The 58,817-nt window shown below is 45.8% G+C and overlaps 3 protein-coding genes across 3 annotated transcripts; all 3 read right to left on the bottom strand.

Annotated features, from left to right (window-relative positions):
• Nucleotides 1-1,178: 1,178 nt before the first annotated feature.
• Nucleotides 1,179-16,865, bottom strand: LOC122368879 (protein bicaudal C homolog 1-like; the record flags this gene model as incomplete). The annotated part of the gene is made up of 6 exons (XM_043343189.1): nt 16,572-16,865; nt 12,145-12,262; nt 4,662-4,696; nt 2,322-2,379; nt 1,769-1,848; nt 1,179-1,281 (listed from the first exon to the last, which is right to left on the bottom strand). Coding segments are annotated over exons 1-6 (499 nt in total), but the record flags the coding sequence as incomplete, so codon positions are not given.
• Nucleotides 16,866-19,800: 2,935 nt separating this feature from the next.
• Nucleotides 19,801-27,988, bottom strand: LOC122368877. The gene is made up of 3 exons (XM_043343187.1): nt 27,883-27,988; nt 24,313-24,505; nt 19,801-24,002 (listed from the first exon to the last, which is right to left on the bottom strand). Exons 2-3 carry the CDS (start codon nt 24,493-24,495, stop codon nt 21,846-21,848), a joined length of 2,340 nt encoding a protein of 779 aa, XP_043199122.1. The 5' UTR covers nt 24,496-24,505; nt 27,883-27,988; the 3' UTR covers nt 19,801-21,845.
• A 14,724-nt stretch (nt 27,989-42,712) lies between these two features.
• On the bottom strand, nt 42,713-57,470 carry LOC122368883. The gene is made up of 3 exons (XM_043343193.1): nt 57,265-57,470; nt 48,228-48,434; nt 42,713-45,525 (listed from the first exon to the last, which is right to left on the bottom strand). The coding sequence occupies exons 2-3, from the start codon at nt 48,420-48,422 to the stop codon at nt 43,726-43,728; spliced, it is 1,995 nt and encodes a 664-aa protein (XP_043199128.1). The 5' UTR covers nt 48,423-48,434; nt 57,265-57,470; the 3' UTR covers nt 42,713-43,725.
• Nucleotides 57,471-58,817: the final 1,347 nt, after the last annotated feature.

Genomic DNA, 58,817 nt, shown 5'->3' with positions numbered 1-58,817 from the left:
GGTTAGGGACTATGTAATCCTGGACACTATGAACTCTGGCCCATTCAAGGCACTGGCCATTTTGAACACTGGACACATCGTGCCCTGGACATTATGAACCCTGGCCATTTCGAACACTGGACACATCGTACCCTGGACATTATGAACCCTGGCCATTTCGAACACTGGACACATCGTGCCCTGGACATTATGAACCCTGGCCTTTTGAATTTACCCTATCTGCAGCCAGTTGGCCACATTTGGACCATGTAATCCCTGGTCAATGTGAACACGGGCCAATTCAAGGCACTGGCCATTTCGAGCATGGACACATTGTGCCCTGGACATTATGAACCCTGGCCTAAATAATACGCACCCTCTCTAAGGACCCCACAAGACTTCTTCTGCCGGCCTAAGGGCCCCGTGCCGGTCACTGAGAATCCCCTGTTGGTTTGTAGAGGGTTCGTGTCAGCAGCTCTAAAGACCCCACACCCGTCTGTAACGGCTCCACACCAGCGTCTATGAGATCCCAGAGCAACGCCTGTAAGGACCCTCACCGGCGCCTCTGAGAGAATCACACTAGCACCTCTGTGCGCCCGAACCGGCACCTGCATGGCGGCCCATACCAATGCCTCTAAAGGCCCCTTACCGGCGGCTCTGAGGGCCCTATACGCCGGTGATTCTGAGGGTGCTACCGATAACCAAATGCATCAGACAAGCCCTTAGTGTAGCTGAGCTTTAATCCCATAGATACCGGCCTTCCGAGGGCGCCACGTCAGTGCACTCATTGCCCCACACCCCTCCCTCACACCCGGAGCGGGTAAACTTGTGTTATACCTATATTATAGCAACGATTTTACCACCGTTGTACGTTATATATTTCTCAAAGTTTTGTCAAAATGGTCTAGTATAAAATCTGGCCTGCCAAACTCATGGCCAAGGCCAGGCCCAAACCAAAGCGGGATGACAATAGCAGATGTTGTGAAATCGATACTGTATCAGCAGAAACCATTCAGATGGCTAGGAAAATGCCGTGTGATGATGTTTAGATGGAAAACAAGAAGGAAAGAAGTCCGGAAAAGGGAAGAAAGATCCTTTCACGCTGCCTCAATGTTGAGGGGGCGCCGCCCCCTCGGCTCTCAAGTTGGGGGGGGCAAGCGCCCCCGCTGCCCCCCTGTTCCCGGGTCTATGCTACTGACTTGTTCGATTGGAGAGGTCCTTGCTGCATTTCCCGCCTACGCCGATCATGTGGCTATGGTCGGTATAGCTGACGTCCACCTTTAGAGACGCTCGGTTCATGTTCTGGAACAGAAATATCGACCTTATTGACTGGTGTGCTTAAAGTTGACCTAAGGAGGCATTTGCGACTCAGCAGAGCGGTCAGTTATTTATGTGAATTATGTAAGCTTGCAACACAAGTTTAGTTCATGTTTTATCGTGGCCACAACAGCCATCACACATTTCTGTTAATGATTCTAGGAAAAAGTCATCGATATATAAGCACAGGTATTTCACCGTAATAAAAGTATAGGAAGCCATAGCCCGACACCGGGCCGGGCCGATAAGTACAATACAATACAATACAATACAATTCACCTGTTGAAATTAGATGCTATTTTTCGAGCCTCACTTGTTGCAATTACTGATAAGTCACCTATTGAGCATATTACCAGGTGCCAAGAAGGTTTCCTATGTAGGTACAAAAGAAATAGCAGCAATGCCACCCGTAAAGTAACATCAGTGACGTCACTATGACAGCGATATGACGTCACACTGACGTTGACCTCACCCTTATTCCGAGCTCGCGGTGGATGATGGACCGGGCCGCGTCCACGTCACTAGAGAGACCGATGACACGAACCTGGGGGTCTGACCGCCGGCCACGTCAGTGACGTCACAGACCACCATCAGTGACGTCACATAACACCATCAGTGACGGCGTACCTATAATACATCAGTGACGGCGTAAAATACAAAAGTGACGTCAAATATCACAACAGTGACGACACCTGACCCATTGGTCATGTCATAAAACATGTCTGATGTCAAATAACACATCAATGCCGTCATATAACTCTTTAGGAAGTCATGCGATACTTATGGCATCAGTGACGTCATACGCTACAGCGTGACGTCATATGATACATCAGACGTCGTCATACCACACGAGTGACGTCACTCGTGTGTTATGTAGGAGGCAGGCATCTCCGAATGAAGCACATCAGTGAGTTCATTTGACACATGAATGACGTCACGTCAACACACTGTAACATAACACAGCACTACTCTCTTCAAACACTATCGTAGACATTCCGGTGTCGCCGTCCCCCTTAGTCTCTCACCTCGTTTCGAGGAGCAGTCTCTAGGCCACTGTATACGCGTGTTGGTGTCGGATTCAATCTGTAATAAACCACAACAGGGGCGCTTGATTGACAGGACCGATACGATAAATACCAGATGGCGTCACTAGAGAATGCTGATGTCATGGTGAGAACTTTTCGGGAGTAAACAACTGCATCTATTACATAGTTTTAGATTTTGGAAACATATTTTTCAATAAGCTGATCCTGAATCTTACAAAATATCCTAACACAATATAGTTACGAGTATTACAGAGAGTTCCTCAGAAAAAGGCCGCACCATTCACACGATGACTTCGCGAAAACGTACACGTTACAGGCATGCTAGTGACTACGGCCTGGACAGGACCAAACACGCAGAGTCGCAGCGACACAGCAGCAGACCCGCAGTACAATACCCGTCCGTCATCAGAGCAGAGACGCATCCAACAACACAAATAAAAACCACACAAGGCATACAACGCAGGAATACAAAGACAAACAACACAAGCCATACAGCACAGCAATGCAACATACATACCTACTTACATAGAACACCATAGAATAGAGCACAAATTGAACGGGCTAGCCCGCCGAAACAGAATTATCACAGAAAACCACTGTATAAATTGAAAGGATAAGATGAAATGATAGGCTGCTAGGAAAGGATGATAGGATGAGAAAAAATGATAGGATACACTCACATCAGCTTCAAAAGGACACACTTCTATCAAGTTTCTATCCTGAGCGCACCTAAAAAAAAAACACACTGAACACAGAAAAGCGACAAAGCCATTTTTATGAGCAGAAGTGCTTCCGGCTATTGCATTCACGAGACACTTGTGAGAGTTTTCCGGCAACGGCCATATAGTGCGGCGGGGCGAATGCAGATTGTAAACAGTGTTTCTAAAAAAGTAGTAAAGTGACCATTAAGATAGTAACAACTAAAATGCAGACCCGCAATCTTTAAATCATAGGATTTCGTTCAGCTTTTCATTAGAATGAAATAAGCGATCGTGTATGCATATTTGAAAAATAGCCTCAAACTCAAACTAAAATCAAAGATGAGCCCGTGTATCAAGATCACTATCAAAGAGAAAAGTCAATCGGTCGTCGCTGTCCCTTGATATTTAAAGCCACTGACGAGACTGATCTGATTAGAGGCAAATTGCCTCTAAATCATCAGAACAATTTTTCGGCGAGGCATCCTGAATTTTTAGTCTTTGTATTAGTAGCTTTACATCTGAGAAATTATGGTCGCATTGATTTAATAATGGTCATTTGTATCAGGCTCAAACGGAAATGCACACACATTAATTTGCCTGATAAAGGTCGTATAACCTAAGGTCATCTACCAAGGGGCCTAAATAGGGTTTCAGTAGGCAGGGCAGATAATCTTCAATGTGTCAACATTTATTTAGAGTAACAGGTAGGGGAGAGTGGGGCAAAGCGGCCACCCTAACGCTTCTCACGATGCCAACCCTTGATTTTTAAACTTGGAAAGATTCTTTCTATACCAATGTGATCCGTATTAAGTTGCCTTTTATTTCAACTGCGTTTTATTTCCAAAGGCGTTCACATATGAAAGATATTGACAAAACTTTAAACCTATGCATATTGGCCACTTTGCCCCATACCCTGGGGCAAAGCGGCCACCGGCGTCTTCTCAAGTCCCGACATGAGAAACAAAATAGTTGCCTCGTGTACGACTAGGGTATTTGATGGTGACAAGGTTAAGCGAGGATGGATGTTTACTTTATCATCTTCCATCTGTAGGTAAACAAAGAAAGGATTTTCATGAAAAAACATTTAATTGCATTATTTGGTAACTCATGCAACTGGAAAGTGGCCAAGATGAATGCATGACGACACATTTGAATATAAATAATGTTTTTATCCAGATGGAAGCAGCTTATGGCCAATTGGGGGGTGGCCACTTTGCCCCGGCTACTTTGCCCCGCGCATACCGTCCGAGACAAAAATATTCCAGCTTAGCTATTAGTGGGGTAAAAAACATTAAAATTGGTAGAATACATGTACGATAACCATGCAATGCATGGACAAGAACGCTTTTAAAAATTCCAAACGGTTATGGAATAACATAACATTTAAAAATTGTAAACATAGTTGGTAACCTGGCAAGAAATGCTTTTCCGTGTTTCACAGAACAATGATGATGGGCCTGAAACCCCGGTCTGGCTCATTCGAACGACCGTGAAGAGAAGTATAATTGGAAACCATAAATTGGCCTGACGCCAGCTATGAAGGGCTAAAACGATGGGTGGCCGCTTTGCCCCGGGTGGCCGCTTTGCCCCACTCTCCCCTACTACCATTTCGCCTTACCTTCATAAAGAACTCCTCCACGGCAACTGGAGATCCTGCGAAACGGGAGAAAGTGTCACAAACTAGGGATATAAAATCTCACAAGGGATATAAAATCTCACGATACGGGTGCTCTCGCCCCAAACTCACAGGCTAACACGCACAACAGTTTATCACAATGGGTTAACGCACACACGAGACAGTAGTCAAGAGAAAAGAGTGTCACATCAGGTGTTCAAAGTAACAAGGTTTGTGCCACTTTTACAAGTTGTGCTACAATCACTATCAGAGATAACTGAACGAGTAGGGTATATGCGGAAGTGGAATCCAAGGAAGTTTGGAATACGCACTGCTGTCGTTTTACAAAGGCTTGATAGGTCCGAAACCTACCAAAACTAGTGTTTTTTAACATTCACCCTATTTATTACAATGCGCAATAGGATGATTCCGAATTCCGATATCATCAAATTAGGACTGCGACAAGCATGAATGATAACCTCATTGTGCTCATGTCTAAAAGTGGCCGAAAAAAACGAAACCCATGAGAGGAGCAAAATCTAAATTCTTTGAGCGTGTTTTTTTATTTTGTTGTTCGGACCTTTTTGAGATGACCACGAGGCTATCGTTCATAGTTGTCGCAATCATCATAACAATGTTCAAAATAACGTTTCATGCCATCAAAACTAATCAGAATTACCATAATCATATGCGGCGGAACAGGGAGGACACCGGGGCATCGTGCCCCCCTTTGATTTTGGCATTTTAACATTAGCCCTATGGGCGTTGCATGGAAAGAATGGGACCAAAAGTCGGTAGTGCCCCCCTTTGATTGAAGGTGTTCCGCCGCTACTGACCATAATAGCTCTACCTACTAATTTCGGGAATTGACCCCTATAAAATATGTATTTAGAACCTTTCTGTAAAGTGTGTCCCCACAGTGTTCAACACCACCTTTACTAATCCGCCATTGGGGGGAGGGGGATGATGAGAATCCTGACAGCGATAGGTACGAGGCCGTATGGTTATTGTTGTTCGGCATTCGTGAAAAGGTCCAAATGTTGACGAAATCAGTCTGCCACTTTCGGTGATTCATCAGCCGAGTATATAATATAACCAGTAAAACGCCTTTTGGGTGAAGAACGAGCCAGCGAGATAGTGAGCCCTGCACGTGCGGAAGGGCGAGAGGGTACTTCCAACGGGCTTGTGCAAAGTACCCTTCTAATCGGTCGCTAGCGGTGTACCAAATTTGAACGCGATCGGCCCAGCCGTTCCTGAGATCTGGAAGCGGCATTCTGCACGTGAGCACGTGCAAACGGGGTCCAAAGTGACTTTTGCACGGCACCCTACTAACCGGTCCCCAACCGTGTACCAAATTTGAGCGCAATCGGCCCAGCCGTTCTCGAGATCTGGAAGCGCCCCCTGCACGTGCGCTCGTGCAGTAGCACCCTAGCCGCAACACATGGGAATGCATGGCCTGATGGGTGCCTACCTGTATGCCAAGTTTCAGCGAAATCGCCCCAGTAATTACACTTTACAGAGTTATTGAAATGGGAACAAATTTGGCACCTTTTCTTTTTGTAGGTATTTGGCACGTGCAGTGGGGGTCACTTACATAGATCAAGGGTATCCGACCTTTGGTAGAGGGGATGCAGCTACCCTACAAAAATGATCGCGAGACAATCGCCCAAGCGGCTGCTGAGATATGAGCCTATCAAAATCACTACTTTTGCAAAACAGCCTGAACAGTGAACACCCTTGATTTTTCACGTGGCACGTGCTACGACGGTCACTGAGATGCATTAAAAGTAGTCAATTACGGGGTAGAAGGGATGGGCCGGGCCCGGCCGCTTATACTGAGATTTTTTTAAGTTATAATGAAAAGACTTCGCTTCGCTCGCTGCGCTCGCTCGCTCGTAATCAATTAAGTTAAGTGTTAGCCCTCTAAACACTGGCGGCTGCATTACACAACCACATGCACGAGTGAGTAGTAAGGCCTGAACCGGGAATTCAAACGTTACCTCTGTCATTCAGGCGAAACGGACACCCATCTATTCGGTGATATGCTTTGGCAGTTGGGATGTTCGAGGCCCCGGCGTCCAGATAGCGACGCTAAAGTACACTGAATGCTAACTGATACGATATGCATGTACATTAATCACCTTATGTAAGCGGAATAAAGTATTGGCTGACATCAGTGCTTGCAAAGTGACGTAGTGAACAATACCACCGTCTGAATGCTCAAATCTGCTGATGGTAACTTTGTCTCAGTTTCATCGGATCCAAACCCACGAGCCGTTGGGCGGGGGGGGGGGGGGGAGAGGCATTAACTTGCTCCTTTTTTACGTTTTGTGTGATATTACCGAGCCCTGATAAGCTACGAACTTGAAACTGGGCATAGCTTCCATTAAGTACCTATGCTATACTGGGGTGAATTTTTGGTGATGGTGGACTCAAGATGACGTCACAGTGACGTTCGTTAGGTGGCACGGGCGGACATCGATAGCAGCGCCTCTATCGGTCACTAGGGAAAGCTGGGCTGTAGGCGACGGAATACCGGCTGAGTTGTCACACGTTGAATAGGTTTATAGACATCAGTCTTGTGAAAAAGTTGAATTTTTGCCTTCAATATTTCTACAGGCAATTTTAGAAGTGTCTTCACATTGATTACAAAACCGTTTAGATTATTGTATTAACTTCAAGCCTTCCCTATTGTTCTTGATGATGCGGGAACTATTTCTAATTAGTGTTTCTAGCTTAGTAAAAGAACATATTGTGCAAACGATGATAAAAGCATAAATGGAAGATTTTAAACGCAATTTTCTCTAATAATTACTGGTAAATTATCTACACATCAAGGAAAAGGTGCATGCTAACTGATAATTTAAAGTTCTTGGGGCCAGTTGTTTTCTTCTTTTCTTACGTCTCCCCAATGGCCGCGAATACACTTGTGATAACACCTATCGTATAAGGTTTTGCCGATTTCTGATGAAACACTGGGACACTGGGCATGAAACTCAACGGTAAATGAACTGCACAGCACCTGCTGGCATCCTGCCACAACTAAATACACTTTCAACCAGTTCCTGACCAGTGATTGATTGACCCTTTATATTCGGTCCCAACTCCCATATATCGGATATATCGTGAGGAAACTTCAAATGAGATTCACAACAAATTTGGACTGGGACACAACTGCGGCTAGCTGTTCCGGAATATGTGTGCAACGTTTCACTTCTCTATTTAGTATCTCTTCGCATTGCGACGATATCATAGAAATAAGGGGAGGACTGGTTGCTTCCCCCCCCCCCCCTCCAGCGGCCGGCGGATGGCGCGGAGGCCCAGCGGCCGCCGGGCTAAAGCAGGCAAGGTCCTTAGTTTTTGGGTTGCTCGATAACCATTACCCAGTTTTCGTAAAGCGGGGATCAAATAAAAATGCAAAATAATGTTCAACCAATCAAATGATGAAAGGAACTGACTTTATCAGCAAAAATGACTAGCAATATCCAAATCACATTATATCCAAGAAGCACAAAAGACAACGAGAACGCAAATCAGCAATTAAAACCAGGAATGATACGCTTTTTTTAGAAGTCTCACCGTCTCGTCCTTGCATTATGCTGGTCAGTGTTGCTAGCCACCAAATCTGCCCTCGACTACCGATTTCCATGACGACGCAAACTCACGGCAGCAGACCCGCAAGTCAAGTGTGTAGGCCAAGTGTGTGTGCACTGTGCAGGCCATAACTTCCATAGGCGCGGGAGCCGGGGGGCAGTGGGGGCAGCTTGCCCCCCCCCCAACTCTGGGGCCGTGGGGGCGGTGCCCCCACAGCTTTGAGACGGAATACCACACTTTTTTTGCAAATGTTTTCTTTTGTTGTTGAAAAAGCCGAGGGGTGAAAAATAAGTGGCCTAAAACCGGTGAGAAAACTAGATTTGGGGGTACCCTAGGTTAATCTCTATTATGGTGTGCCTCCCCAGTCGGAAAGTAGTTCCCGCGCCCCTGATAACTTCTGTCCACGTGACGTCACTAATCACATCAAGCGCCACAGAAGCGGCTCGGACTGATTCTCTAACCTCTTTCAGGTCATCTGGAATATCATTTAAAAAAATCGAATTATCTAAGTCCACGGATCAAGTAGGCCTTTAAAGCACTGGCGCTAATTTCTAGTGGTCATGGCGGCCGTAGCCCGCAGCAGGGGGGGGGGGGGGGCGGAACAGGTTTTCTCGGTCCTTACCTGATCTGATAGATTCCCTTATCCAGCGGTATCCCCCGTACACCTTCCACGCTCATTTCACCCAACAGACTGAGAGCAAAGCTGCGTGCATTGAACCAACCAACCGCCTCTCCACTGCCCCCCCCCCCCCGACTAACCTCCCCCTCCACCGCTGACGCCAGTCTGCAGGAGACATCATCTCCGATATCAGACACCTTCGTTCATTCGAGATCGACGGGAATCCCTCTCCGCCCCCCCCCCGCTGATCGCCCCCCTTCCTTGCGTTCGACTCGTGAGAAAGTTGCCACCCGAGGGCATCGATCCCGGGGTCAACGACCTTGAGCGGACGGCGCAGTCGGCTGACTGACGGAGCGGGAAAGAGAGAGCGAGGGGAGTGAGTGAGAGGGAGGGAAGTAGAGAGAGCGGAAGAGAGGGAGAGAGTGAGGGGAGGGAGTGAGAGAGAGGGAGGTAGAGAGAGTGGAAGAGAAAGAGAGAGTGAGGGGTGGAAGAGAGAGAGAGAGAGAGGAGAGAGAGTCAGAGAGAGAGAGAGAGAGAGAGAGAGAGAGAGAGAGAGAGAGAGAGAGAGAGAGAGAGATAGAGAGAGAGAGAGAGAGGAGGTAGAGAGAGAGCGGATGAGAAAGAGAGAGTGTGAAGAGGGAGTGAGAGGAGAGAGAGAGAGAGAGAGAGAGAGAGAGAGAGAGAGAGAGAGAGAGAGAGGGAGAGAGAGAGAGAGAGAGAGAGAGAGAGAGAGAGAGAGCGGAAGAAAAAGAGAGAGAGAGAGAAAAAAAATCGGGAGCGTAAGCTTGGAAACAGTCTTACTGTTCCAAGTTGGAACAGTAAAGAACTTACCGCTTACATAGCTTATTTGGCAACTTAGCGGCACCCGGCTAAGAGTCGTTGGGCGAGGGCTTATTCGTGTGTTGTGTGAAGCCAGAGCTTGGAACGCAGGTAAAATATATGGCTCACCGCTACTAAATTGTAATACAACCCTAGTCGCCAGGTGAACACTGTACAGACAGACTACAGAGCACCTGAAGTCATTCCGTTGAAGTCTGTTCAGCCCTCATATAAAATGCAGGAGCATTGCGTAAGCGTGATAAGAATGGCATGCATCATTAGTTTGAAAAACACATCATTCGAACATAGCATCAACTACATAAATGATTTAACCATATGCATGCAAGTTGCATGCAATGCATGGCATATAACATCAAGGACGCGTCGTAGCCTTTTTGAAAAAAGTGTATGGTGAAAATGTAACTGGGAACTGTTCATTTGAGATTTCACGTGATACTATGGAAATTTTAGGTTGATGGCAATTGAAGTAAACAAACTTGGGCTACGTCGGCATGAGCGTTGCATGAACGCTTGAAAGTAATAGGGACGAGAGCATTGATTATAATGAACCATATACCTAACTCAACGTCACGTTGTTAGAAGGCCGAAACAAAACCATGCCAACAAAACCCTTAAAAACAACTTTATCCATTTCCCCCATCCTCTATTCATAACTCTGCCCACTCCTCACTCTGCATCTTACGTCAGTTTGGTATTCTCCCTCCAGCTACCGGCTGTCACCAGCAATAATTGGAGTATTACCCTATCACAGGGGTAGCGCCACCTGCTCAGTATTATGGGGGAAAATGCAGAATTGCAGACCCTGATAAATTAGGCTGCGTTATAAAAAGAACCCAATGGGAGGTGTGGATCGGTGATGCCAAATACAGAAAATCTGGATACCGATGTCGTATCCAAATACCAACCAACACCATAGGAAAATACAGAAACCAAATCGTCTTGGGAATGCCAGGTAAATAACAACTTTTGACCAAATTCACAGCCTAACATACATAACTTATGACTCAAAATACCACTAAAATACTAAACACAAATTAGGATTGGAATACCAAATACCAAGTTGGTATTAGTTTGGTATGGGTATACCAAAACGTCTGCTTCCGATTGACTTCTCTAAGCACTGAATCTCTCCCTGCACTGTGGCAGAGCCCTTGTGCCCTATCCCCTAATCCTATCCCTCTCCCCGATCGTATCCCTCCCAGCTCCCTTATCCCTATCTCTCCTAGCCAAATCACTTTTCCTTGATCCTATCCCCTCCCCTACCCGTATTCCCTTCCTCCCCTACCCGAATTCCCTCCCTCCGCTACCCGTATCCTATCCCTCCCCTCCCTCCCCTCCCTCCCTTTCCCTCCCTACCTCCCTCCCCTCCCCCTCCACCAACCTGTCACCACCATTCCGTCAAACCATTTGACCTTGGCCACGTGCTATTCTCCCATCGATTTTCCACGGGGGGAGGAGGGGAGGGGTCTCATTAGCCGCCCCCCGTGGTTACCAGGGTAGAGGGAGGACAACATGGACCCCAGCACTGGCCGCACGACATAAAACGGCGCAGAAGGGTGGTGGGGCGGGGTGGGAGGGAGGGAGGGGGTAACGTAGTGGCACTTGGTGAAAGTATAATTTAAACTGCATTAACGAATAATTTGGTTGATGATCATTTAAATAAGATTAATAACCAACCATACAACAGATATTCGTGTGGTGCTTAGGTATGATAGCTCAGTCGTGGTTCTCTTATTAACACGAGATATTGTAGGGTAGCAAAGTCCAATCGTAACTCATTAGTTTTAAAGTATCTAAGCGGAGTTTGATACTAAACTAACGCCAAATTACATACAGTTACTTACTCAACGTAATACCCACACGATAGCAAAACTGTATGAAAGACGCTCGAACACGTCTTACACCTAACGGGTGTCACGATATGAGAAGGTCGACTACAGAATGATGTTCCACTTTTCAGACAATTATTTGCCTGGAGTGGTAGGCTGTGCCGCATCACACGGGCTGAGTTCACAAATTATAGCTTTGTCCCAATGCTCACAATCGACACGCTTAATTGCGTGATAAACGGCACAACTTAGCGCTTCGGTCAACGGATAGCTTCTGAGGAGTGGAATAGAGATGTCAATCGGATGCCAACTTTTTGGTATACCGATACCAAACCGATACCAACTCGGTATTTGGTATTTCAATCGTAATGTGTTTGGTATTTTGTTGGTATCATAAGCCCTCACTAATGTATAAGAGGCTAATAAATCGGTAAAAAGTTGGTATTTCCCTCAGTTTCCCTAGCTGGCTTGGTTTCGGTATTTTCCCGTGGTTTTGGTTGGTATTTGGTTTGGTATCGGTATTCCGATTTTCCGTAATTGACATCACTAGAGTGGAACATTATTCTGTAGTCGACATTCATCATTCTGTATACACCGGACGTACCGTACAAGAGGTCCTCCAGTTTCTTCCGGTCGACCTTGACCCGCTCGACCTTCTCCAGCTCGCCGAGGTCAAGGTCAGCCAGGTCACCAGACACTTGAGAGTCCACCGATCGGGCATCCTGAAAATGGAGTCATTTCTAGAGTCTGATTCAAGAATCAGCCCAGTGGCGGATCCAGGTGGGGGGGGGGGGGCAAAATGGGCATTTGCACCCCCCCCCCAAACGGCATAATTTTAACATTACGCCTATGGAGGAGGCATGGAAAGAATAGATAAATTGTTATGGTTTGCCCCCCCCCCCCCAAAAAAAAACTGCGCTGGATCCGCCTCTGAATCAGCCAGATGGTATTATAGAGCTCAGAGGCCAGTTTTACCAACAGAAAATAGCCGCCTGCCGAAACTTTTTGCCTAAAGACAGATTTTTTTGCCATCGCGTTTACGGAGCGTAAACGCGATGAGCATGTAAGCGGATAAGGCTTTACCTCTTACGCTTTGTATGTGAAACGTCCATTAGGCAAAAAATTCCGGCAGGCGGCTATTTTTCTGTTGATAAAACAAGCCTCGGCACAATGAATTATGTAAACAATGTAAGAACAATGTAAGAGTACGGTAGCTCCAGATTGCTATTGACTGAGGGGGGGGGGGGCGTGTGACGCCCCCTGCCGACTTTTGGCGATAACAGCGCAATCGCCCTGAAATTCGCTAAAGATTCTCCACAGCATCAAATTCACGGTCTGTCACAGTTGTTTGAATTTGTTGAAAACCTTTACGATCGATTTTATAACTTTTCTTCCTCCAGTTTCCCCCGAGAAGTGGCGTCACTAAATCCTTACCGACCAGTATAACGCCTTTTGGGGCGACTAAAGCCCTTGTTACACTGCCGAATTTTGGTACACGAATGCGCACGAATATGCAAGTCATCCTATGTCGCGGACCGATTTGGGATCTTTCTTCCACGGTCTTGGCATTTCGCAGACCAGTCGGTGCCCACCGCGCGACTTTTACGGTTCGTCACGACCGACACGAAAATTTCATGAAAATGAAAATTTCGTGGCCGTTCGCCGAACATATAATAAACGAACATGATCGCCAAACAGTCACCGAGTCGCCGCCGACATGTCGCTACGTGCGCCGACTTGTTGCCAAGGTATCGCCGACTATTCGCAACAGATTCGCCATTCATTCGCGATGTTCGCCGAATCATGGATCAGCTTCGACCAGCGCACGATTAGGGGGGGCCCACCCGTTGTCTGCAAATCGGTTCTCCCGGCGAACTGTTCGCCTCTGTCGGTGAACTGTTCGCCGATTTCCTACACGACGTGATTCGGCGACAGGGTCGTGGCCAAAATTCGGCAGTGTAACACGTCCTTAACTGAGCGAGCGAGAGGGTGAGCCTTGCAGTTGCACGTGCGAAATTTCGAAGGGGTACCTCGAGCTGACTTGTGCACGGCACCCTACTAACCGGTCTCTAGCGATGTGCCAAATTTGGGCACAATCGGCCCAGCCGTTCTCGAGATCTGGAAGCGGCACCCTGCACGTGCGCACGTGCAAAATGGGTCCCAACTGACTTTTGCACGGCACCCTACTAACCGGTCCCTAGCCATGTGCCAAATTTGAGCGCCATCGGTCCAGCCGTTCTCGAGATCTGGAATCGACCCCTGCACGTGCGCACGTGCAGCAGCACCCCAACTCTGGCACATGGATATGCATTGCCTAGTGGGTGCCTACTAGTGATGTCAATAACGGAAAATCGGAATACCGATACCAAACCAAATACCAACCAAAAGCACGGGAGAATACCGAAACCAAACCAACTTGGGAAACTGAGGGAAATACCAACTTTTACCGATTTCTTAGCCTCTTATACATTAGTGAGGGCTTATGATACCAACAAAATACCAAATACATTACGATTGAAATACCAAATACCAAGTTGGTATCGCTTTGGTATCGGTATACCAAAAAGTTGGCATTCGATTGACATCTCTAGTGCCTACCTACATGCCAACTTTCAGCGCAATCGGCCAAGTAGTTACAGAGATATTGCAACAATTACAAAAGTGACACCTCTTCGTTCTGCACGTGGCACGTGCATAAGGCGTCACCCATATGCATCGGGAATAGTCCAATACTTGGTAGAAGGAATGAAGCTACCCTACAAAAATTACCGCGTGTAAATCGGTCAAGTGGTTGCTGAGATATAAGCGTCGCAGAATCGTGACCACGGTCGGCCGGTCGGCCGGCCGCTCATACTCAGAAATTTCCGTTAATCTAAGGAAAGACTATACGCTCGCTTCGCTCGCTTCGTAACCAAGGGAGGGGTCGCGGATGCCGCTAAAAGCCAAAATAAATGACCTTTTATTCAAAGGTCCTTTTATCAAATAGAGACCTTTTATCTCAACTCAAAACTACACCTTTTTTCATTCATTTTAACCTTCGCCCGTATAGGGATGGGAGGTCAAACGGACTCCCCCCCCCACGTTTTTTTTTTGCGAATAACTCGCGTAAAAAGCGGCCGATCGCGACGAAACTTTCAGTACCCTGGCGTTAATGAATTTTACACCTACTCTGGAAATTGCATGAACAGCGTGGTGCACCCCCACCCCCCCGTCGGTGCAAAGTTGGTGCAGACCCCCGTCGGTGCGCGGGTTAAAAGACCCTCTTCGGCGTTCCCAATAAAAGAGGCCAGTCTGCGTCATCGCACCCATCACGTGGATGTTAGGGCCCAATTCGAAGTCGCCGCCTTCACACTACATCCGGTCTTACAGACATTTGGTTCATGTTTCCATATACACTTCATAATACCACCACGCTGGTAAAATCAATACGGCTATATTGCAAATATCTTTTTAATTTGTATGTTATCTTTCTTAATTTGAATTTCATCTTTCTTAACTTGAATGCTAGCTTCCTTAATATGAATTTTATCTGTCTTAAAATGAATTTCACTTGCCTTAAATTGAATTTTATCTTTCTTAACCCGCGCCGTGCTGATGGCCTGAACTTTCCGCCAAGTGCTGGGGGGGGGGGGGCGTTTTTACGCTCCCCGTCTAACTCGGCTCCTGGGCCACGTAGCGACACGCGTTATTAAGCGGCAGGCAATCGAAAGAGCGTCAAAAATAAGAAAGAAAACACTTCGGTCAATTTTAAGGTCAGGTCAAAATTCAGGTCATCAGAGGTCATCGAAGGTCAAATTTAGTCCATTTCAATAATTTTGGAAATTGTCAACGGCTAATTCGGGAACCAATAGCGCTACACCGCCGCAGAAAAGCGCCCCTCCTCCCCTGCTACGCTATCATTACGCTCGATCAAACCCACCTCCCCCTCATGCATAACGTAATTTATGGACGGCCCCTTATGCCTTTATATGATCATAGCCCCGCCCACTCCAACAAATTATTGGTCAATCAATATTTGGATTTTCGCCTTGTAGTTTCCCAAACTGTCACAGCTCAGTTGGGGAAACTACGAGGAGCCAAACAAAAATTGGATTAGCCAATCAACGGCTGGAGTGGGCGGGGCGATGACCATATATGGTCATAAAATCAGACAACTTCATCTTTTCAATGCATCCTAGCATTCAAATGAAAAAAATAAGGCATAATAATGGTTTTTAACCACACAAGGCCCACACTCACTCGGTGCACAATTAACTGGCGGCTCTAAATCGCAGAGTTACAACACAAGGTCAATCAGTGATTGGCAAATATGGCGGATTGAAACAGACGCGCCAAAAATGTAAACATTACGGTGGTTTAAAAATGTCATTATTTTTATTATTTTGTTTATGTTTTTTTTCTAATTGTGGTTAAGTTATTATTTTAAAATTAAATATAATTGTTTATTGTAATTAAATTAAATCCTGAAACAATTTTCTTTCAAACACCATCCATTTATTGAATGGCCAGCTGATTGTGACGCTCAGAACGGACGCCGGTGAAAACAGGGCGCCGGAGGGCATATTAGTCACGTGACATTTGGAGCTTTTCCCCCTCCGTGGGCCTTCTACATGCCTAACGTCATGTGTGAATTTCACGAACCTTGATCAAATCGCCCCAGGCGCCCTGTTTTCACCGTCGTCCCTCAGAATCTGCAGAAAAGCCGTTTTCCTATCGCCATTTTCGAGTCATTTCGCCGAATTTAATCAAATCACGCTAATTCCTAGTGGAAAATGGAAGCCTTTACTCTCCGATAAGTGGACGCGATACCGCAAGTACCGGCTTGTTATACCGTTTTTCACCCTTAGTAGCGGGGCTGCATTTATGCCCATATATGGTCTCGTCCACTCATTCAATCGACTCACGACTCATTCAACCGACTCACGACTCATTCAAACGACTCACGACTCATTCAACTAACTTGCGACTCATTCAACTAACTCGCGACTCGTTCAATCGACTCACAGCCCACAAAACTGACTCTCAGCTCACCTGACTCATGGCTCTGTCCGTGCTGCCGTCGGAGAGGCGGTCCTCCTGGCCGATCTCGGCCTCGCCCTGTCCAGACGGAGGCCTCCTCATCTCCTCAAGTCGCATCTCCTCCCCTCTACCCTAAACACACCCCGCTCCGTCTCGAAACGCAGTCACAGATGCGTGCAATTCGATGGAATTCGTCACCAGAATTCAACACAACACAGTAGAACGAATATGGCACGCGACACAGTCTATAGCGCAACTCGAATTGGCGGTCAGTGAGCTTCCACAGCCTCCACACGGGCAGCGCGACGCCTTCTGACGCCGCAGGCATTCAGCGGCCAAGGTCAGCTCGGTGACGTCACGGGTTGCCGCGCGACCGGCGGCCAATCAGCGTGCGGCGTTCGATACAGGCTCGGCACGCCCCGGTACGGCCGGTAAAAGGACGATCGGAGTGCCGAGATTCCTGACAGTACAGAAAGCTCTGTGTTGAAAGGGTCAATAAAGGAATCGTTTGGGTGTCTGTAGCTGGGTCAAGTCGGCTGATATTTGGCGGTGTAGTATTTTTTCTGTTTAATGAGATGCTTATTTGATCGATACAGCAATTAATTAAATATGCGGTTTGCTAAAATAGTGTCTAATTAATAATTATAGTACATTTTTGCCACCGACGCATGTTAAAAAAGTTCAGTTAAATTTTTGTATAAAGGTGGCCTGCTGAAAGCCAGAAGCGCGAGAGACGGTTAATTTCAGTCGATGCCAAAACTCGGAAATGCCTATCAAAGCCCATGCATAAAAACACGGCGGTTAATTTCATTATACGGCAGTTTTCTTCTCTTCAAAAGCTCCCTCGGTTGAACAATGCGTTCGATGACTGAAACCTCAATAAAAATCCGGTCATGGAAGCTTGTAGCTTGCTTGTAGCTTGGAATAAAGTGAATTGCGAAACAGGTGGACAAGTGAATATTGGCAAGAACACAGCCTTAATGTGATGACTTATTTCAAATTTATTTCTAAGAGATGGATTAGCAGGTTACGCATAAATTAACCCTCGCCCGCACATGGGGGGGGGGGTTGCCACCCCCCCAGGTAGTCTTTCTGCTCTGCACTCAATATTTTTAGAGCTAGAAGGCTGATTTTTCGTATAGCTGCTCCTCTATCCTTGCTTGATGTCCACTGAAAATTTCAAGTTTCTGTGATTTCTGGTTTCGGAGATATGACCTTGTTTGTCAGGTCATGTCATGACCCAAATGGCCAATTCTCAACATATTGCGTTTGCCATGGGCCTTATGAGCTTTTGACACCCTGATTTCGGCCTTTTTTGTCAGTCTTACCTCCCACCTATCATGGAACATGTTGTTCGACGATGTACAGGGGTCAAGGTCAGGGTCAAGGTCAACCTAGGTCATCTAAGATAATTGCGTTTTAGGCAAGCTGAATTTACTTTTTTGAAGTTTTTGACTGCATTTTTGGTAAAAGCTTCTCAGATAATAATACCTGGAAGGTCAATGACTGACCTGAGAAGGTAAAACTGGGTATCATTGGATTCGTCTCTTCCCAAAGAATCTTTTTGGTCCTTACCGCTAAGCTCTATCTCCAACAGGAACGAAATGGCGCGGGGGGTGGCAACCCCCCCCCCCCCATGTGCGTTCTAGGATGGGAAAATGGCATGTGCGGGCGAGGGTTAAGAAGGCAGGTTTCGAGGCACATGTAGTTCTCAAGAGCCAGTGAAGAGAGCCATTGACGATGACCCTTACAAAACGGGAAGAACAGCACTGCCAGGAGCTAGTGTTCGTAGTAAGATCGACGCTTGTTATCATAGCTTCATGGATATTAGATGTCAAAATATAAGAAAGAGGAGAGAACGCAACGACAATTTCCCACTAATGAAGACAAAGCATGTCTCCGCAACGCCTACTCCTCACTCGCAATTACTTCGTAGCATGAATGTCTAATAAAAGTAACAGACGCGTCTCGCATGTTTACCAGGAAATATCTGAGAAATCGGGGATGAATTTAGAGCAAAATACGACGTGGTAGGCAATGTACATTTTGTATAGGTATAGTGAGACCAAGTGGTAGATTAATTTCATTATTCGCCCATCGTGTGTTAAAGGCCATTGGCAATAATTTTCATTATACGCCCAAAGCTTTACCCATTTGCTGCCCCCCCCCCTATCTTCCGTGCCCCTCCTTGATGCCGAAGCCCAAAAGCAAACTTTCTCAGAGATGCGTTGGTGCTCGGTGCCAAAAAATTACTATAATAAATTTAATTGCCCGGTCCGAATACTATACCAGCCATGATACGGTCGCTTTTCCTCAAGGGTGTTTTCATTGAATGTGCTCGCAGGCTCGCACATTCAATGCGAAAATTGCACTCATTTCATTCGTGCAATTTTCGAAAATAGCATCCTCACGCCGTTCGGACGCTATTTTCGATAAAATAATGTCCTCACTCCGTTCGGACATTATTTTAAAACACCCTTGGGAAAGCGACCGAATAATGTCTGGTATAGTGTTCGGACCGGGCAATTAAATATATAGTGTATACCTATGCAGATTCGAGTCATAGCAGATGTATTATATACTACAACCTTCCCAATCTTCAGAGCTTTTGGAGATCCTCTCATATAACTGTAGGTACAGTGTACATTACCTAGGCATCTGTTAGCTGCCGCGATCTGAATCCAGCTGAGCAGGCATCAGCTCCACGATCGTCTAACGCTAATATACGGTTGTCGGAAGAAAAAGCAGCACTGATGATGATGTTTTGTTTTTATTAAAACACATGTTTGTACAGATACTTCTCGGAGTTTCCAGCATCGTATAATAGGCAGCGAATAATGAAAACAATACGCAATGCCAGCCGATTACAAGCAACCCTCATTCGAAAATAGTGAAGCAAAACACTGCCAACGCAGCATGATCATATACCCTCGCTTGGTAAACCTCGCTCGATACTCGACAGCCTATCTCTCTGCACATCAATAGCCCCAATGGAATCGCTGTTAAGCTGCTCAGCACACTAATGAGACTTCCGCGGTTCCCAGAAGCTAGTAGCATAGCTTAGTAAGCCACAAAAGACCACACAAGTGCGGTGGGCAGTTTCACAACCAATCAATGAAACATGCACCAGCCTTGTCACAACGCTTGCACCGGAACTAGTCGTTCACCTTTTAACATATCAAGCATATGAAGCACTGTAGAATTACACTGTCACTGTAGACTTATATGAAAAACTGTAGAACTTCGTAGAATTAAAGTCATAAGTCCTTTATTTTTTTTTTTGAATAATTCTTTTCCTAATCTCCTGCACGATAGACCATTAAATCTACAGCATTGCGACCCACAACACATTTCTCTTCTATTTGTAGTTTTTTTTTTTAATTGTTTTCCTAGCACTCACTTTTGATGCCAGGCTGTTGATCATTGGAGGCATTTCTGCTTTGGCTCCAACCGTGTCATGAATTTTAAAACAGCAGTGGTAAGCAATGGGTCCACTTAAAATTTCGAATTTGAGGAACTTTGCACAAGTCAAACCGAGCAATGCAGTCACAGACTTTAGCCTGGTAACAGCTCATAAGGTCTGACTAAATACTTGTTTTTTCCTTACGAGTGATTGTTGCTTTTAACGTTTTAAGGCATTCTTGGTAATTTATAGTGATACTGTAAATGTAGAGGCGTATTGACGCGTCACAAGTATAATTTTGCCATTATTTATGTCGCTATAACTATCTCTTAAAGAAACGATATTGACAGTCGGACAATCGGATGAGCAGCCGATAACCAGCATGCATCCATGGTTGGCTATAGGTTGACGAAGAGTCGTACTCGAACATGCTCGAATTGGTGATTTTATCACTAGTATTTTGAGTTAATTGCGGATAAAGTTTATTTGACCTGTGCTACAGCAGAACCGGTGGCTTTTGGTGACAACATCAAGAACGGTGAATCTATATAATTTATTATTAAATTAGTATTTACATCTTCCCGAAATCATATACATTTCCTCTAATGTATTTGTTTACTGATAACTTGCTCAGGCCTATGTAAGTTAGTTATTTGAGCTAGAATTAAAGAATTGTAACAGAGCAGTCTTTATTGCTTCAACCAGCTGTTGAGAAATGTGCCGTGATATGTACTATTCACTCATTTAACTTGTCCGTTAGGATCCAGTTAAGAGTTAAAACTAAGCACTTGGGGTAAATTTCACTCGTATTTATTTTGCGTTAAGATATGTTACTATTCACAAACCATTAATTAAGTAAAATTAAACAACGTACAAATCAGCCACGTGCATGGATCTGAGTATAGAATCTGTGATCTTAATAGATTTCGTGACGACAATGCGACCGCTGTGAAACTGCTGTAACCATTCTCCTAAGGACTTCTACGGGGCCCACAAGACCAGAGCAAGGTCTTGCAAGCCACTTAAGCCCTCAAAAGGGTGGTGGGCAAATTCAAGGCAAATTAATATAGACGTTCGTCATGCAGCAAGTCATGAAATGTTCTTCATGTGCCTCGCTACTTGAAGAACTGTCTTTTTTAACTCACTGCAAGATCAATAAGCTTTCCATGTCGGCAACTAAAGCACAAGAAGCAAACTCACTTCTACAAACTGTAAAAGCCCTTCAGCGGGCGGCTGGCAGTTTCACAGCGAACCAATGCGATTGTTCTTCATGTAACGGGACATGCAATGGATGCGTACGTGCATAAAAATTGTCAAACTTCGGGGATAAATACAACAATATATAGAAGTGCGCGTGGAAACATAACAAAATCATACAATTTTGAAAGCATGACGTCTAATAACGGGAAAACAGTGGTAATGAGCATTTATCTAGTACATATCTCAGTTTACAAATACCAGCTCAACTAGCCACACCATAAATACGTTTGAATCAAGAAACCTGTGTTCTGGTTCAATATCTTACTATATGGATTTATTACTATATGGATTTCAATATGTTACTTATAATGGTTTGGTCTACAAGTGTCATTTTCAACGAGTTCTCAAACGTCAAGAAACACCTGGTTCAATGATCCAATGGAATACCAGGTTAGAATCTACATTATTTGAATTCAGATTCATATACTCAGATCCATGCACATGTCTGATATACATACGTGTGAAAATATTATAAACAGGATGAACAACGAATGCATAAAATTGAAAATAAGCGTACCTGACATGAGATTCACCGTTGTCAATATTGTCACTAGTACAGCCACCGGGTTCTACTGGGTTCCGTTTTTTCCTAGAAGTCAGGACCCAATGCTCACAACCACTGTTTAAAAATTCGAGCCAATGAAGCGGTACGGTTCGGGGAGAGGTTTCAGGTTCTGATACCGAGGCGCCGGGGGAAAATCTGCCGGCGTCTGAGGGCACATCCTCGAATACTCGGAAGACCATTGATAGACGTGATGGACGCGTGCCGGTGCCTTGTCGTCAATCTCCTCATATATATGAGGCTGAGAAAGCTGACTGGAGACTGATTCAGTCGAACCGCGTACATCAGCAACATTCAGTTTCTTAATGTCAGCCTTGCCAAGGTTGGGAACCCTCAACGGAGCCTCTTCCTGATGAATGTTGGCCAAAAACTGCTGACCGCGCTTGGGCTTTTTGTGGATAATGATGGCGGCCAACGCCACAGTAAGAACGATTCCTAGCATCAGGAAAGCTCCCAGCGTGACGTAGATAATCATACGATGTCCTTCGTCCAGTTCACCATCCACGGAAGAATGCTCAGGGCCATCAGAGGAAGCAGAATCGGGCACATCTCCCTGGTTTTCCTCTCGGACGTTTTCAGACTGCTCGCCACCATGGAGTTTCTTCAAAGACCTTTTGTCAGTTTCGTCGCCAGCTGTAGGGCCGGGCTCTTCCAAAGAGTGGTCAGTTCCTCTGTCGCCAGCTGCAGCCACAGGCGCCTTCACACCTGATGATGCAGTGGTGAACATTACCTTGTTGCTGGGGTTCGGCATTGTGTCAAAATGACTTCCTGCTGCACTACTTGGACTACCTGCACTACCTGCACTACCTGCACTACTTGCACTACCTGCACTACTTGCACTACCTGCACTACGTGCAACGTCAGAACGGCCGGCGTTCGCTGACAGTTTTGACTTCTCCGAAATGCTCTGTTGATATCCGCGGCCCCAGAAAGCTTCGTCTTCATTTTCATCCTCGGCAGACTCATCAGCGCTATGATCTACAACAGCAGCATAGTTCTCCTCCTCGCTGGAATCTTCGCTGGAAGTGCCCTGACTGGTCTGGCCAGCCACCGTGTCGTCATCTAGGTCTTCTTCGAGCGAGTCCGGAGTCCACTCGTTGGCCTGCTCGCAGCTAGGTCTTTCCGTAGAGTCCGGGAACTCAGTCCAGCCATCTTCGGAACACCAGCGTCTGTCCAGCAGTTGGTAGAAGAGCTGATACTGCGCCTGGCTCAGTCGACCTCCCGCCCCACCGGCTGACAGAGACCGCGTCCATCGGTCCGTGGGGCAGATTGGAGGCAGCGGAGCAGTCAGGTCGAGGTCCTTCAGGTCCACTTCGTTGCAGGTTGAGAATGTCAGGGACCCGTTTTCGGCTTCAATTATTTCAACTTTGTGTAGTTTCAAGATGCGTGAGATGTTATCCTTACCCATTTTTACTCCGAGAAAAGCGTTCTTTCTTAGATGGTTTATTCTGATGGTCTCCATCTTGAACCACTCCTTTGCGAACATGTTGATGCCCTCCGACTTCAGCTCATCGATAGTTGACTTGCATACTTCCATGTTCGAGACCCTCATGTTGATACCACTTTTCTCAACAGTTCCGAAATGGCTGTTCTGAACAAACAGAGAACGGATATCTCCCGAGAACGCCCCACGACGGATGGTTTCAATTTTTACAGAGTTCAGATTTAGGGACCCGACGTGTTTCAAGCTGTGGAAGCACTTAGCATGCATATCGGTGATTGCTACATTATTCCATTCAGTGACGTAGGTGTTTCCACCGAAACTTTCCTTCTGACACTCGCTCATGTTGACGTTGGTGAGATACATGCCAAACATCGGAGCCGAAAAACCGCTTGATTGAAGGTTAAGCCGGCGGACATTTTGCAGAGACACACTGGGACCTGTTACAACGGCCTGGTAGCTGAAGGCGTTAGACATGACATGGAGCTCTTTGATGAGCTGCATTCGGACGGCTGTCTCCGTCTGCCAGATGCCGGTAAAGGAGTGACTCTGGGCCTGGAGTGACTGAATATTCTGGAACAGCACGGAGCGCAGCCTGGTCTGGTTGTGGGAGGCCATGCCGTCCCGCCTGATCTCCAGCTGGTCCACATCGCTGACGGTGAGGTTGACAAGGGACGACAGGTGTCCGATGGCGTCCTCCTCGAGGATGACGTGTCCCGTGTTGCGGATGGTCACCGCGTGAGCAGTGGTAGGGATGTCTCCCTTCCGAATAACCATCTGCGGAAAACACAAAGGGCAGTTATGGCAAAGGGCAGGCTTGTCAAACGTTTGACTGATTTATTGTATTTCCGAGTCTTTGGTTAGGTGAGGTTAACCATTGCCTCAGTTGGATTTTCCAGCATGTAGGTAATCCGGCATGTAATCTTCAAAATCGCAGAGCATATCTACTTGAAGACATCAAGCTGTGTGAGTGAACAGTTAATGCTTGAATGGAGCCTCGCCAAAGTTCAACACATTTAACAACAATTTCATTCACAAATGTCATTCAATCCATACGCGGAATGTCATTTGGAATCGCCTTGATTACCTCCGGGCAGTCGCACGTCACTCTCTTGGCGTCCACACACGAGGGCAGCACGGAGCAGCAGGACCAGCCGCACACGGCCGGCTGGCCGCTGGGACGGCCCAGCACGGCTCCGTTCAGCACCAGTGATATCATCAGCAGTCTCGTCAGCCATCGAGACTGTGCAGCATCACGGATTATTGCCATGGCGGCGGTTCTTTGAAAAAAAAAACAGGACACGAGAAGTTTAGGTTAGGTCACAAGACAAAGGTTTAGATACACCGGGTTACCAAATTCCTATCTGAAAATAATTAACCCTCGCCCGTAAAGGGGGGGGGGTCGAACGGAACCCCCTCGGTCTTTCGCGAATAACTCGCGTAAAAAGCGGTCGATCGCGATGAAGCTTTCAGTACCCTCGCGTTAATCAATTTTATACCAGACACTGGAAATTTCATGACCTTGACCCTAATGACCTTTGACCTGTGACCTACTTATCGAGACCATGTTTGGCCGGAATCGCGATTCGGTGTATGTTGGATCGCATTAGCCGCGCGTTTGCAGTCTTTTCGTGGTTTCAAGCATTCAAACATGGGATATGATGTTGCTCCCATGCATTAGGGTGGGTGTCAAGGTCACCCGAAGGTCAGGTCAGGTCATTGACCTTTGATGATCTCGGTTTACTTTTTCGAGTTTTACATGTTTCTAGGCTAGTTTTTGGAGCTGAATTCGAATTTAGCACCATTTGAACACTTACGAAGTAGTTTTGGTGCCTTCGTAACTTGGTAACACATTGTGACCAAAAATTTTCCAAAGACTATGATAGGTTGGCCGCTAATGACGTCGGAGTGACGTCATTTCTGCCATTTTCGACCCAAAAAAAGGTTTCGCGGTAAGAGCTGTCTGTCAGGCCTGTAGCTTTGATGATACAGAAAAAGGTTCAAGACATAAAATGTGTAGAATTACAAGAGCTACCATTATATTATCTCGAAATGTTGAAAAGTTTTGAATTTGACCTCCAAAAAACATTTTTTTTTATATAATAGCCAATACCTCCAAAACTTTTTTCGATTTAAAAAAAAAAACGGAATTTATGTACTAGCCTCTATCGACTTCTACTACCATACCATATTTTAGACCGATACCTTTCTTTGCCAAGTTATAGCGAAACAAACTGTTCAAAATTGATGACATCAAATATTCAAACTCAACTTTCAGCAATTCTAGACCACGTAGCGCAAAACAAAGACCACCATTAGACTCGCCGTGGCGAGCTGCATCGAATCGATACACATTTTATGCAAAACTACCAACTTTGAAATTTGACCCTTTTTAACTGACTTTGACCTGACCTCCACCAGAAAGTGACCTAAACCATACCTGATGGTCTTATAAACAACACCAATGAGTTGGAAATGAAACATTGGCCATAAAACATGCATCGCACAACGCTAGTAAAGTTGGGTTCATGTGCTGACCCTTGGTGACCTGACCTGTGACCTGACCTAGTATTATCAGTGACCTCCAAAAGGTTGGGTCATTCAAAGTGACCTGGCGACCTGACCTTAAAAGTTAGGAGGTTTAAACTTGCACACCATGTGTAAAATTGATGAGAGAATAGTCGTATGAAATTTCGCGGCGCTACGCGCCGCGGTTTTCCCGCTATTCGCGAAAAACCTCAGGGGGCGGATAACCGCCCCCCCCCGTCGGTGCGAGGGCTAGAAGACCCGTGAACGGTGAAACATTTTATCTTTGACCTGACCTGTGACGTCATCGGTGACCCCGAGGTCAATGAAATTAGAATTCCTTCGACAAATTTGACAGGGCTATCGAGCGCCGTTTGAATTTTACGGATCCGTCCAGCAGTTTCGGAGATACGGGGGGATGCAAAAAAATGCAACCCCCCCCCACCGCGCGGAAGGTGGCCGGGAGGCCCACCGCTTGACGGGTTAAAATAAAACTTGCCACAGACAGGTTCCTACAATCGTGAGGCAGCCGGATATATAATTGACCGATGCAGTAGTGCTGAACACGCTTACTTTAGTATTAATTTTCACATGGTGAAAATTAATGAAGCTTTATCCCTCGCCGGGCCGGGGGGTGTTTGAACACCCCCCTGCGGTTTTTCGCTGATATGTCAAAAACCGCTCCGCGCCGCCGTTTTTGGCACACCTGTTTTGCATCTTTTCCGCACAAGTTGAGAATTCCAGACCCAGGTCGCCCTAGGTCAGGTCACCAGGTCACGCCAAGTGACCTCACCTAAAAAAAAATGAATGCTCGTCATAGCTACACCGACTGAACGATTGCCTTGAAAGTTTCAGCGATTGATTAGAGTAACAGTACTCGAAGTCGTATCTATAAAATGATCATCTCGGAATTTTGATATCGGTGACCTAAGGTCAGGTCAATTTTGCGGCCTCTCCATTATAGGTAAGTCAATGGGAGAAAATTGAAAAACGTCTGTTTTGCACGAACGCCATTCTAGACACTCTTAAACATCGAGATACATGTAAAATTGACACACTGAACCGGAAAATGGCAACTGTGACCCCTCCTTATGTCCCCGAGGTCATCTCAGGTCACAAATAGTATCTAACAGTTTTTCGCTAATAATTTCTGATAGAGGCATGCTAGAGCGATGAAACAGCCTTAGATGTGTTTTGCTCGACGTTGCGGATCGACTGATATGCAACATGACCTTTTCCGGTCAGGTCATGACCTTGACCTGAGGTCAAGTTTTCAAGTTGACCTTTCAAGGTCAAATTATAGATTATTCGACGCGTCTCGACGAGATGAACACGATGCTGGCAAAATAAATGTCGTGGCTCTTTTGAGTTTAAAGTTATTGCCGAAAAACACTTTTCGTAAAAACGTTTTTTTTTTAGTTTTTGCCCTCTGGAAGCTAAACCGTTGACCTGAGGTCAAATCTGAGGGCGAATCACCGAAAGAGCGTTAAAAGAGGTAGCGAATGCGCTTTTCTGCGGCGCTGTAGCTCTATCCGTTCCTGAGTTAGCCGTTGGCAGTTTCCAAAATGTTGAAATAGCAAACATTTTACCTCTGGTGACCTCTGGTGACCTGACCTTTGACTTGACCTAAAAATGACTGAAAAGTGTTTTCGTCTTGATATTAGCCGTTCTTTCGAATGCCATTTACCGCGTGTCACTACGTGGCCCAGGATCCGAGTTAGAAGGGGGCATCCCCTGCCCGGCGCGGAAGTGGCGGAGCACCGGCCCGGCGCGGGTTAATAATAAATCATCAACCTCAATTTTTTTACGCAGCGACACACTTCACACAGGATAACAGGTTAAACACAAACATGATAACAAACATCTGCAATAGTTTCAAAATCATAGCAGTCGTAAAATTTAGACCCCAACCTCTTATAGTTTGAAAGCATCAGTAGGGTCTATATACTAGTATTATATTAGTATTTTTTTAGTAGGGTCTAGTATTTTATTAGGGGCTCTCCTACCCTGCAAATGCTGCTTTCGTAGTAGCCTGCCGAATGAATGACCGAGTTTTTTTTTTTGTATAATTTGTACATTTTTTATTTTACCCCAATCTATTTTCCCTTTAGTATCTGACTTTTATTCTTACCTCTGAGGGTGTTATGGATCCTTCAACGGTGTCTCCTGGGAGTTCCCACAAGTGATAAACCAATGGACGCTAGCCTTCCTGTCCCGGTCGCTGCTGCGACAGCTCTGAGTGATGAAGTGTCCGACTCAAACATTTAGCAATACCTACTTGATTTCTGGGACAGGCCATCACGATTATCAACATCGTGTGGGCACGATGTTGATAACTGAAATCGGCATGGTACACATCCACTGATACACATCCACTGACAAATCCACTGCCTTTGTGATATGGACAGCTAATGCTCGGGATTAGGAGCCGTCCCATATATTGATAGACTATCTGCATAACCGACGCCGGCAAGTGCCCCATGACATCAACATAGCAATTGACATATCTAGTGCAAGCCTCTCATGGCTCGTGCGTCAAAGCGCAGCGGTGAACAGGGGGATTCAGTGCTGAAGTGGCATCACGAGCTCTACCCGTGACAGGTCGGACAAGAGTCCGAAGTTAGTCAGGGATGAGCCGAGTGGCACCCCTGCCAGCAATCTAATTCGCGGTTGGTATTGTTGATCTCGACGGTTTCTTGTGTGTTTATGTATTTCTGATTAAGTATAAAGCAACCACTCTTATTTCTTACCTCCAAAGAGCTTGAGTGAAGCTGTGTGGCTGGTGTGGAAAGGTTCACACTAACATTTCAAACTGGTGTGGTCCTCTTTCATGTTTACTTTTCCAATGCTCTGATTTTAAGCGACCGATTAGTCGGTGTAGCTATGGCTAGGATTCTTACTTTTTCTGCAGTGGCGCCCGGCCTGGCCAGGCAACTATGTAACTCGTTATTCGCCACCCCCGACCCCATTGTTTCTTATACAATTCAAAACAAATTTGCAGGGTAAATTGACCCATGCAAATTGACCCAAACATCTCTCCTCTGTGCAAAGTTTGTGATTGAAGTTCAATATGTGGGGGGTTAAGGCGTCCATAAAAACAGCAAATAAAGAGAAGCAGTCAGACTTCCCTGTCTAGAACAAAGATGAACGAAAACATAATCAGTATGGAAAGATAGTAAGCATTCGATTCAATTGCAAGTTTTCCATTCGAAACATTCTATCGGGAAGGGATTGAAAATAGCTGTTGGATCATACCTGGGAGGCTGACTGTGTGTATGTTTGTCTGTTTGTCTGTCTGTCTGTCTGTATGTCTGTCTGTCTGTCTGTCTGTCTGTCTGTCTGTCTGTCTGTATGTCTAGCTGTCCGTTTCACTGTGTTTAAGCATTTTGACATGTGTAGCCCAAACTGGTGGGCTGATCGGGACGGGGGTGGCACTGTTTGAAGCATTGTTCCCCCGGAACGACGATGGTTCCGGTCGCGAGTCGATAGGGGTCAGGTGTCACGATCCTTAACGAACTTTTTACAATCTACACCGTCTACTGCGTGTAGACATGCAAAAGGGAGCGATTTAATAGGCTTATTGCTTGAAATGACATATAGATAAAACTTTTTTTTTATAAATTTAGCTTGAGTGTGCCTTACTGCATATTATTTCATATTTGCCCTGAGACGGTTGGGTGTTTTTTTTTTCCTCTTTGTAGATAGTGTATCTTGTTATCGGCCGGGTCATTTCATGCGTCAGTAACGGATTACTTGTATCATGACCATTACTCACAGCCACTCGGGAAATAGATCCGCGACACAAAAATGGCCGATCCTTTATGATTCCTCTGCGCACAACCCGCTGTGCCCGAGTTTGTCACGGAGGAAGGATAAGGGGTATAGTTCGTTTTTTTTTTTCAAAAGGACGCTGGCTCAAAGTGCAATATCGAAGCTCTCACGTGAGTTTTGGCAGCTTCAGTGTCTGGCCAAGAATTTCTTACCGAAAAAATAATCGATTTCAAATTGTGCACGGTAAGTAGATGGAAATTGTTTCTTAAAAATGAACATACCATGATGACGTCACTGGTGGCAGCAAGCATTTGGGTGAAACTTAGTTTTTCACTGTCGCCGAGCTTATAATCGCGTAAGCAGTTCCGTCCATGATAGTTATAAGTCACATTGCAACACATGTTCGACAGCATGACGTCACCACTGTTCTCAAATCTGGTTCCAAAACGCACATATGGAAATTATCGGAAAGAAATCACATGCTAAAATTAGTCGACGTTCGATTTTCTCAGGTTCAGTTTTTGCTCGTTTTGCTCACTAAAACACGTGCTTGTTCGAAAAACATACTTGGAGCCAGCGTCCTTTTGAAAAAAACGAACTATAGTAACTGAACTGGGGGTAGCGGGTTATTTTGGGTAATAACTACGTACCCAGATACGGGAAGATTTTTGCGTGAATTCCACTTTTCTCCTACCCCAGGGTACTACTTACCCCGGGTTAGGACTTAGGAGTAACATCTTCAATGTGAATATGGTCACAGCTGCCACCAGCGTTCATAGAGAGTCCGTAAATACTTGCAGCTTGCAACTTGCAGGTTCAACTAACAGGTGCAACTTGCAGGTGCAGCTTACAGATGCAAATTGCAGGTGCAGCTTGCAGGTGTGGGCAGGGCTGGTAAAAAGCGCCGATTCGCTGATAATATCGGAGCCAGAACAATAGCTGTACAAGCTATTTAGGGAGCCAGAAATAAGCGTTTCAACGCAAGTATGCATGTGCAGGATAACTGTTTAGTTTTGTTTCATATTTTCATTTTATTTCTACGACAAACCTTTAAATACAAGATGCCTGAGCACAAATATTGAATTAGTAGCAGCATTCAATTTCCCAATGAGGTCTTATGCGCAATGTTTGTCTACAAAGTACAAAGCTGGTAGCCTATTCAGAATAGCTGTAAATTACTACCGCGAACAGCGTCAGCATTCATCAGTCGAAGAGCCATCAGTCGATTTCCAGCTTTAACACTACGGAGAATAGGGCTCCGTAACTTTTATCAGTTGATGAGGACCTAGTGTTGAGGGAACGGGGAGCCACAGAGCCCTTCTACCATTGGCGGTTCACTGTATTACCGACTAGTTTAGAACACAAATAATGATATTCAAGTGGCCTTTTCATTTTTATCAATGCAGGGCATGCAGGGTTGCGGCTGGTTGCGGCACGGGCAAACTGCACATTTCATGGTATGTTGGTTGTTGTTCGTTTGGATTTGAAGTTGCCCCTTTTCTGTATAGTACATCTCATAGCAATATCATAGACCACCTACCTCAATATTTTAAGCTGGTCAAGCTGTGGAGCTAGACATAAATATGGCGCTTGTTTTTATTTTGAAGATGCATACGGATACCTAACTCAAGTGGCTAAAGATACTCATTTATTTGCCAACCAACCCAGTAATGGTTAGCATATTTGTTACAAAATCAAATTAAATTTTGAAGATTAAGATATGTTCCTCTTCTGCATGTTTTCTTTTTGCTACGTCATACTCAAAATATGCTTATATAAGCAATCCTTATTTATATTTCAGGCATTTTGTAACTAAAATTAATATTAGAATTTCACTTATAGTGCCTTTGTGTTTCAGTTCTCAGCCTAGGACATCATCAATCATGTGTATCTCAGATGATGCAGACAATGACCAGCCTGCGGAAGATCTATGCTAGTGGGTGAGATGATGAAATTTCCTCTGTTGGTGAGTCAGTATTATATTTTTTTGTCAACAACATTCATTGCCTTACATGCATTTGTGCCTTACATTTCTGTCACCAACCAGCTTAAACAAAAGTAGAAGAAATTATATACCTACCTACATTCTTTTGCTGTGTTTGACACCAGGCGATGTCCTAAAATCAGGATGCATCAGTGAGCTATAAGTAAAACTAAAATAGTTACTGATGATGTTTAAGGTGTTGCTGAAAAAGGACGTCGTTCACCGCACTTTCAAGCCTCTTCTGTTACGCGTGTTAGGAGCCACTTTTCATGGCCGAAAATTTGGTCAGAGCCACCAAAACCATTTTTACCAGCCCTGGGTGTGGGCTGCACCTGCAAGCTGGCTAGGTGTCAGGTCGCTGTGATTAACCCGGCCGGGGCGGGAGGGTAATTCTAATCACCGCGACCTGCGGGAGGGGGATCTCACCTTGTCTGTCCTTCAAATGAATAATTACGAAAACGAAAGCAACACCAAACCAAACATCTCTACAAGGCGACTCTAATGCATCTTAAAATTTTGGCCTTAGGTCAATTTACAAGGTCAGAGGTCAAAGTCAAAGGGAAAAACGACACATCTCAAACTCTGTGTTTCAGAAAACAGCAAGATGCATACAATCGGGCAAAACTTATTGCTAACAAAAGAAGACCCTCTGGCGAATCTAATGAAAAACTCAAGGCTCATCGTCACGGTCATGCTCAATATTTAATCCTCGCCCGTATTGGTGTTTTTCCAGCGACAAACGTTTAAGGGGGGGGGTCCGTTGGACCCCCCTTGCCGTTTCGACCCTGATTGAGCTAGAGCTTCGCAATAAAAACGAGTGTGTTGCCCGTGACGAGAGGAAGCTGATGATACCCAATTTTAAGGTCCTAGGTCATCGGTTGACTTTCCAGGTCAGGCCAATGACCCAAAAGTCGGGAAAATCGGGCCCTGTTAAAACGTCGTAAAACCAGGCTGCTGTGGGGTTTTTCGGAGTGCTGATCACGAATATGATGTCAGTTATGATCATAGATGACGTCTTCATGCATTTAGGCCAGGTCGGGTCAGGTCAGGTCAGGTCAACCAGTAAGGGTTTTGCCGGGTATTCGTGGTGGGTGGCAACCGCCTCTGACAGCTTCGTAACATGTTACGAAGGCACCAAAACTACTTCATAAGTAATCAAGTGGTTGCTAAATTCGAATTCAGCTCCAAAAACTAGCCTAGAAACATGTAAAACTCGAAAAGTGAACCGAGGTCATCAAAGGTCAGTGACCTGACCTGACCTTCCGATGACCTTGACACCCACGCTAATGCATGGGAGCAGCATCATATCCCATGTTTGAATACTTGAAACCACGAAAACACTGCAAACGCGCAGCTAATGCGAGCCGACATACGTCGAATCGCGATTCCGGCCAAACATGGTCTCGAAAAGTAGGTCACAATTCAAAGGTCATTGTAATCAGGGTCATGACATTTTTAGGGTAGGTGTCAAATTGATAAACCCGCGACCGCCTGGGGGGTCGGATCCGACCCCCCTCCGTTTTTCTCAAATAACTCATGAGCCGCTTACGCTATAAACTTGAAACTTGGCATACCTTCTCCCCCATCAATTTGACGTCTCCTGTGTAATTTTTAAGAAAAATTTTCCCAAGCTTTTTGAGATATATCGATTTTAGTGATGAAACTACATGGCGTTTTCAGTCAAAAAGTGGTAAATGTTTAAAACATCGCCAAAAATCAAGGTTTAAAGCAAATTGCAAATTAGGGACATGAATAGACGCCGCTCAACGAGTTCTTTAAAATGGCTATCTCGGATTTTCCATAAAATGCGTTTTTTACCCCTCAAAATTAAAAAACTATGTTTTTTTGGAAAACAGCTTATAAAATCCAAAATTTTGAGAATTTCCACAAACCGGAATAAAGTTTGTAGAGGTCTATTATAACATAAGATGTCCCAAATTTCAACTTTCTATCTTGGTTTTTGACCCCCAAATTGTAAAAAAATAGCTCCAACATGCATAGGGCATGGTGACGTCATAAGCATTTTCGTGAATTAGACGCACTTCTGAACATCGCATGTGAAAACAAATGGCACCACTAGGTTCCTGGGACAAATCTCGTCTAGAAAAGTGCATTTTTATGTCAAAAATAAAAAAATGAAAATTGACTTGTTTTCTTAGCCTTCGTTTAGTTATGCATGGTATCAACAATTTTTTATGCTTTCAATGCATACTTATCACCAGCACAATGACTTGGGGTCACATATAACCATTACCATCGGATTCGGCGTGAAAAATAAGCCATAAAACATGTGTCGCACGCCCATGTAGCAGAAAGTGAAAACTGTGACCTTTCGTGACCTGACCTGACCTTGACCCGTACTTAGTATGACCCCTATACGCACATGGTACCTTCATTAGGTCTTTGAGGTCATTGTTGGTGAGTTTCGAGCAGCAGCTATCGATTTCGCTGTCCGTAGGCCTAATCATGCAAAACCCTAGAACTTTGACCTGATCTTGACCCGAAAGTTGACCTCAATCTTAAAATCTTAAGAGTGCTTTGGAAAGGTCTCGTAGAGACCTTTCGAACGTCGCTTTGCGGGGCTCGATACGACCATTGGTTCTCTTCTCGAGATAACAGGGGGGGGGGTCGGATCCGACCCCCCCCCCCCCCTTCCCCAGGCTATCGTGGGTACGGAAATAGCCCAGGCGGTGCCGGGTGAACGCGAGGGTACTGAAAGTTTCGTTGCGATCGGCTGCTTTTTACGGAAGTTATCCGCGAAAAACCGATGGGGGTCCGTTCTACCCCCCTTATACGGGCGAGGGTTAACCCTAATTAGCCCTAGTTAACAGTTGCTGGAAAATTTCGCCACCCGCCGTTTGCTGGGGGGAGGGGGATTAACCGCCCCCAGCCGATAACTCAAGAACCAATAGGCGCAGCGAAACGCAGGCGGGGCGGCAAAGGACAGAAGGTGACAAGACGCTTCAGATGAGTGCTTACGAGTACTTGAGAAATGAATTTTTACAACCTAACAGCGCCGCCTTTTTTAAATATCTGCGAAAAACCGCAAGGGGTGTCAGAGTGACGTCATGTCGGCCGATTTTGATGCAAAATATTTAATTACGGCAAACGCTCTCAAGAGCTCAGTTTTGAAGCTAGATCCATTTTCGTTGCATGAGTGGACTACAAATACACGTAGCTATCAAACTGCAATCTCGAATTTTTAAATTTTGAAATTTTTCGTAAAATATATATTTACAATTACAAAAATATATTTTTCGATTTTTTCAAAAAGTTTTTGACTTTTCGCAAAAACCGGAATATATGTGATAGAACACACTCTGATAGACCACACTAGCAAGTTTTAGTCCAATATCTTCAAAAATAGCCAAGTTATTCGCATTATTGTCAAAATTTTACAATTATATGTTTTTCAAATCCATTTTCAGTACGTTTTTGACGTCGTACACCAATATAAATGGCACCATCGTGTTCCTGAGCTGAAACTGCATCTGATAGGCACTTTTTTGTTGAAAAATTTCGTTTTCAAAATTTGACCTTTTCTGACCTGAAAGTGACCTGACCTCCGGTAAATTCAGCTGACAATGACTTCAAATGACACAGACGACACTATTTTCGAAATCTACGAGTAAAATGGACCATAAAACATGCGTCACGTGACCGATACATGATATACAATTTTCGTGACCTAGGATGACTTGGCCTTGACCTTAAAATTAAAAGTTCGTTACCCTTAGGGTATCTAAGGGTATCAACTTGTGGTTTCGATGTCAGCACAATCGACCTGGATACTTTGTGTGCCACGCTCGCGGTGGTGAAACCGTCCAATTCAACAGGAATTGACGGCATTAGCGTGCTGATGCTGCAAAAGTTTTTCTTGGGTGTGAGACATGCTCTGCTTGACGTTGTAAACTCGAGCCTTGTCACCGGTACAGTGCCGCACGCCTGGAAGCATGCGCTAGTCACACCCATTCCTAAGCCGGAATTGCCACCGAACCGTCCGATACTCGACCCATCTCGATTCTGCCAGCAATAATGAAAATTGTCGAGCGCGTTGTACAGGCGCAGCTCATTGCTTATCTCGAGGACAATTGCCTGCTCTCCGATTGTCAACACGGGTACCGTAAATTCCGTTCCACTGAAACCGCACTGCACGTGATCACCGATCTGGCGCTTCACGCTATGGACAACGGCGAGATAAGTATTCTAGTACTTCTCGATTTATCTAAATGTTTTGACGTTGTTCCGCATGACAAGCTGCTAGAAAAGCTGTCTCTCTACGGCATCACTACCAAATGGTTCCGTGACTATTTGGCCGACCACGCGCAGCAGGTGCAGGTACGGTGCGCAGACGGAAGGATGCTACTTTCTGATAAAAAGAGCAATGTGATCGGTGTATACCAGGGCGGCGCCCTCAGTTGTATTCTGTACATGCTGTTTGCGAACGACCTTAGCTTGCATGTGCCGGACGGTGTTAGTGTTGTCCAGTATGCTGACGACACACAACTGATAGTGACAGGCAGAAAGTGTGACTTACCGCAGCTCGTCGCCCGTATGGAGCACGCACTCGACATGTTGTACCAGTGGTTTTGCTTCAACCAGATGAAGCTCAACTCCAAGAAGACGCAGATGTTAGTGCTAGGTACCCCCTCAATGCTGCGCAATGTACCACCTGTGACGTTGACCTTCAATGGAGATGTCATTCCAGACTCAGGAGTAGTTAAAAACCTCGGTGTTCAACTTGACAGGCATCTAAATTTTGAGGCTCAGATAGACAATATGTCCCATAAGTGCGCCGGTATTCTGATAGCCCTAAGTCACGCACGTCACGTCATACCTAGACCTGTGTTAAAGGGCATCACAGAAGCTCTAGTGTTATCCATTGTGCGCTACTGCATGTCGGTGTATGGGTCTTGTACTAGCACACAACTGCACCGTGTACAGAAGACCATCAACTTCTGCGCACGTGTCGTGACCGGGAAAAGGCGATGTGATCACATCTCGGGTGCCATATCGAGCCTCGGCTGGCTCACGGCCGAACAGTTGGTGGCTTACCATACCTTGTGTGCAGTCGTGCGGACGATGAAGTCAGGTCATCCGGACTTTCTTCTTAAGACCTTCGGACAGCGAGCCCACCAGCGGCATGATCATAACACCAGGCGAGCGGACTCGTTTACCCTTCCGGCCATCCGTGTGGAGGCCGGCAGGCGGCGTCTCTGTTACCGCGGTGTGTCGCTGCTGAACGACAGCGGCATTGAGCCTGGCACTTTGTCTTTCCGGGCAGATGCCAGGCTGTTCGCTGGATCTCTCTGATTCACGATATCGTTTCTGGTGCGAGTGTATGCATGGTATGCGAATGTTTGTAGTCATTTCCGTGTGCCTGTTCCAACTTCCCATTGTATTACCATTCAGACGCGAGTAAGTGAAAAGCCATGTAATCGTGGATCTTATTCAAATAAATCTGTTCTTCTAAAGCATCTATCACGGAGTGCGTAAACCAAAAATGAGCCTGATCGGACTTGTCAGCCGGCGGTCAGAGCCTAAATTAAATTAGCAAAAATTAGCAAAAACAGCCTAAATTAGCAAAAATGTCGATAATTTTTACTTTGACCTGACCTGTGACGTCATCGGTGACCTCGCAGTCAATGAAAATAGGTTTCGCTCGACAGTTTTTCCAGGGCTATCAGACACCGTTTGAATTTTGACGATCGGCCCAGTAGTTTCGGAGATAGGAGGGGGGCTCTGGAGAGCCCCCCCCAGTCATTCGCGTTATGGAAAATACCCCAGTCATGCGTGGGTTAAGTTAGCCACTTGTACTTTTTCGGTAGTCAATTCACAGTTGCGTGATTTATCGACACTAATGCTTCAAAATGCGCTTGCGGGACCTTTTCGACATGGTACACCCTCAAAGCTTGCAATGAGCCTCCGCTCGGGTGCCGCTTCCTAGCCCCCCCCCCCCCCCACCCCCGCTTCGCCGGCCATGGCTGGATTTATGCATGCCCCCCCCCGGGTCAGCGCAGGGGCCCCTTTGTCAGGTTGCCCCCCCCCCCCAAACGCCAAGTTTGCGACCGGCCTTAGACTGGCGCCGCCCCTGCACCCTCCGCAGTGCGCAATGCAAGACTCACCTGGTCGCCGAGTCGCTGGCGACGGCCGCCACCGGACGTCGATCCGCTCGCCGCACCCGCCGCGCCGGGCCGCCGCGCTGGCGACCGCCGCGCAGGCAGGTTCGTGCGATAAGTGATGCGCTCCGTGATCCGCACAGTAATACATACTTGTGTAATGTGTAGGTTATTGATACGCGTTTCTATTGAATGCATGCATATTCTGAGCTATTTATAGTGTTCACTGTATGCAGCATTTAGCGCGGGGTGCTGTGATTAATGGGGAAGGGAGAATGAAAAAAAAAACAGTCGAAATTCACGTAGACCATGCATATGTGGGGCTGAACAATTGATGTGGAGAACTTAAGGGAATATATTTGGTCTCGACGCTGTTTTTTATGTTCTCTGTGCAGTGTTTTTTTTTTTTAATTTCCGGCGAGAATAGTCAATGGTTTCCATCGAGCATGAACATGAAGTGGTGATTACGGAGCGAGCGAAGCGAGCGTAGTCTTTCCTTAGATTAACGGAAATTTCTGAGTATGAGCGGCCGGCCGGCCGGCCGGCCGTGGTCACGCTTTTGCGAGGCTTATATCTCAGCAACCACTTGACCGATTTACACGCGGTAATTTTTGTAGGGTAGCTTCATTCCTTCTACCAAGTATTGGACTATTCCCGATGCATGTGGATGACCCCTTATGCACGTGCCACGTGCAAAACGAAGAGGTGTCAGTTTTGTAATTGTTGCAATATCTCGGTAACTACTTGGCCGATTGCGCTGAAAGTTGGCATGTAGGTAGGCACCCACTAGGCACTGCATATACATGTGCCAGAGTTGGGGTGCTGCTGCACGTGCGCACGTGCAGGGGTCGTTTCCAGATCTCGGGAACGGCTCGACCGATTGCGCTCAAATTTGGTACACGGTTAGGGACCGGTTAGTAGGGTGCCGTGCACAAGTCAGTTGGGACCCATTTTGCACGTGCGCACGTGCAGGGTGCCGCTTCCAGATCTCGAGAACGGCTGGGCCGATTGTGCCCAAATTTGGCACATCGCTAGAGACCAGTTAGTAGGGTGCCGTGCACAAGTCAGTTGGAGGTACCCCTCGCAATTTCGCACGTGCTAGGCCCACCCTCTCGCTCGCTCCGTTAGTCGCCCCAAAAGGCGTTATACTGGTTAGAGACAATCGGGGGGTGGTTGGCGGATATAACTTAACTACAATTGAGAACAATGGTAAAAAGATAAGACCAAATATGTACTTACCATTCAGGTTCTCCCCAAATGTGTCTCTCGGTAGCGACTGCATCGAACCCTGCATGGTCTCGGTAGACTCTGCAGAGGCTTGAGCGGTTCTGAGTGCACTGCCCGCCGACTGCCATCCTCCCAATCCTTGCATCAGCCCTTGTCCTGTCCCATGTCCGTTACTGCCTTTCTGTCTACGGGAACGGGTCTGCAAAGAACCTCACTGTCCTCAACAACATTCTTAACTTTGCAGCCGGTGAGAAGAAATTCGACCACATCTCATCTGTCCACGCATCCTTAGGCTGGCTCGATCCCTCTGTCACGGTCCAAGTCCATATCACTAACCCTTTTACACAAGACGCGACGTAACGGTGAACCGCCGTCTCTCGCTGCTCAGTTTGCCACCAATGCCGAGTGGGTCGACTACAGCCGCAGTACCCGGCAGGATCACCCACTCAGTCGTTCCGACATTCTTAGTTTGGCCACCGGGAAGAGGCAGTTTACCTACATACCGCGCTGCCGCCGGGTACAACGATTTACTTAAAAGATATGTCTATCTCGCAGTTTAGTGTTTACCCGCAAGCTTTTACAACACTTACAGGATGTGACATAGTCTGCTGTCCTAGCTGGGGTTCGGGTACGGCACTGATGTCTTTTTTATTGACGTGACTGACGTTTACATGTGTTTTATTCCTCACTGTTGTATGTCTAAAATGTTTTGACACTGACTCTACTTCTAGAATAGCCATTTGACCACGGTTTTGTAAAGGGATTACACGACATTCATACTATTCATACGCCCTTCCAACTTTGATCAATGTAAATGAGCATTATAGTTTTTTTTTTTGTGCACGGCTCGTATGTAAACTGCATGTGTGATAGTTTTAAATGTTAACCGTAATTTTGACCTTCACTATCAATTGGCCTCGGCTACGCCCCGGGCAATAAAGCATGTTTCAGTTTTCACCCTCGGGCTATACAGTGGCGTCATATCGGGCAACCATTTTATACTGTTGCCCGTTACCCCGGCCATGTATTCAAATATTCCATATTCCATAAACAAGATTCCGTAACATTAGTTCATAATGGTTCATGTGTGCAAATTAACCCGCGCCCGGCTGGGGGTCCTGGATTTCCACGCCCTGCTGGGGGGGGGGGGTTTGAACACCCCCCCCTTCTAACTCGGCTCCTGGGCCACGTAGCGATACGCGGAAGGCGGCGTTCGAAAGAGCGCCAAAAATGATGACGAAATCACTTCGGTCACTTTTTTGGTCAGGTCAAAGGTCAGGTCACCAGAGGTCATTGAAGGCCAAATTTCGCCGATTTTCAGGTCGAATGTCGACAATTTCCAAGAAGCCAACGAATAACTCGGGAACCAAATAGAGCTACAGCGCCGCGGAAAAGCGCATTCGATAGCCCTATTAGCGTCCTTTCTGAATAAATCTCTCAGATTTGACCTATCTTCAACGGTTTTGCCTGCAGGGGGCAAAAACTGCCAAAATAGCCGATTTTTTCGAAAACAGTTTTTCTGCAATAACTTTTGACCCAAGCTTTGAACGAACTTACTTTTACCAGCATCGTGTTCCTCGCGTCAAGACGCATCGAATGAACTGTAACTTGACCTTGAAAGGTCAACTTGAAAATTTGACCTCAGGTCAAGGTCATGACCTGACCGGAAATGGTCATGTTGCATATCAGTCAATCCGTATCGTCGAGCTGAACACATCCAAGGCGTTTTCATCGCTCTCGCATGCCTCTATCAAAAGTTATTCGCGAAAAACTGTTAGATACCATCCGTGACCTGAGATGACCTCAGGGTCATAAACAGGGATCACGGATACCATTTCCATGTTCAGTGTGTCTTAGTTACTTGTTATTCAGTGTTTGGGAGTGTTCATACCTAATGGCTTTCGTCCAAAAAAGCGCCTTTCAATTTTTTCCCACTGACTTATACTGGGGAAGTCGCAAAATTGACCTAACCTTAGGTCATCGATATCAAAATTCTGAGATACACATGTTGTACATACTATTGCTCTTAGCAATCGCTGAAAGTTTCAAAGCGATCGGTCACTCGGTGTAGCTATGGCAGACATTGAAACTTTTTATGAGGTGGGGTCACTTCAAGTGACCTGGTGACCTGACCTTGAATGACCTTGGTCTGAAATTTTCACAACATGTGTAGAATTGATGCATGATAAGGTGTGCCAAAAACGTTTTTTTGAGATATTCGCGAAAAACCACAGGGGGGGTGTTCAAACACCCCCCCCCCAGCAGGGCGAGGGTTAATTTTGTTCTCTTACACATTGTTTATTTCGTCAAACAAAGCCAGTTTATTGCGTGAATCAGGGCCTCGGCTAAGGAATTTTAACTACTGGGGCAAATCGTCAAAGTGTGTTGGCGCCCTGCTGGGTGGGGGGGGGGGAGATGTTTGAACACCTGCGGTGTTTCCTGCGGTTTTTCGCGGATATCTAAAAACAGCGGCTCTCAATCATCCATTAATTCTACACGTGTTGTAAAAATTTCAGACCAAGGTCATTCAAAATCAGGTCACCAGGGCCTCGTTTTATAAAGCGAGTCCGTAACTTACGCCGGTTTTTGGTCTTGTATTGCAAGTGCATGTGAAGCGATGACGATAGTTTGAATAGTGGAATTCATTTATTTCGCAAGCAAGAACAGAAGGGAGAAGGGGAAATAAATTTATCGCTTCACATGCGCTTGCAATACAATCCCAAAAACCGGCGTAAGTTACGGACTCGCTTTATGAAACGAGGCCCAGGTCACTTCAAGTGACCTCACATTATAAAATGTTTCAATGTATGCCGTAGATACACCGAGTGACCGATCGCTTTGAAACTTTCAGCGATTGATGAGGGCAACAGCATGTACAAAATATATATCTCGGAATTTTCATATCGGTGACCTAAGATCAGCTCAATTTTGCGTCAATGGGAGAAAATTCAAAAGCACCTCTTTTGGACGAAAGTTATTCTAAACACTATAAAACACTGTACGTGACTTAAACACACTGAACATGAAAATAGCACCCGTGACCCTTGTTTATACCCCTGAGGTCATCTCAGTTCACGAATGGTATCTAACAGTTTTTCGCGAATAACTTTTGAAATTGGCATGCTTATGCTAGAGCGATGAAAATGCCTTAGTTGTGTTTGGCTCGACGATGCAGACAGCAGATCGACTGATATGCAACATGACAATTTCCGGTCAGATCATGACCTTGACCTGAGGTCGAATTTTCAAGTTGACATTCAAGGTCAAATGGTAGTTAATTTGATGCGTCTTGACGAGAGGAACACGATGTCGGTAAAAATAAGCTCGTGCAAGGCATGAGTCAAAAGTTATTGCAGAAAAACTGTTCCCAAAAAATCGTCTATTTTGGTAGTTTTTGCCCCTTGCAGGCAAAACCGTTGACGTTAGGCCAAATCTAAGAGAGATAGCCAGAAAGCATGCTAATAACTATGGCTATCAAATGCGCTTTTTCGCGGTGCTGTAGCTCTAATTGGTTCCCGAGTTATGCGTCGGCATCTTGTAAACTGTCGATATTCGACCTCGGCGAAATTCCGCCGCGGAATTTCGCGGCGAGATCTCGGCGAAAATCGGCGAAATTTGGCCTTCACCATGACCTGACCTTTGACCTGACCAAAAAGTGGCCAAAGTAATTTCGTCATTATTTTTGACGCTCTTTCGAACGAAGATGGATTATGGGGTGCAAAAAGATATGTTTGCCAATGTGCACGCCTGTTTTTATGGAAATTGAGGGTGCAGCCATGCACACCGTGCTCACTCCCTCTTCCGCCGCCCCCGATTTCTTGCCACAAACGGCTTCATCCGCTCCCGACTGAAAGAATGTACGTTAATATTGATATATTGTCATTTTGTGGAAGTTGGGCAAAGCCTGACCACTACTGGGGCATTCCTCGACTCTACTGGGGCATTGCCCCAGTAGTTAACATGTTAGCCGAGGCCCTGGCGTGAATGCACATCAGCTCAATCATTCAATCACTTTTTTTGTCCTACAGATACCACCGATACTGAAGCATGTTTACTGGTGTTAGACAAGATAAAGCATAACTTCAATTTATGAAACACAATTGAACGAAAATACCCAATGATTTCACGATTCAAAAATAGCCTAACGCAGGAAGTACACATCGAGTACATTATCGCTAAAAGCGCCACATACATTCGATAGCGTCTATGAAACACGACCTAAACTATGAAAGGACATGACGTAGTTCGGTGGTACTTCGACGGGCAATCATTCACGATAGCCAAATAAGCAATCACACACACATGATGCATTAACATATTAGCAAGCACCCAGCAGCAGCACCGTCGCCGGGCGATCTCGCGCGCGGCTGGCGGCGGTGCGGTCCTCGGCGCCTGATTGATCCGCTCGCCGCTGTCGCCACCTTCTCGGGACCGCCGTCGTCGCCGGGATCTCATGGCTCGGCTTGTATTGAAAACTCTAGTGAACCCAGTATCGGAGATATCAACCAAAATTTGGCCTAAATCTAAACATTAAGTTGTTGAAGCACATTTTTGAACAGAAGGCTATAGGTCACATAACATTATTGACTTTAACCGACCATTGGCTGAGAGAGTTTAGCGCCCATCCTCTGTCGCTTTCGTGGTAACTCAAGAATTAGTCAAGTGATCGCGTGAACTTTGGAGCTACCATTCGTTTCAAAACGACATATGCGATACTTCCAATGAGATGTTTTGCTAAAACCACTACAAAGATGTGTCACGTCAACGTGCCATTTATATAGCTTTTAAAGGGATTGTTGATCGTTGATTTGTCAAGAATCTAATAAGTGTTTGATGATAATAGTAAATTCACGAACTCTAGAACCAATAGCTTTCAACTATTAGCAACTGGCGAATAGTCTGGGCAACTGTTTTTCAGCAACTTCCATATAAACAAGCCTACAATCAACACTGCTAGCACGCCGGCGGCGACGGCGACACCCACTTTGAAACCATGATGTCCATGGGCATCCCTACCGACATGATCATCGCCATCATCAGCATCGCGTACAGAAACATCGTCGTTTTTGGTACCCTCTACAGACGTAGTGTCGTCTTCGGTATTAGCTGTCACATAATGATGTTCTTTGGTATCAGCTGTGGGGCTATGGTCGTCTTTGGTATCAGCCGTCGGTCCATGGTCGTTTTTAGTATCAGCTGTCGGTCTATGGTCGTTTTTAGTATCAGCTGTCGGTCTATGGTCGTCTTTGGTGTCAGCTTTCGGTCCCTGGTCGTCTTTGCTATCAGCTGTCGGTCGCTGGTCGTCGACCAGCGACGACGACGATCTTGTACGATCTTGTACGCGAGTACGATCTTGAAGTCTATTGAGGTCATCTACGCCATTGCTGGATACACTCGCGTTCTCGGCGTCGTGTCCGGGCCTTTGCTCCTCCTCGACATGCTTTGTAGGTCCATATTCGTCCTCAGTGTCAGCGGCAGAGATGTCAGCTTCTTCCACTTCATGATTGCCCTTAGGACGATTTCCAGGTCCATGTCCGTCTTTTGGTTCCACTGAGGTGTCTTGAGCTGTTTCAACCATCGGTCTCTCGAAGTCCTCGCTGCCTTCCCACTCAAATGAATCGCAAAAGATGTTTCCTGTGAGTGCCTCTGAGATTTTGCTTTGAGCTGGGGTCATCTGTCCTGTGTCCCCGACACCAGTCAAGAAGCGGGCGTACTTCTCGTTAGGACACACGGGAATGGGTCTTGACTTCACATTGATGCGGGATGCGTTCAGGCTGCGATCTTTTATCGTTTTAGAGAGAGCAAACGATGAGTTTTCTGCTGAAAGGATCTCCAGATCAATCAGAAGCAGTTTCGCTGGGGCAGGAGACTCCAAACGGATGCCCCGAAGGGCATCACGTTGCATCTCATCGATTCGCACATGGTCGATATAGACTGGGCCCTTCGAACTGATGTGAAGAGAGAACGGATGCAGCGTACCAACTTCTACATTTCTGAATGTAAATTTAGTGAGCCGGAGGTGGAAGGCATTTTCGTACAAATGACCCAGCTGGCTGTCTCGGATCACCACTTTGCGAGGATTGCCGGAGAATGCTTTGGTTTTCACAGTGTTTAGTCTCAGACCCAGGACATCAAAAGTGGCACCATCCCTGAAAGTGATACATCCCGGTTTTGCTTCTTCCATGGTTACATCAGTCCACATGACGCGTCTGGAATTCTGACCGAATGATCCTTGGTGGCACTCTTCAATGGACACATTATTCAACTCAATCATCGAAACTGACTTGAAAAAGCCTTCCGGTCTCATGTAAGCGTCTTCGACGTTTTTCAGGACTAGATCTTCAAGAAACATGTCGAATGCGTTGGTCTCTATGACAAGAAGCCCGATTTGATGAAACGTAATCGAAACCTGTTCCACTTCTCGAGGGTCGAAGAAGGCCATTGGCTCGACTATTACTGAATCAATACGGAAGAATTTGAGCCAGCGAAGTGATGTCGGGATCTCTGACAAAACCACGCCCCGCCTGATCTCCAGCTGGCCCACATCGCTGACGGTGAAGTTCTCCAGGAACGGAAGGCCTCCGATCGTGTCTTCCTCGAGGATGACGTGTCGCGGGCGGCGGATAGTCACCTCGCGAGCAGTAGCGGGAACGTCTCCTTTCCGAATGATCGTCTACGAAAAAAAATAACATGGTAAATGGCTATAAACATATTTTAATTTTACCTAACTAAATTTTCATTGAAGTTAAATTAAATTAAATAAAAATTTAAGTAAGAGTGGTTGTTTATACGTTACTTTGCTCAGTAGCTATGATTTATATTCACAATTTTCTGCTCTAAAAAGCTGTTTTTTTATAATGGCACACCACTTCGGATGGAAACGTTAACCCGCGATCCGAAGCGGGGGGGGGGCGAAACGCCCCCCTGTCCTTTTCCGTCGATATCTCCTAAACGGCAGGAGATATCGCCACCAAACTTTCAAAACCCCTCTGGGCATCAATTTTACACATTGTGACCAAAACAATTTTCCAGAGGCTATGATAGGTTGGCCACAAATGACGTCAGAATGACGTCATGTTTTGTCATTCTCGACCGAAAAAAGACCTTCGCGAGAAGACCTGTCAGGCCTACAGCTTTGAAGATACAGACAAAAAGACATAAAAGGTGTAGAATGAACAGGGCTACAAAACTGCCATCTCGGATTTTTTTTACATTTTTGAGTTTTGACCCCCAAAAATCAAAAAACATTTTTTTATATTAGCCAAAAAATCCAAAACAAATTTTGAGTTTCGAAAAAAACGGAATTATATGTGATAGTACCTACCGTCTTCTAGCTACATACCAAATTTCAGATCGATGCCTCGTTTTTTGGCCAAGTTATAGCGAAAAAAAAAAACTGTTCAAAAATTTTGACATCCATTTTTAAAACTCAAATTTTGGCAATTCTAGACCTCGTAGAGCAAATCAAAGACCACCATTAGACTCCCCGAGACGAGCTGCATCGAATCGATAGCCATTTTATGCAAAATATCAATTTTGAAATTTGACCTAATTTGACCTGACCTTGACGTGACCTTCACCAAAACGTGACGTAGGCTGGTCCCAAAGGCTGCTTAACCCACATAATCGTATTTGTCATGTAAAATGGACCATAAAACATGTATCACAAGACACTTTCATATTGTGACCCCCGGTGACCTGACCTCGCTGTGACCTGACCTGGTATCAGTGACATCAGATATCAAAGTATGTGTTTGACGAACAATGTACCATCGATGGTTTTCAATAAATTGCCAATTTACTAGATTTCACAACACATTTCTTGAAATGCCTGTGAACGGTGAAAATCCGACCTTTAACCTGACCTGACCTGTGACGTCATCGGTTTGACCTAGGTCAATGAAATTTAGTCACTAGGTAGTTTTCTGGTGGGGCTATCGAACGCCGTTTGAATTTTGAAAATCGGCCGGTAAATTTTCGAGATCTTAGGGGGGGAACGCCCCCCTCCACCTACGGGTGGTAGGGTCCGCCGATAGCCCTACGGGGCGCGGGTTAACTTCGTCCAAACCACCTTAACCCGCGCCCTGCTGGGGGGTGTTTGAACACCCCCCTTGTGGTTTTTCGCGAATATCTCAAAAACGGCGGCGCGGAGCGCCGCCGTTTTTGGTACACCTTATCATACATCAATTCTACACATGTTGTGAAAATTTCAGACCAAGGTCATTCAAGGTCAGGTCACCAGGTCACTTGAAGTGACCTCACCTCATAAAACTTTCAATGTCTGTCATAGCTACACCGAGTGACCAATCGCTTTGAAACTTTCAGCGATTGCTAAGAGCAATAGCATGTACAAAATGTATATCTCAGAATTTTGATATCGATGACCTAAGGTCAGGTCAATTTTGCGACCTCCCCATTATAAGTCAATGGGAGAAAATTGAAATGCGCCTCTTTTGGATGAAAGACATTATAAACACTCCCAAACACCGGATTACAAGTGTTTTAGACACATTGAACTTGAAAATGGTGTCCGTGACCCTTGTTTATGCCCTGAGGTCATCTTAGGTCACTAATGGTATCTAACAGTTTTTCGCAAATAACTTTTGATAGAGGCATGCTAGAGCGATGAAAACTCCTTAGATGTGTTCAGCTCGACGATACGGATCGACTGATATGCAACATGACCCTTTCCGGTCAGGTCATGACCTTGACCTGAGGTCAAATTTTCAAGTTGACCTTTCAAGGTCAAGTTATAGTTCATTCGATGCGTCTTGACGAGAGGAACACGATGCCGGTAAAAGTAAGCTCGTACAAGGCTTGGGTCAAAAGTTATTGCAGAAAAACTGTTTTCGAAAAAATCGGTTATTTTTGCAGTTTTTGCCCCCTGCAGGCAGAACCGTTGACGTTAGGTCAAATCTGAGAGAATTACTCAGAAAGGGCGTTAATAGGGCTATCGAATGCGCTTTTCCGCGGCGCTGTAGCTCTATTGGTTCCCGAGTTATGCGTTGGCTTCTTGGAAATTTTCGACATTCGACCTGGAAATCGGCGAAATTTTGCCTTCAATGACCTCTGGTGACCTGACCTTTGACCTGACCAAAAAATTGACCGAAGTGATTTCGTCATTATTTTTTACGCTCTTTCGAACGCCGCCTTCCGCATATCGCTACGTGGCCCAGGAGCCGAGTTACAAGGGGGGGTGTTCAAACACCCCCCCCCCCAGCAGGGCGTGGAAATCCAGGACCCCCAGCAGGGCGCGGGTTAAAGGGAAGAAAACAATTAAATTACTGGTAAGAATAAAAATAACTCAAATGTATACCATTTTTCATTCCTGCTCGTGGTTTGAAATATCATAATGGATTGAAAAGAATGACTCACTTTGTCCAGGTCCGGGCAGTCGCACGTCACTATCTTGGCATATTCACACGATGGCAGCACGGAGCAGCAGGACCGGCCGCACACGGCCGGCTGGCCGCTGGGACGGCCCAGCACGACTCCGTTCAGAACCAGTGACGCCATCAGCAGTCTCGGCAGCCATCGAGGCCGCGGCGGTTCGCCACGGAAGACCCCCATGGCGGCGGTTCTCTGGAACCAAGGACACGGAAAATGTAAGAAGAGGAGTTATGTAAGAGGAGTCACCACTACCCCTTTTACAACCAAAATGACCTGACCTTGCCTTCCCGCAGAACGGTGTTATTCGCTACCGCACTCCACAAAGACCGATCTTATGTTCGTCACAGACTGAACTCTCGCCGCCACCGATAGAGGAGAAATTTCGTTCAGTAGGTAGGTGGAGGTTTGTGCCGAGCTGGGGGAGCCCGATTCCGAGCTCTCCCAATTCCACGTCGGCTTGGCTTTGGAGCCGCAACAGACGACGGAGGTCAAGGTCACCGCTAGGTCGACGGCGGATTTGTTGCGCACGGACAGACCCCGGTCGGTAGCGTTCCACCTTCGTTTCGTTACTGTCCTGTTCCTCTTCGATTTATTCCTTCCCGGTCAAGGAGGGGGCGGGGAGACGCACACGCCGTACGGGCTCTCGCGATTGTTAATAAGCCATACAGAGTTAGAAGTTGGAGAATCTGATGTTTGATTCAAGCTGACCGAATGGTTTGAAAGTTCTAGCAATTAACTACTGTTAACGCCAGACGCCTTGAGACCCTAATTTTTCGCGATTATTATTAACCCGGCAGTTGCTGGGGAATTTCGCAACCCACCGTTTGCTGGGGGGGGGGGGGGGGCGTTAAACGCCCCCAGCCGATAACTCGAGAACCAATAGGCGCAGCGAAACGCACGAGGCGGCAAACGAAAGAGCGCGACGAGACGCTTCAGATGAGTACTTTTAAGTTGAATTTTGAGGTCACAGGTCGGGTCAAGGTCAGGTCAAACACCTGAAATCGGGCTTTCAGTAGCATGGACTTCAGGACTTCGCAATGGGCGCCTCTCGTCATAAACTCTGTCAAAACGGTGCACAATCCATCATATAAGGCCAACAAGAGTGTCAGCTCCATGTAGGGGTCAGTCAAGCATAGGTCAGGGTCAAGGTCAGGTCAACCGGGTAGGCACATATCTCCGAAAATCAAAACTGATATTCGCAGCCTGTGACACATGTTTTATGGGTAATTTGGGGCGTAGAACACGATGGTGACATTCATTTTATCATACGTGTACGTGTTTGGCTCAAAAAGTTAAATTTAAGAAATGCATGTAACATGGGCGTGAAGAAGTCACGAGAAATTGCCGAGATTCAGTTCAAGATTTTGGAAAATGCGGAACGATAATCAATAATCGAAGATAGCCATTTGATTGTTCATGGTATTGGCAGTCTAATGGCGTTTACGGCATGTCTGTATGTCTATTCTGTGATTTTATATGATTTTTTGAACATATGCCGTTTTTGGTCGAAAACTCAGAAATCATGACGTCACTAAAACCTCGATATCTCAAAAATTTTCCGACCGATTTTTTTGAAACTTTGTCACAATAAACTTGAATCAATTCCCTACAGGTACCCAAAATTTGGCGCGCCTGCGGCGCGCCGTTTTTATGCTATGGCCCGGCGAAAAAAGTGGGGGCGTTTAACGCCCCCCCCCCCAGCAACTCGCGGGTTAACCCGCGCCCTGCTGGGGGGGGGGTGTTTGAACACCCCCCCCTTGTGGTTTTTCGCGAATATCTCAAAAACGGCGGCGCGGAGCGCCGCCGTTTTTTGTACACCTTATCATACATCAATTCTACACATGTTGTGAAAATTTCAGACCAATGTCATTCAAGGTCAGGTCACCAGGTCACTTGAAGTGACCTCACCTCATAAAAATTTTCAATGTCTGTCATAGCTACACCGAGTGACCGATCGCTTTGAAACTTTCAACGATTGCTAAGAGCAATAGCATGTACAAAATGCATATCTCAGAATTTTGATATCGATGACCTAAGGTCAGGTCAATTTTGCGACCTCCCCATTATAAGTCAATGGGAGAAAATTGAAATGCGCCTCTTTTGGATGAAAGACATTATAAACACTCCCAAACACCGAATTACAAGTGGTTTAGACACACTGAACTTAAAAATGGTGTCCGTGACCCTTGTTTATGCCCTGAGGTCATCTTAGGTCACGAATGGTATCTAACAGTTTTTCGCAAATAACTTTTGATAGAGGCATGCTAGAGCGATGAAAACGCCTTAGATGTGTTCAGCTCGACGATACGGATCGACTGATATGCAACATGACCCTTTCCGGTCAGGTCATGACCTTGACCTGAGGTCAAATTTTCAAGTTGACCTTTCAAGGTCAAGTTATAGTTCATTCGATGCGTCTTGACGAGAGGAACACGATGCCGGTAAAAGTAAGCTCGTACAAGGCTTGGGTCAAAAGTTATTGCAGAAAAACTGTTTTCAAAAAATCGGCTATTTTTGCAGTTTTTGCCCCCTGCAGGCAAAACCGTTGACGTTAGGTCAAATCTGAGAGAATTACTCAGAAAGGGCGTTAATAGGGCTATCGAATGCGCTTTTCCGCGGCGCTGTAGCTCTATTGGTTCCCGAGTTATGCGTTGGCTTCTTGGAAATTTTCGACATTCGACCTGGAAATCGGCGAAATTTTGCCTTCAATGACCTCTGGTGACCTGACCTTTGACCTGACCAAAAAATTGACCGAAATGATTTCGTCATTATTTTTTACGCTCTTTCGAAGGCCGCCTTCCGCGTATCGCTACGTGGCCCAGGAGCCGAGTTACAAGGGGGGGTGTTCAAACACCCCCCCCCCAGCAGGGCGTGGAAATCCAGGACCCCCAGCAGGGCGCGGGTTAAATGCGTGGAATAATTTCAACCACATTTAGGAAGTAGCTGTTTCAAGACCTGCCGAAACTTTTTCTTCAAATACATTTTGTTGTCACTTAAATATTTGTGGCACTTGTCATTGACTCGTAATGTTAACTGTTTTTCCATCCTGGATAGAGGCTTTCATACGTCATATGACATTAGGCTCCGCCCACGACTGCGGCATTGACCCGTGCCCATCAGCGACCTCTGTACAAACGACACCCCTGCCATCTGTAAAGGACTATGAATTTCGCTGACGCTTCACGTGCTATGAATCAATTGCAGCAGACGGTCAAGTAAATGTTAGGTTCTTGTTGACTCTTGTATATAGGACCAAGAGGACCATCACTCCTCAACCTACTACTCACACGTGCTTCGAACAAACGTTAACGATTCCTAACAAATACGATTTTCGATGTAGGATATCTGTTTGAAATACGAGCGATCCTTATGATGTGAAGCGAAGGCAATTAACTTATTATTGCGTTGTTCGATGGTTGCATAGCGAGGTACAAATCGGCAGCTACTTGGTGACATCCGACATCCCATTATCGCATTATCTGCAACGCCATAGGCTTTAAATACAGGTGAATATTTCCTAACCTTATGTCAGTTATGTGCCATCTGCCCGTCATTTGCAGCTTAAAGAAATGAAGCAAATATCAGCGAACATATCAGCATTGTACAATGTACAAGCAATGTGCATTGAGCATTTATGGCTCCTCAGTCATCATGTCGCTCTTTGGGCACTGTCAGCCAAGACGTTACGCATAACTCCGCCGGCTTTCGGCACCGCTCGACCGTCCCTGCTCCCCGCCACAGCGAGAGTGACCGCGCGCCGGCCCGAAACCGCCGCAGGCCAAGACCACAGAGGCGGGGCTTAGCTGTGACGTCATTACGTATCACAGGCTGACTGGTGATAGCCTCTACACACCGGGTGAAAATCTTGCTCGAAATTTAACATTACGAGTCAATGAGAAGTGCCTGAAATATTGAAATGGCGATAAAATATCTTAATTGTAAAAGTTTCGGCAGGTCTTGAAACGGCCATGTCCTGAGCTTGGTTGAAATTCTTCCACGCATTTAAAAATAATCGCGAAAAATTAGGGTCTCAAGGGGTCTGGCGTTAACAGTACGCCATTATAGTTTAGGCTATAATGGAGGCTTAGGCTAAGGCTATGGCTCGATTTTTTTTTTCAACTGCGCTTAACTATTTCACCTGCAGCTTCATAATCGGCTGGTGTAGACCTTTGTAGTTTCTTGCAAAGTCCAAGGTACAGTCCGGTTGCAGTGGAGGAAAAGTAAACCCGCGCCCCGCGGGGGGGGGGAGGCAGAATCTGCCCCCTCCCGTTTGTCGCCATAACTTCTAAACGCGTTACGCCAGCGATGTCAAACTTTTAGTACCATATTATACATCAATTTAACACGTTTTTTTTTTTGAAAATCTGAGCAAAATCCTTCGAAAATTTTGATAAAATGACGTTTAAGTGACGTCCTGTCCGCCATTTTCGCCTTAACCCGGCAGTTGCTGGGGTATTTCGCCACCCACCGTTTGCTGGGGGGGGGGGGGGGCGTTAAACGCCCCCAGCCGATAACTCGAGAACCAATAGGCGCAGCGAAACGCACGAGGCGGCAAACGAAAGAACGCGACGAGACGCTTCATATGAGTACTTAAAAGTTGAATTTTGAGGTCACAGGTCGGGTCAAGGTCAGGTCAAACACCTGAAATCGGGCTTTCAGTAGCATGGACTTCAGGACTTCGCAATGGGCGCCTCTCGTCATAAACTCTGTCAAAACGGTGCAAGTCCATCATATAAGGCCTACAAGAGTGTCAGCTCAATGTAGGGGTCAGTCAAGGATAGGTCAGGCCGGCAGGGTCAAGGTCAGGTCAACCGGGTAGGCACATATCCCCGAAAATCAAAACTGATATTCGCAGCCTGTGACACATGTTTATTGGGTAACTTGGGGCGTAGAACACGATGGTGGCATTCATTTTATCATATGTGTACGTGTTTGGCTCAAAAAGTTCAATTTAAGCCGCGCCCTGCTGGGGGGGGGTGTTTGAACATCCCCCCTTGTGGTTTTTCGCGAATATCTCAAAAACGGCGGCGCGGAGCGCCGCCGTTTTTGGTACACCTTATCATACATCAATTCTACACATGTTGTAAAAATTTCAGACCAAGGTCATTCAAGGTCAGGTCACCAGGTCACTTGAAGTGACCTCACCTTATAAAAAGTTTCAATGTCTGTCATAGCTACACCGAGTGACCGATCGCTTTGAAACTTTCAGCGATTGCTAAGAGCAATAGCATGTACAAAATGTATATCTCAGAGTTTTGATATCGATGACCTAAGGTCAGGTCAATTTTGCGACCTCCCCATTATAAGTCAATGGGAGAAAATTGAAATGCGCCTCTTTTGGACGAAAGACATTATAAACACTCCCAAACACCGAATTACAAGTGGTTTAGACACACTGAACATGAAAATGGTGTCCGTGACCCCTGTTTATGCCCTGAGGTCATCTTAGGTCACGAATGGTATCTAACAGTTTTTCTCAAATAACTTTTGATAGAGGCAACCTAGAGCGATGAAAACGCCTTAGATGTGTTCAGCTCGACGATACGGATCGACTGATATGCAACATGACCCTTTCCGGTCAGGTCATGACCTTGACCTGAGGTCAAATTTTCAAGTTGACCTTTCAAGGTCAAGTTATAGTTCATTCGATGCGTCTTGACGAGGGGAACACGATGCCGGTAAAAGTAAGCTCGTACAAGGCTTGGGTCAAAAGTTATTGCAGAAAAACTTTCCGAAAAAATCGGCTATTTTTGCAGTTTTTGCCCCCTGCAGGCAAAACCGTTGACGTTAGGTCAAATCTGAGAGAATTACTCAGAAAGGGCGTTAATAGGGCTATCGAATGCGCTTTTCCGCGGCGCTGTAGCTCTATTGGTTCCCGAGTTATGCGTTGGCTTCTTGGAAATTTTCGACATTCGACCCGGAAATCGCCGAAATTTTCCCTTCAATGACCTCTGGTGACCTGACCTTTGACCTGACCAAAAAATTGACTGAAGTGATTTCGTCCTTATTTTTGACGCTCTTTCGAACGCCGCCTTCCGCGTATCGCTACGTGGCCCAGGAGCCGAGTTAGAAGGGGGGGGTGTTCAAACACCCCCCCCCCCCCCAGCAGGGCGTGGAAATCCAGGACCCCCAGCCGGGCGCGGGTTAAGAAATGCATGTATCATGGCCGTGAAGTAGTCACGAGAAAATGCCAAGATTCAGTTCACAATTTTGGAAACTTCGGAACGATAATCAATAATCGAAGATGGCCATTTGATTGTTCATGGTATTGGCAGTCTATTGGCGTTTACGGCATGTCTGTATGTCTATTTTGTGATTTTATATGATTTTTTGAACATATGCCGTTTTTGGTCGAAAACTCAGAAATCATGACGGCACTAAAACCTCGATATCTCAAAAATTTTCCGAACGAGTTTTTTGAAACTTTGTCACAATAAACTTAATTCAATTCCCTACAAGTACCCAAAATTTAGCGCGCCTGCGGCGCGCCATTTTTTTGCTATGGCCCGGCGAAAAAAGTGGGGGCGTTTAACGCCCCCCCAGCAACTCGGGGGTTAAAAACGGCAAAATTTCAAACGCCGCTAACATCATCATTTTTTAAGGAATCAAGACTTAACAAAAAGGTTATACGTGATTCTACTTTGTCTATCAAATGGCTATCTCGTTTTTTGAAAATTTTGGATTTGGCCCAATTTAAAAAAGCTGACTTTTTTGGGAAAATAACTATATAATCCAAAATTTTCAGTTTATCGAAAAAAACGGATTAGGTATATGTCAGAGGAGTGGTCTATGTGCACCTACATACCAATTTTTAGAAGAATCGGTTCAAAAATGTGGGAGTTATTCAAAATTGTATGATGTCACGACCAACAAAATTTTTGAAAAATGATTTTTTTTCTCGAAGTTCTAGACCTCGTACGGAAACAAAAATAGCACCATCCGATTTCCCGTGAAAAACTGCATCAGCTAGACACCTTTTTAGGTCTTAACAACAAACTTCGAAATTTGACCTCACTTGACCTGACCTTGTCCTGACCTCGACCTGAAATTCATCCAGATGTGGTCCATGTCACTTATTGAGTGTGCCTATTGAATTCTATGAATAAAATGACCCATAAAACATGCGTCGCACATGTCCTTTTCTATATTTCATTTTTGGTGACCTGACCTGACCTTGACCTTGACCTTTGCATGATATTGTATGCACCGAATATTGTCTTGGTAGCCTACGAACACGTTTTGGGCAATCAGTCTCAGTCCATTCTTCGGCAACTACGGTGCAAGGCCGATCGTTACGCGGCACGGGCGGACATCGATAGCAGCGCCTCTATCGGTCACTAGGGAAAGCTGGGCTGTAGGCGACGAAATACTGGCTGAGTTGTCACAAGTTAAATAGGTTTATAGACATCCGTCTTGTGAAAAAGTTGAACTTTTGCCTTCAATATTTCTACAGGCAATTTTAGAAGTGCCTTCACATAGATTACAAACCCGTTTAAATTGTTTTATTCACTTCAAGCCTTCCCTATTGTTCTTGATGATGCGGTAACTATTTCTAATTAGTGTTTCTAGCTTAGTAAAAGAACATATTGTGCAAACGATGAAAAAAGCATAAATGGAAGATTTTAAATGCAATTTTCTGTAACAAATAATGGTAAATTCTCTACACATCAAGGAAAAGGTGCATGCTAACTGATAATCCGATAATCCGATATCTATATAATATATAATCCGATAACTGATAAGTTCTTGGGGCCAGTTGGTTTCTTCTTTTCTTACGTCGCCCCAATGGCCGCGAATACACTTGTGATAACGCCTATCGTACTGTAGAAACTTGGATTTTGTACCCTTGACCTGACCTTGACCTGACCTCTGACCTACTTAAGTAAAGAAAATTGGCTCTTAAGATCAGCCTTGTTGAGAGCTTTCGAGTGCCGTTTTCCCTGGGTGTGCAGTGAGTGCCAATTGGGGCTGGGTGGCCTTTCCTCTGGACGGGCTCAGCCCCGGCGACTCACCAGGGTGCCTGCCCAGACCAATGTCTCCCCCTATATCCTATCATCCTCCCGGCTCTGAAATGGTCTAATTGGACCGAAAGGGCCTAACCCAACAAAACAAAAAACAAACAAACAGCCCCCACTACCTCAGCCAGCCAACACCCGTCACTGGCAGTGACGAGTGTTGGAGGGGGGGGGGTGGAGGGGGTGTAGAGGGTTGGATTGGAGGGGGAGGGGAGTGGAGACGTTTCTCGGGCGAGTTCTCGCGAATATACTTAAAAGGGAGTAGGAACCCTCCCACCAGACATATGTATGGATCTGAGTGATGGATCTATGATCTCAGTGGATCTCGAAGCAAACTGCGGATTAGAATCTATGATCCCACCGGATCCGGCGTGAAAAACTTACCCTGGATCTATGGTCTCATAGGATCTGTCTTACGATAACTCAAGAACATGGATCTATGTATGATCTGAGTGGATCCCGGCATTCACAACATTTGAAACCAGGTTTTCAAGTGTTTATATGGCAATAAGTGCCATAAACCTATAGATAATGACGTGCAATCAAATAACATCACTAAAACAGGACGTTTGCGAGTTGAAACCAGTGATTTTTTCAATTCTTGTGCTGACAAAAGTAAATGAGGATATATGATCTCACTGGATCTCAAGCGAAAAATTAGATCCGGATCTATGATCCCTACGGACCTCTCAATAAATTAAAGACCTGGATCTATGATCCCGTCGGATCCGAGATCAGGATCCGTGGGATCAGAACCCAGATCTGTTTTCTCGGATCAATTCAAGTGCATTAGCCCCTTAGAATCCGAAAACTGCTGACTTTGAAATTAAATATATCAGAGCTAAAGCAGTTTTTGATGTTGTGAATGCCGAAACCGGCAGTTGAATGCCAATAACCCTAAATTGGCTATCTCAGCTCAAAACTAATGTTAAGCTTGGATGGTCACTTTAAACTCAATTTAAAACACTTTGAATTGAACCGATATGGAAACTGATCCCTAGTCTCACCTTCGTCTGTGTTGTAACCCTGTTGCTTGGGCCTTCCTCGATCTGCGCCTTCCGACGAACGCCATGAAGTCCTGCCTTGTTCGCCACGGTGACGGCTCTGAGCGTCTATGGCCGGCTTGATGCTTGGGACAGCTCACTGATGCAATCGTATCTGAAGTGGAAACGATAGGTCCCGCACTGCAATGCTTTTGTGATATGAACAGCTTAAGATCGGCATTAGGGGACCCTCTGAAATCATACAAGTGTTGATAGACAGCAGAAACCTGAGTAACCGTAGATAGTAATATTTCTTGTCAACAGAGCACTCGACCACTGTTCACTTGTGGCGTGAGTCGTGGAGGTAATCGACGGGAATTTATCTTGCAATGATATATCATGCGCCACCATGAAGCTATAGTAGATTTAGGACCAGATTTAGGATTGAGAAGATACCTACAGGAAGTGGTTCGGGGGGGGGGGATGGGGACAAGAATCATTTGTGGTACTCATCAGCAACCCATGTGTGAGTTGACGGTTTCACGTCAATCAATGTGCACCTACAGAGCTCGTTATTGCGCTAGCTCGCCTGTCGCCCCCTATAGAAGGCGTCCCACTTATATTTCTGAAATTGGATACCCCTAGCTATGCATGCTATTAACCCTCGCCCGTAGAGGGGGGGGGGGGCTCGAACGGACCCCTCCCCCTCGGTTTTTCGCGAATAACTCGCGTAAAAAGCGGTTGATCGCGACGACACTTTCAGTACCCTCAAGTTGATCAATTTTACACCTACCCTAAAAATTTCATGACCCTGACCCAAATGGCCCTTGACCTGTGACCTACTTTTCGAGACCATGTTTGGCCGGAATCGCGATTCGGTGTATGTCGGCTCGCATTAGCGACGCGTTTGCAGTCTTTTCGTGGTTTCAAGCGTTCAAACATGTGAAATGATGTTGGTCTTATGCATTAGGGTGGGTGTCAAGGTCACCTGAAGGTCAGGTCAGGTAATTGACCTTTGATGACCTCGGTCCACTTTTTCGAGTTTTACATGTTTTAGGCCAGTTTTTGGAGCTGAAGGTCAACCAGTGTCCTAGGACCTTAAAATTGGGTGTCATCAGGTTTTCCTCTCCTCTCGTCACGGGCAACAGGATCGTTTTTTTTTTTACGCAAAGCTCTAGCTCGATCAGGGGCGAAACGGCAGGGGGGTCCAATAGACCCCTCCCCCTTTTACGTTTGCGGCTGAAAAAAAACACAAATACGGGCGAGGGTTGAGGTAGGGCTATTCTTGTATTAGGTAATAGGTATGCGTTTGCCATCAGTTAGAAGCAACATGTATTTTCTAATCCGTGCCCTGCGGGGGGCTACGCCGTTTTTTTTTTGCGAATATAAAAAACACTCTAACGGCGGCACAGAGCACAACCGTTATAGGTACGAAGATTTCGGGTTACCAGTTGCTCAAATGGCCATTCCAGAGGAGATCATTCTATTAGGGGAAGGTGGCGTAAGACGGAACAGCTTAGGTTTGAGGCCGCATATCTTACTACACTGCTCTCGTAACTCATATTGTTTATAGGCTT

This window comes from Amphibalanus amphitrite, unplaced genomic scaffold (genome assembly GCF_019059575.1).
Source record: "Amphibalanus amphitrite isolate SeventyFive unplaced genomic scaffold, NRLGWU_Aamphi_draft 000985F_arrow, whole genome shotgun sequence".
Lineage (NCBI taxonomy): Eukaryota > Metazoa > Arthropoda > Thecostraca > Balanomorpha > Balanidae > Amphibalanus > Amphibalanus amphitrite.
The sequence above is the reverse complement of the archived record's forward strand: the minus strand, read 5'-3'. Positions and strand labels throughout refer to the sequence as shown.

Coding starts and splice junctions, on each gene's coding strand:
- LOC122368877 (XM_043343187.1), bottom strand. CDS start 24,495: ATGGCAATAATCCGTGATGCTGCACAGTCTCGATGGCTGACGAGACTG. Junction 24,003..24,312: donor TGACGTGCGACTGCCCGGAG/GTAATCAAGGCG, acceptor TGTTTTCCGCAG/ATGGTTATTCGGAAGGGAGA.
- LOC122368883 (XM_043343193.1), bottom strand. CDS start 48,422: ATGGGGGTCTTCCGTGGCGAACCGCCGCGGCCTCGATGGCTGCCGAGA. Junction 45,526..48,227: donor ACTGCCCGGACCTGGACAAA/GTGAGTCATTCT, acceptor TTTTTTTCGTAG/ACGATCATTCGGAAAGGAGA.